Below are 72,089 nucleotides of genomic sequence, written 5' to 3' on the forward strand. Positions count from 1 at the left end.
CTTTTTAAGGAAGGAAGGAAGGAGACTTTGCTTTAGAGTCTACCTGAGTGTTCAGACACAAGAGTGCATGCCAAGCCCCAGAGCTCAGCTGTGAGAATTTATTAAGAAGGGAGCATGTAAGGAGGAAGGCATGGAACCTGTTCATGAGAGAGAGCATGGTGGGAATGTGGCTGATTTGTGTGGGTGATATTAGTAAAGATTCTGGCATTCGATTCTAAGCACTGATTGTATAAGCAGTAGACTCAACTCCAACTTGCTAACATAAGGATACAATTCACACTGATCTGTTTGGGTGACTAAAAGATTAAATGAGATATTTCATTTATCATACTTAAGTGTTCGTAGCACAAAAGTAGTTCTCAGTACGAGTTAGAATTCATGAGACAGAAGAATGAGACAGAGAAAGAGGAGAAGGAGGAGGATGAGAAGAGGAAGGAGTAGGAACAGAGTAGATAAGGGTGATGATGATATTCTTTCTCTAATATGCTTTAATGATCCCCCAGACATTTCATGATAGAGGTCAAACTCCAAAGCCCATGCCACAGTGGCCGACATGAATTTCACCTCTTCTCTTGACAAACCCTTTCTTTTTCCACACTAGAGACAGATAGATTCATACATAAGTTACGTTCACCTACTTCCAGTTTGTGAATATATGACATTTTCAGAAGTCTCAGTGCCTTTACTCAAGGTATGCCTCATTTATCTAGAATTGCCCTTTTCATGGCAATTTAAGTCACTTGTTCTTGAAATGGAAACATCTCTGAGAAGATTTTGATGATGTAATTTGAATTGGTGCTTCTCTCTCTTCTCTCAGGGTGATATGAATTTCTCAATCTCCGTATTTAAAATCATTTGGACTTAAGGATTTGTCACTAACCCTTTTGAGAGTATGAAATGTGTCTTATTGAAATGGCACCCCTCTGCCTTTAATCTCAGAAAGCCTCCATGAATCAAAAGAATTTTGTTGGAAACATTTGGTAGGATAAATAGGAGACTCTGAATCAAAAAAATATCTACTGGTGAGAACATGTGTCCTCCCCAAGTCCTACAAGAACAATCTATTATTCATTTTTAAATGTGTGCAAATCTTTCCATATTAAACACCATAGCAGAACTCATTCATTAACCTGTTCCCATGTAGCCACTGCAATTCCCCCTCCCTTACCGAATTTTCTTTATCCATGATGTCTGCTTTTTCCCTCATGACTCTGCAATCCATTCCAACCTGGATTCACTACCACCTCCACTATACCTCCAGACACTTTTTAACCAAGGCCACCAAGAATCTCTAAGTCAGGAAATACAATGAGCCTATTATTGTTTAGATGTTGTGTCCCCAAAAGCTCACAAGTTACACAATGCAAGACGGTTTGGAGGAGAAATGATTGGATAATAGCTTTAGCCTGATCAGTGAATTAAGCCCTGATGGGGATTGACTGAGTGGTAAGTGGAGGCAGGTGGGGTGTGCCTGGAAGAATTGGTTCATTGGTGGCTTGGCTATGGGGCATAGATTTTGTATCTGGAGAGTGGACTCTCTCTCTCTCTCTCTGCTTCCTGATCATGTCTTGAGCTGGTTCCTTCTGCCACACACTTCCTCTGAGATGTTCTGACTCACCTCAAGCCCTGAGGAATGGAGCCGGCCCTCCATGGATGAAGACCTCTGAAACTGTGAGCCCCTAAATAAACCTCTACAGTTGTTCTGGTTGGATTCTTTCATCACAGCAGTGAAAAAGCTGACTAAAACAGAACATCTTTCTGTTTCTTTACTTGCTAGATAGTCTACGTACTTCAAAAAAGTTTGAAAACAACTCTTTTTTTTTTCAGGGCTTTAGAGACCATTTGCCACATTGTGTGGCCCCCATGCTCTCCTGCTGTTCCCATCTCCTAATTTTAACCTCCTTCTTAGTCTCCTTTCCAGGCTCAATTTCTTCTATTGTCTTTAAATCTTAAATTTCTTCATGGCACCATTTAAGATCTGTATCTCTTCTTTCTGGATAGCCAGAGTGATGTTTTCAACTCTAAGTGCATCGATTTCTCTAATAAGAAGCCATATATTAGTGGTTGTCGCTGGTAAAATATCAAAAGATTGTACTCCAAAAGCACACCATGTGTAAATACTATATAAATATCATATAAACTCTGTATAATACTATAAAAATGCCAGAGGCCAGACACATGCAAGAGGCCAAATGTCCTGATTTCCTAGAGGGAATTAGAATCTACCATTTGTTTAGGAAACAAAAGTGTAGAAATACCTAAATATGTGAGCCTAAGACATAGAACATATATCTGAGACCTAAAACACAGCCTGTAACCTGTAAGTACTCAAGAAATGCTTTTTGGGTGACCAAATTAATACATTTAACCTTTAATTATATATATATATATATATATATATATATATATATATATATATATATATATATATATTGTTTTTCTTTATTTGGTGAAAAAAAATGTATATTAAGAATGGGCGGGCTGGGTTTGTGGCTCAGTGGTAGAGTGCTTGCCTAGCACATGTGAGGCACAGGGTTCAATTCTAAGCACCACCTAAAAATGAACACATAAAATAAAGGCATATTGTCCATTTATATAAACAACTTGCCTGAAAACCTTGTTCCTGATTCATTCATTGAGCTGATCCATAGGTATCATACACTGGTTATCCAACTTTTGCATATATCAAAATTATCCAGAATATGTAGTAAAATTTCACATTACTGGGATAAGCCCTGCTTTGTCTCATCCTCATGATCTGACAGATATTGGCCAGGCACAGAAGCTCACAACTCAGGAGGTTGAAGGAGGAGGATCACAAGTTTGAGGACAGCCTCAGCAACAACTTGGAAAGACCCTCAGCAACCTAGAGGGGCCTGTCTCAAAAAACAGTGAGACCCAGGAGCATAGGGATGTAGCTCAGTATGGATCAGGCACCAGGATTTGTGAAAGACTCTCATACACTGATTTCATGACATAAGCCAATGTCCATCAGTCGCATTACCCTTTGATGTTGGCTGGGCTGGTGTCTGTTCTCATCCAAATGTCAAAATGAGTTATCCTACAACTCCTAATCTGGTCTAGATGTCAAATGATATAATCAGTGGAGTGTGTGTATCCAGCACATGTTCAAATGGAAAGACATCTATTCTCATCAGTGGTTGCTGAAGTACTGTTTAGCATTCAAAAATTACCCCTGCTATAGCAGTTCTTGATCCATCTATTTCCTAAAGAAGAATTCTTTCTTCAATTATTTTTTGTCTTTCTCTGGAGAAATACATCTGCTCAAATTTCTCAAGAAGCAAGGCACACTTTTTTGCAAGTCAATAAAGCCTTGAAAGACTTGAAGTCTTTATTGGAAGACTTGGAAATAGAGAAAGATTCAGCCTTTCCCTGTTTTCTTTGTATGTAGGATTGACCTAGTCACACATCTGTGGTCAAAATTTCATATTTTAAATCACCCAGTTCCTTCTAAAAGTGTCATAAATATTCTTAGGCCCAATATGTAAATCTTGAAACTTTCTCTACAATTAAGAAGGTTTGCATACAGAAAAGAAAAAAAAAATCACTGAATTTAGAATTTTAAAAGAAATTTTCTATCAATGGATTGTTAAAAAAAAGATATAGGATCAGAAGAGGCAGAATTATTTTTTTCTTTTTTTCCATTACAGATTTTAAATAAGTAGTTTAACATTCTACATTCAGTCATTTTAAATAAAAACTTTAACATTCTACATTCAGTACATGCTAAGTATACTTTCTAGCATGGTAAGATGGTAAGAATGATGGTTGGTGATGGTGATGAGCAGTGAAGAATACAGGGACCATGGAGATCCCATCCATCTCAATGAGTGAGTTCTTTCCCCCTGTTCACATGTGCCAATGATGGATGCTCTTTGCACACGATGCAATGCCTCCAGCAGGAACTTGTACTATGATTTTAATAAGGGAGGTACATGTCTTGGCTACTCGTCTGTTTAATATAAACTTTGAACAAAAGCACATTTACTTAACATGTGCTTAATCGTTTTCATAGATATGGTTTTTCGCTGTGCTTGGAAAAGTACATTTGAACCACAAATTATATGTATTTAACCTGACTTTAACAATCTAGAGTGCTTTATTTTATAATATCTACTATTTAACACATACTCCTTCTCTCTTCTTTCCTTACCCTTTACACTTTCGCCTTTAATTCAAATTATTACTATAACCTCTTCCATCTGCTAACTTGAAGTAATTAATTTTATGATATACTTGGAAGTAGTTGCATATCCAAACACTAATGAAGCTTATGTTTATCTCTTTATATTTTGTTGTTAAAAATTCTATCTAATTAACAAGGGGCGCACTGTTGCAATATGTACCAAACCTTCATTTATTTGTGCATTTGTTTCCCCTGGGGGCATATAACATTTTGAAGAGAGAGAACTAGGGTGGGGGGGTGGCAAAAGGAAAAAGAACCTACATTTTTTTTATGCTTTAAAAATCAAATAATTAATAGTGAAAAAGAGATAAACATAAAACAACTTTTTTTTTCTCCCCTAGAAAAGCTGTTTTTGGAATTTGCTTTCTTCTCTCATCTTCTATTATATAGCAATTCCTTGGGGGCACTGTAGTTTGTCTCTGCTCATTGGTTTGAAGCTGACAGCAAATCTTGAGCTCTTCCATCAGTGTGCTGTACTCTGTTTTCCTATATTCATCATCATAATTTTGATGTCTGGGTATCGAAATTGTTTCAGGGCATAACTGGATAGGTCGTACAATTTCCCTGAAGGTGGTGTTATTCTGATGTGGCTGATGGTAAATCTGAACTCACCGACAATGGTATCCGTGCAGAGCAGTAAGCAATGACTTTAATCAAGATTCTAAATGTTCTGATTAAATTGCTTTCCAAAGTCCTTTGATTTTATGAAGTCAGGTTGGGTGCTTCTGTTTCTCTTTTGTTGTTTCATTCCCCCAGACTGATTTCTCTTAAAAGCTAAAGCTAAAACTAAGACAAAAAATACTGCTATTTGCCTATAAATCACTTTTTGTCTTGCATGTGAAGCACATACTGTAACTGTTGCTTATAGTAGAAAAAAAGAAAATAAATGAGTCCTTGATTTTCCTTGCTACTAACATTTTCTTTGAACCTATAGACAGGGTGCTGAATAAAAGTCTAATTATATTGATAAAATTTGAAATTTATCAATTCAAATTGATAAAATTGAATGAATGAATGTTGGGTCATAGCTGAATGAATGAGTGTTGGTTGATTGAAGGCTGTCACCTTAAATAATGGTCTCTCATTTCACAAATGCTGCAGTCACCTTGTACACTTTTAATTCAAAATTTTGGAATTATTTTTAAAAAATAGATTATTTTTATGCTTTCATTTTATTTTTTCACTTCCTTGTTTTATCTTCCTACTATCTCTTTCTTTACCTTCCCTCTCTCTCATACTTTTCTTCCGATTACTTCCTGGTTGGACTCCTGGAGGTAAAAGCCACAAAAGTATAGCTGTTTCTTTTATTCTGGTTCCCACTGGAGTTTTTAATTCTCACACTTGTCCAAATTGAACCTTCAGCAACTCATCAATTACAGTTTAATCTGCCTACCCCAACAGTGGTTCCAACAAAGATTTTTGCTTCTTGGTTTTTATTCCATTAATGTGTGTATTCTTGTATTTGCCTGTATTTATTCTGATGGTTGGGGCAGTGCATACCCTCTGACCTTAGTTCTCATTTGGATCTAGGAACACTTGTCAATTTTTAGTTTGCTCAGCCCTTTTCTTATTACAAAGCCAGAAGTGATGGCTGCTAAGCTTTTTGCATGCTAGACCAGATATCAGAAGTCTCTTCAAGAATGTAAAGGAAATTTAGAGCTTTGCAGAGAGTCTGGTAGATTATAAGCGTTCTCTCGTTTGTTGCCAATGTTACTATATTTAATGCATCATATCCTATTAATTCGAAAACTATATTTTTAGATTCAAACAATTCTGAAATTATGATACGATGTCTTACAATTGCTTCTTACCCTACCTCCACCAAAAGAGAAGCCAAAAGACTATTGATAGAGTGAGATCTAGGCATTTGCCCCCTCCTTATGTTATACTTCCAAGATTCAGTCTATGCAGTGCCGTTCTACTGAGGCCTCTCTGTAAAGTGCAGCCTGTAACGATACTAAACCAAGTTTTACACAAGGCAGGTTCACTGGAAGCCCACCAAAATTTGTCTGAGCCCTGTGTTAATCAGCTTTTCCTTATTGTAGCAAACACTTGAGATAATCAAAGATAATCAATGGTTTGAGAAGTTTCTATATAGGATCAGTTGGCCCCATGGCTTTGGGCCTATGGTAAAGCAGCATATCATGTGGGGAGAGTGTGTGGAATTCATGTTGATCTCATGGTGAAGAAATAAAGAGAGAGCAGAAGAGGAAAACACCAGGGTCCCCAACCCCCTGCAAGCGATGCCCTCAATGATCTAAAAATTCCCACAAGGCCCCACTCTAAAAGTTTCCCTCACTTCCTAGTTGCACCAGGCTGGGGATCAAGCCTTTAAGACATGAGCCTTTGGGAAACATTTAATATTATAGTAGACCACAACTTATTTCTGATATTTCTAAACTGTGATGGCACAATCATCTGGAACTTTCTCTTCTATTTCTCTTTGCATCTCTTTCTTTTTCTCTGAAGTTTAACAGAAGATAGGGAAATCTTGTAGGCCAGAGAATGTTTTTAAGGAGCCTTTCTAATAAATGCAAACATTAAAAATAAATGATTAAAAATTTTCATAGTTTAATGGGCAGCATTATTTCATATATATATATATATATATATATATATATATATATATATATATATAAAACAATATTAGACAATTGGCAGCAAATTATATTTGATCAAATTATCCAGTGGTGCACTGAAGACAGCTCTTACTGATCTGTGAAGAAGATCATGTGTGTCTCTTCCCTCCTGTGTGTCCGGTGATGTGAATTCATAACTTGAAGTTCGTCATGGAGGGAGTATTAAGTCTACATTAAGATGCAAACTTTAGAAATTAGCACGCCAGCCCTAATAGCCAGTTGTAAAACAGTTATCAGAACACTACTGATTTTATCTCTGAGTTACCAACTTCACTCTGGAAAAACTTTATATGCATATGATTGATCTCATAAGATACCAACATGTGAAGTTAAAACATTTTAAAAATGTGCACATATCACCATTTATTTAGATGAGCCAGCTATATTCTGAGAATCTATGCTAATTCTCAGCATAAAGGTTTATACAAAATAAAAAATTATATTCAAGTTCATAATAAAGACATCGATATAACTCCAACAATTTTTTCTCTTCCTTTGAAAAGCACTGAGTTTAAAAGTTGTTAAGCAATGTTTCTTAATAGCAAATCAGAGTTAGATTTGTCCATTGTTGTAAAGAAGATTTATAAAGACTTTCTAGAACTTCCAAATTTATAGCAACTGAAGATTCTTAGACTTTCTAAAAAGGTGTTCCAGATTTAGCTGGTAGTTAAAAGATTTTCTTTTTTTCAGAAAGAAACTTTGTAAAGTTGAAAATTTTTTACAAAGAGCAGAAACTCCTTTAGCTAATATTATTCTCTTTGACTATTATTAAACTGTGACCTTAGAAAGACCATTTTCTTTTCCTTTTGAGATATAGCAATGAAGAAGCAATGCTTTGTTTATGGTATAAAAGAAACAATGTCCTTTAGAGAACAGTAGGTGAGGGGCCATAATTGTCTGTAGAATCCCAGTACAAATGAGTTATTAATATGAAGCTTTTATTATGGTTCTTATACCTTTAACTGAAAAGGCAGTAGAAATTAAACAATAAAATAAAGTTAGATACCTAAATCACTTCTAAGTCTACACACCACTTTAAAACTTTTGTGTAGGTCAAATGGATATCCTTGGAAAAGTTATCAACCATTTTTTTTACATCTCTAAGTCTTATTGTTTATTTATTTTCATATGATATATTCCCTTTGCTTAGGACAATATCTTGATCATAATAGGAACTCAGTATATTTACAAATTGTGAAAGTATGCGTGTATGTCATATATATAAATATATGTGTGTGTGTATGTATGTATATATATATATATATATATATATATATAAATGAATTGCTGACAACATTCAAATGAATCTATTATAAGAAAAGAAATGAGTTTTTATAAATTATTAAGGACCTTTACTCTGGGCTAAATTAATTCTGTCCTTAATCACCTTCAACTTTGACTTTGCTTTCTTTCACTAAAAGTCTTTTCCAATTTATTTCTTGAATCTTTTTCCTCTTCCTTTTGCTGTTTTATTCACTACTTCTTCAATTACTTTTTTATTCATGTCACATCTTTGTAAGATTTGCTGAATCATACAGGCACATGAAATATTGACCCTGATTCCTTACCTTCTTTCATATTAAAATGTATTTCCTCAGTACAGGTCACAAAAATGATTGGTGACTAGATGCTGTTGTGCAGTTATATTTCTATGCATCAAATGATAAATACAGAGCAGACTGCTTGAAAGCAAGAAAACATTGAAACCATTGAAATGGAAAATCATTCTAAACTGTCTGAAATGCTACTCTGACTTTATCATTGATAAATAATAAATTAAACTCTCTTTTCTCAAAATGGCTTATGTCAATATTTTATAATGTAAATAGCACTCCATATTGTATACATGGATATTTAGTAATATACACATGGATATTTATTGAATAGCTAACAATTAACTTTTTTTTCCCCTGTGCTAGGGATTAAACACAGGGCCTAATACATACTAGACAATCATTCTTCAACTTATCTGCCCCCTTAGCAATTTTTTTTTTTTTACTTTCACTGAGACAGGGTCTCATTAAGTTGCCCAGCAGGTCTCAAACTTCTGATCCTCCTGCCTCAGCCTCCCAAGTAGCTGGGATGACATGACAGGTGGATGACTATTTGCCAAGCTACTTTCTTATTGTTTTAAGAGTGTATTTTCTTAACCTGAAGACCTAATCTATACTTGTAGGAAGGCTTGATTCAGTTTTACTTATCTGTTGTTGTAAGGTTATTATTTTTTTCACATTTTATTTATTTATTAATTCATTTTTTTGGTATTGGGGATTGACTCTAGGGCCTTCAGCATATTAAGCATGAACTCTCCCACTAATCATAACCTGAGCCCCCATTATTTTATATTTTTAGATAAAGAGTAATTATTATACATGTGGCATAGATAGTCACAAACCACATAATGATGTCATACATAGCCATTTTTTAGTCAACAAAGGATGGCATGTATGAGGATGGACCCATAAGATTATAATACAGCTGTAAAATTCTCATCACAGATACTTTTAGTGTACTGTTTCTATAGTTAGATATCAGATATAAGAATATTTACCACTATGTTACAACTGTCTACAGTATTCATTACAGTAACATGCTATAAAGATTTATGGCCTAGGAGCAGTAGATTGTACCATACAGTCTAGGGGCACAGAAGGCTATATTTTGTGATGGTCACACAATGAAAAATATGCCTAAGAATGCATTTCTGAGAAAGTATCCCTGTCACTATGTGACACAAAATTGTATTAGGAAAAAAAATCCTCGAATTTAAATTAGAATATAGTAGGATAATTATCTTTTAGTAAGATGAAATATTTATGTAAAAAATAGAAAGTTCAATATAATTAATAATATCAACCCTAATAAATTATATTAATTTGTTTATAAAATATTGAATGTTTAAACACAAACACATATCAAGTGATAACATTTTGTCTGTAGGTTGCAGTATGGAAATGTTTATTAATTCAGAAGACAAATAGAACTAAGATTTAAGTGAAATTAATTGCATACTATTAATGGACATATCAGATTTAAACTTCAAAGTTCATCTTGCCTTCCGCTTTGAGAATATGGAAGCATCAAACATAGAGAAATGGAAGAAAATATCGGCTGTCCCTCTGGCTGCATGTCCTAGAGGAATACTCAAGCTTGGAGATCCTTGTCTAATTAGGAAATTCTGCACTTGAGTGGGCGCTGTAAGGTGATTTTTAATGTAAGAATTGAACTTATGTAATCCTTATTCTATTTTATTAAACTATCTTAACCTAAGAAACTTTTGATCAGTTTATGATTATTTTAAAAAGTATTCATTCTAAATGTGTGGCAATTACCTATGGAAAATATTAAGCTTGAAGTTAATCTCCAGAGAGGAGTCATCAAGAGGCTTTGAAGGACACACACACACACATGCATGCATGTGCACACTCATACACACACACATACACATATACACACACACACATTTAAATTTCTAACTCTTCATTTAGAAAGTCTTGGAAGACTGGGATTTGAAAAAATGATAAGATTCTGGCTAGCAGAAACAAACAATAATGATCATAATGCAATAATTGCTTATGATCTGGTCAATCAGGTCATTCATGGTGCCAATTTTGAACCTTTATTTCTTTAGGGTGGAGAATACCGTTACTCATCTCTCAATAAAATGAATACAAAAAAAAAAAGAAAAGAAAAGATAGTACAACTTAATGTTTACTGCTTAGTAATGTTTACTGGTTAGTATCTTCATTTGCAAAATATTTCTCATATAATTAAATATCACATATTTGATATTCATATACTCTTTAAATGTTTTTAGATTTTAAAATTCTATTAACTTTAATATATATCTTGCCCTTTTCATTAGCCAGTCTTTTACAAGAAATGTTCAGGAGAAGATCACATGTGCCCCAGAAGGCTGATTTTAGTTTGGTGAAAGTAACAAACAAACAACAAAATGTGTCTTGAAGCTCTTGAGTTATAATTTAGCAGTGAGGATGAAGGGTCCTTTGTTTTCGTTTAACCACCTTTAATCAGCAATCATATTATTAAAAGAGGCAGGCAGGTGATTTTTGTTCAGATTAACAGAAAAAATATCTTTTAATTCTAAAGATAAAAGCAATCAGAGGGATAATATTCTGAACTGAATATATAATTAATATGACTAAAAAATTAACACAAATAAATTTTGCTCAAGATTTGTGTTTTGCCTTCACACAAATGAGAAGAGGAATTTGTTTTTATTAATCTGGACATATCTAACACTAGAGAAAGTGATCTTTCTGTTTCTCAACAGCCGCTGTATATCCTGCCACTAAACATGGGTTTCAAGTTTTCAAAATGAATTATTTTTGTGTAACTATGTCAGAAATACGTGGACTCTATAAAGCTTAAATAATTATTAAATGTGGCAAGATATTGAGTTAAATCAAGTCTGATTAATAAGACCTTGAACATAATATATATAACAACCCCAGAACATTCCTTTTGTCTGAGTTAATGATTATTAATATCATTCAACCTGTGATTAAAAAAAGAAATATAAATGCATCATAAATGTCAGTTACTATAATGAATACCAAACAAAAAATATTAGAACATAGTCAGAGTAGATAAAGTATATGAGTCAAAAAAAAAATCACTTTGTAAGTCCAAGTCATTTTCCCTACAAGTTGAACTTAGGACTTCTTCTTTATTCAAAAGAGTACTTTCTTCATCTGTGAAATAGGATAATATTGCCAAGTGTTCAGTTTGTTGAACCTTACAGAAATGATTTGGCTTGTGAATTACTCAGAAAAACTAGGTTTTATAGTTTTCAAGATATAACATTTCAAAGAATTAAAGTACCATAGCATAGTTACAACTTTTCAAAGGTGTTATTTTCTATTTAATTCCATAAGCTAGTGAAGAACTTATCTTGTTATTGGAGGGATATAAATAATAGTTAATTTAGACTTTTAAAATGTTTCTCTTAGGGGCTGGAGTTTTAGCTCAGCGGTAGAGTGCTTACCTAGCACATGTGAGGTACTGGGCTCCACATAAAAAGAAATGAATAAATAACACCACATAAAAATAAATGAATAAATAACAACTAACAATATTTTTTAAAAATGTATCTCTTAGAATTACAGAATATGTGCATTTGTGCTTACACACATAGAAATTCCTATTTGTCTCATATGTTATTATTATTAAAGTAACTCAAGAAATAATATCAATTTTGTAATAATTTCATTATGTACTTTTTTTAATGTGGTATTGGGGATTAGAACCAAGGGCCTCTTGTATGCAAGGCATGCACTTTACCAACTGAATTATATCCCAGCCCTCATGATGTACTTTTAATAGATTTACAAATTATTCCTAATGAGAAAATATGTTTAGTTTCTCTAAAGTAGATTTTCAAACCTATGCCATATTCACTTCTGAATCAAATCACAAAATAACCCTTCTGAACATTTTTGGTATTCATTATTTTTTCATACTTTCTTTGACTTTACTTGGGAAAAAATAACTGTATTTTTCATCATTAATTTAATATCACAATATGATAGACCTTACTGCTCCATCTTCATTTTAAAATACCAAATTTAGAAAAGGATCTGTGTCTGTACTCTGTTGTGTTTTCCTACGTTATTTTTCTGTTTAATTTTGTTACAAATCTATTGAATCTGGTTCACAGATGCATTTTATTTGGTTAGAACAACTGGTATTTGTCTCCATGTTCATGTTTTTGCATATAAATGTACAAATAAACAATCAAAGGAATGAATATCTTTTTGTTGGAGTGTTCACCACAGGCTCTGCCCCTCTCCAGTGCCTCGTTCTGAGCAGCTTCACATTCCATGTGCCAGGAAGACAGATGAGTCGTGACTCCATCTCTAGAGGTCTCCAGATTGACGGAGCCCTATAATAAATCATGACCATTGCCTGGTTGAGACACAGTCATTTTAGTGTCCTCCAACACTTTTTCTCTGCTTACTTTTGTTGCTGAACTTATTGCTTAAATATATGACAATTATTTATTTTTAAAACCGTGCAGACTAAATTGATAGACCAATAGAGATCATAGTGTTCTATGTAACAGATGGCTAAATCTATGTAAAATATTCAGAAGGTTTTTATTCTGATGACATTACATTTATCAGATATATAGCAAAACAGCTAACTTTTGCTATGAAAGCACTTTCAGAGGAGACACTGTGACATTTTCACTTTTTTATGTGTATCTAATGTAAAAAACGAAGAAATGAGTTTTGCTAATTTCGAACTACAATTTTACATACATCTTCCCTTTGTGGAAATGCACTATCATTATTGTTTCCTTAAAAGGGCAGGTTCAATCAATTCTAATTTTTGCAAAATGACAAGCAGACAGCATTTGTTATTGCCAAGACTAATGTGGGCTTGTACTTGGTCCTTTTCCAAGAACAGCTCTTCTAAGGGTCAGCAGACATTTATAATATTTATTTTTGAATTTTGGGCTTCTCTTAGTAATTGCAATACATGATATTTTATCTTTAGAGTTCTAAGTTTCTAAGGAAAGAATACAACATGTATATCCATATATTCACAAACACACATACGTAAATATAAAAGCATATGCATCTATATGCAATAGTTATGTAATTATATTCATGTTTATGTGCATGGACATGTATATTCACATGTATATGTATATATACATATCCCTACATCCCTTTTGCATTAGATGGATTTAGGCATTACATCTGATAAAATTGTAAAAGCATAATGATTTGTTTGAAAAGACTGGGCTGATGGATTGGAGGAATTGGCACAGAATCTGAAAAGAGATCAAAGGAATTGGAAAAGATGCTGACGGTGGAATTTGGAACAAATGAACACAAGACAGTCTAACTTTTGTGAAGTTTGGTCAATACAGAAGGAAACATTAATTATGTCTTTCTGAGATGAAAAAACAGGGATTGTACCTGGCATCAGAATCTAGGTGGTTGTCATTTATGTTACACAAAAAGATCCAAAAATTTAGTACAAGGGAAATAAGTGTAAAACTTAGGTTTCAGGTAAAACTTTTTTCTTCCAAGAGAATCTCTGGCAAACAGGCTGTGTTTTGGTTCTCATAAGAAGTTGTGGAAAAAGTACAGAAAGCTTGGGGATCTATGGAGTGCTTGATACTGGATGCTCTGATGGAGCAGGAGGTTAAGCATGCATTTAAAACACCAGGGAATGGAAGAGGCAAGCTCTCCGAGATTGGGGAGCAAACAGCCAGGTCCCAAAGACACTGTGCCCAAAACTTGACAAAGAAATCCTCCCTGGACAGCTTAAGGACAGAAAAGGAAAGCCTAGACATCTAAACAAAAAACACATGTATTAGGGTTGTTCCTTCTTTAAAAAAAAAATTATTGATTTTTTAAAAAAATAGATGACAGTGGAATGCATTACAATTCTTATTACACTTATACAGCACAATTTTTCATATCTCTGGTTGTATATAAAGTATGTTGACACCAATTTTTGTCTTCATACATGTACTTTGGATAATGATGTCTATCACATTTCACTATCCTTGCTAATCCCCTGCCCCCTCCTTTTCCCTGTCATCCCTCTGCCCTGTCTAGAATTCATCTATTCCTCCCATGCTCCCCCTCCCTATCCCACTATGAGTCAACCTCCTTATATCAGAGAAAACATTGGGCATTTGTGGTTTTTTTTTTTTTTTTTTTTTGGAATTGGCTAACTTCACTTAGCATTATCTACTCCAATGCCATCCATTTCCCTGCAAATGCCATGATTTTATTCTCTTTTACTGCTGAGTAAAATTCCATTGTGTATATATGCCACATTTTTTTTATCCATTCGTCTATTGAAGGGCATTTGGGTTGTTTCCACAGTTTAGCTATTGTGAATTGGGCTGCTATAAACATTGATGTGGCTGTATCCCTATAGTATGCTGCTTTTAAGTCCTTTGGGTATAGACCGAGGAGAGGAATAGCTGGGTCAAATGGTGGTTCCATTACCAGATTTCTAAGGAATCTCCATATTTCTTTCCATATTGGCTGCACCAATTTGCAGTCCCAGCAGCAATGTATGAGTGTACCTTTTTGCCCACATTCTCGCCAACACTTATTGTTGTTTGTTTTCATAATAGCTGCCATTCTGACTGGAGTGAGATGATATCTTAGAGTAGTTTTGATTTTCATTCCTTCTTATAATCAAGAATAGTTCAGAATCTTGAGTTCCAACTGGCCTCATGTAGGGTTTTGACTGAAATACACACGTATTGGAGAGATAGAAATAAAAAACTAATATTTATGGCTAAGAATTAGTATTTATTTATTTATTTTTATTTTATTTTTTTTAAATTTTTTTATTGTTGGTTGTTCAAAACATTACATAGTTCTTGATATATCATATTTCACACTTTGATTCAAGTGGGTTATGAACTCCCATTTTTACCCTGTATACAAATTGCAATTAGTATTTAAATAATCAAGTTTAAATGAGCCATAGTTCAGATTAGTAAGTGTGTAATTTTAAACTTATAAGTATCATTCTTTTATACAATTGCAGTAATAACTCCTACTTATAAAATAGGTATGCTTAAAATGTACATGCATATAATTATTGTTTTAATAAATTGTGTTGGTTTTAGCTGCATAAGGAAATTCGCCTAATATATATATGTGTATATATGTATCAAAAGATATTATCAGAAACGTGAAGTTTGTTCTTCAGTGTATATCTTATGTTTTTATAGTGATTTACATTTATAACATGTGTATTTATTTTTTTATCTCATTTTAATCTCATAACTCTGCAAGTTACACAGAAGGAGGATAGTTAGTTATATTTTATGGAAGTGGTAGAGATTAAGAAAAAGAGATATGACCAACATCACACAGCTTTTAAAAATCAATTCTCAGGTCTGGGGCTGTAGCTCAGGGGTAGAGTGCTTACCTAGCACATGTGGGACACTGCATTCAATCTGCATCACCACATAAAACTAAATAAACAAAATAAAAGTATGTCCATCTACAACTAAAATATGTTTAAAAAATCAATTCTGGACCTTGGGACATCCTTGTCTTTTTTTTTTTCCTCCTTATTCTTCTTTTTCTGTTTCTGCACAGGATGTTGCCTCTTTGTTTGGAAAAATGCATTCCTTCTTCCTAAGAGTTTCAGCGCATAGGTGGAGTCTAATCAGTGACAGAAGGTTGCCTTCTCCTTGGTCACATCAGCAATAGTTTAGCCCATTCCCTCAGCATGCAGCACAGCAGTTCAGAGTTGGAGAATATGGCTTCCCTTCCTTACACCTGGCTCCTCTCTCAGCATACCTTGTTACTTGTGCTCAGTTTCCACTCTGAGGCTCTAATTCTGTGCCCTGGAGACCCCTCCCATTGCTTGTGTTCCTTCTTTACAGAGCTTAAACTGTAAGTTATAGAGCAGCCTATGTAGTAGCCCATGAGTCCAAGGCATGCTGGGAATTTCCTCTTCCTGTTCCAAGTCTGTTGTTACCACGGAGATTCTGTTTTGCTGCCACTCTGGAAGAACATAACTGACAGGGCACTTGCTGTATTGAGGACAGCCTGTTACTACACCTTGGTTTTAGATGGTGCATAGTTCCTCATTGCTGCAGTGACCTGCTTGTCTTATAAATGATTTCAATGTTCAAGGCATGTACCTCAGTATAACTCTGTGGCCTAAAAGATTTCAGTCACCAGAAAAATGAGACACCTATCAATCTTACATCAATTCCTTTCAGGTAAATAATTTTGTGACTGGACAATTAAATTATTATTTTTTTTTCTTATTGGAATTACACAGTATTTCACATGTAGAACAGGTTAAATTGTAAATTGTGAACTAATTTGAAGAAACAAGCTGCGATGGTTCATTTGGGAGAAATTCATTTCAGATTCCCAAAGACTCATTCAAACCTAAATTTAAAAATAAAATCAACCTGTTTGCAGTTTCAAGGTTGTTTTGAGATAAAGCACATCTGCTTGACTAAAATTTCTAGTACCTTACTTATAATTTCTTCTCTTACAGCTGAATTCCACATACTATCTGCTCAGTACATTAACTTAAAACCCTGTGGTTGGTAAAGTGAAGTAGTATCACCTTAGAAGCTTGGTTTGTTTAATCATGCTTTAGTTGAATTCATGAGTTGTTTTTCAGAAAATGATGTTTGACCTTTAAAGTATCAGAATTCAGAAAATAACCAAGAATTACAACATATCTTAAAGAAGAATGTATTTGGAAAACTTTGCCTATTGAATGAGTGTTAGGTTGAATGGGAAAAGAGAAGGGGGGATCGATCAATAGATCTGAATGAATTATATTGAAATGGAAAAGAAAGATTATAATAAAATAGGATTCTAGTACCAGTCAGAGGGAAATAATGGATAGAAGAATGTTATGGAGACTGAATACTATTTGAAAATTCAGATGGTATAAGCAAGTAGAGAGAATTTGAGTGACAGTTAAAGGAACACAAATGTGGGGAGTGAGCTACAAACAACTAAGCTATAGAAGAGAATTCACATGGTTTTCCCTAATAGAGAAGCAAACTGCACAGATGAAATATCCCACATTGATCAAGGAAATTCACTCTTAAGATTTCTGTAGGATCCTAATTTTTTGAAAGCAGACAATCTGGTGAATTTATATCTTGTCAACTTTATTGTTTCAACAAGCAATGTTGAAACTATGTACGTACTGTTGGTATTTAGATTGATGGGGATTCAGGAATATGATCATGGCTGTTTTCAAAGGAAGAAAGCCATGTCGTGAGCAGAATAGATTCCTTAAATTTTAACAGGCAATACCAGAGCCTATACTTAGGACAAAGTACAGATATTGAAGAAGTCAAGTTAACTCAAAAAACACAAAAGTTATTTTTTACTTATTCATTTTTAATGAGTATGGACACAGCTCAATAAAATGAGCTTTCCAATGAGGAAACAAGGGGATAATCATGGGTGTATCTGTGGTTTAAAAGTTCAAATAGGTGAAGTCTCTGAACTTTCTAAACCTTATTAGAAGAGAAGAAAACGGCGCTACTATTACTATTAATAGCCACATTTTACTGAATGCTTACTGTATTTCAGGCATTATTTAATCCCATTATAAGTTTTTTTTTTTTTTTTATGAGAAGGGTGGGAGTCATCAAAGAACTGACAACAGTCTAAAGAAAGTCTGTATAGGATCATGCTTTAAAAGATTAAGTAGACTCATGGTGGTGTGAGTGGATTGTAAATATTGGCTGCTTGAGCTAGATAAAACACAGTGGCATGGATATCTGAACCATTTGTTAAAAAGATACTGATAACTTCCTGGGAGTGATGGCACATGCCTATAATCCCAGTGGCTCAGGAAGCTGAGGCATGAGGATCACAAGTTTAAAGCCAGCCTTAGCAATTTAAAGAAATCTCAAGCAACTCAGTGAGACTCTGCCTCTAGATAGTATATATATATATACTATCTAGAGGCAGAGTATATATGTGTGTATATATATATATATATATACATCCCCATCTTTAAAATATATATATATATATACACACACACACACATATATATACACATCCCCATCTTTAAATATATATATATATATATATATATATATATATTTTGAATCCAGGGGCACTTATTGGTTAAGTGCCCCTGGATTCAATCTCCAGTACCACAAAAAGAAATAAAAAAACCTAATAATGTAAAGAAGGTACTTTCATTGTAATTTGAAAAAGGTCTAAACAAAGTTAAATGTTGGAGAAGACCCTGGCTATAGAAATTACAATTTAGAACATCAGATGAGTTATATGAAGAGGGCAGAGAGGTTGTAGGAGAATAATCAAAACATTAGAAATATTAAAAGTAGGGTTTTTAGTATCCGAGCAGAATAAATAAATTTAATTGGCTTCTATCATATTCCCTGAATGTTTCCTTCTAATAAAACACTGTTATTTATTAGTCCATAATCAATTTATAAGATACCAAATCTGACCAGGCACTACTATTTACTTATTTTTTAAAAAATTATTTTTAGTGTCAGTAGATTTTTCTTTTATTTCGTGGTGCTGACAATCAAACCCAGTGCCTCACACATGCTAGGCAATCACTATACCACTGAGCTATAACCCCAGCCCACGACCATTTACTTATTTTACCATTAAAAGTATATTCTACATATATTTTAGTCTACTCATTCTATTTTTAAGGCACAATAAAAACAATTTCAACATGGCATATAGTTTAAATAAGTATCGTAGAGTGTATTCTGCCAAAAGCTTTTCCCTTCCTTTTCCTTTATTTATTTATTTATTTTATTTTTTTTTAAGAAACAGAAATTCACTCTGTCTCAAATTGAAACCTGAGATGGGATTGTTCTAAAGAATTGACAAGCAGCATCAAATAACATTTTGGGGAAGGAAATTCAGTAGAGTGCAGTATCATATGAAATAAATTTAAGAAGTGAAGTAGCTGGAAGCAGATTCTTTTTTTCTGCTACTGTGTTCCAAAAAAGTAGTTTTCCTTTTTGCTCCCATAACTAACTTATTTAACCTCTATTTCATAAAGACTCCAAACACACAGAAAATTATGCTAGGAGTAATAATCATGGGTGTATCTGTGGTTTAAACAGAAGTGTAAACAGAAGTGCTCCTGCTAGAAGTATTCAAAAATAATCTTAATAGGAGTAGATTGCTTATGTATTTTTAAAGATCTATTTGACAGAGTCATCAGTGACACAATTAGTAGTAGCACACTCTGATTTATTTTCATTAGGCAAACAGAAATTTCCACTTTCAATAATGTGTTTCCTTTAGAGATCACCTATACTTAAATTATTCTTCTTGGAGACAAGAAGTTTAGTTTGTAAGTTATTTAAAGATTTTAAACATATTCTTAGATTCTGGACTTCACCCAAAACCTTGTACAGACTTAAACAAAAAGTGATGTTCTAAGTATTTTTAATTAGTAAATATATGGAATGTTAGTTTCCAAAGGAGGATATCGGAGTTTCTGTGATGTTTCCTGCTTACTGCCAGCATTTATTCAAGTGGGAAGACCCCCTAATCTAGGGACAAGGACCTGAAATTCTATAGATTAAATTGTTTAACATAAACAAATCTCGATGAGGCTTTGAGAAGTCATTTTTGAAAAACCTGTTTAAGTCACTAGAAACCATACTTACAGGTATACTTTCTAGAGATTTGTCCATGTCATTTCTAAAAACCAATTAACAAGAGAACAATTTTCCACAATCTATCATTTAAAGTAGTAACTATAGCAACTATATAGTTTTTATCATTTCTATTCTGGAAGAAACACAATTACTCATTTTTATATTTTGGCTTCCACATTTCTTTGAAGAAATGTTTTAATATTTTATACATTAATCTGATAAAGTCTACCTACAAAAAACTGTAATAAGCAATATTTCATAGTGAAAGGTTGACAATATTCCCTTTAATGTTAAGAACTAGAAATATGTGACTGTTACCATAACTATTCAAAATTAGATATTCAGTACAGAGGCAAAGAAGTAAATCATATGCACATGAAAGCAAAAAAATCAACAACCAAAATTCAGCTATTTTGTATAGATCATGGTCATTATGAATGAAGACACATTGATAGAATACATAAATAAATTATTAGAATTAATCACAGAGCTTAGGCAGACTGTTGGATATGGGCTTAACAAAAATCAAAACCACTAGTGCAAAAATATATGGAATTAAAAATAATGAAAAAAAATTAAACCCCAGTCTGAATTACATCAAAAATACAAATCGTCTAGAAAATTTACTATAAAAAGCTGTAAAAATGTATTTTTTAATATACTTAAAAAGATTTAAAAAGTTAAATAAATGGTGGACATACAGGTTCATAGCTCAAATAGTCAATAATCAAAACAAAAATTCTTCCAAACTTGTTTAATAGTAATATCCAATAGTATGTGAATTTATGTGTATACATGTATATTTACTTAAATTAATTATTTTAACCTAAAGTTAGAGGGAAGTAAAAGGAACTAACAGTATCTAAGGTGATTTTATGTAAGAATACACAGGGAGGAAACTCAGTACAAAATATCAAGATTTATGATGAAGTTATAATCATTAAGAGTACAGGGTTGGTCAAAAATATATAGACAAATGTAGCTGAACAGAGGTATCACAGACAGACTCAAATACACAAAGAACTCACTCCTACACAATCACATATAAGGGGGTCAATGGGGAAGAGATTTCTAAATATGTTGTCTTGGAGTTAGTGATTATCATCCATTCTTTTTTTGTAAAGTGAGAATTAAATTTTTTCTAGATATTATAAACAAACATTAATTCTATATAGATTTAAAATCTAAATATGAAAGGAAACCATATAATTTTAAGAAGGCAAAATAGTTTCACAACAGCAAACAAGCAATGGATTTCTTTATTGAAAAAACAAACAAAAAAAAACAGATAAAAATCACAAAAAGGAATTGCTGGATGCGGCTTCCTTTGAAAGGAATTTCTATATATCAAAATATACAAGAAAAATACAAAACATGCCCCATATATACTAAATGCAAAACACTTTCAGATCATGTGAAAACCTCTCATGAGTCTGTATACAAAAATGATAAAAATCTAAATGTAATATGCCAAGAGTTTTCTACATGCACTGCATAGAGGGGATGGTCTAAAATGAATTATAATTGTGTAAAGTATTAATCAGGGAAATGCAGATATAATTATTTTCTGATACATACATTATTTTACACAAAGAGAATGTGAATGGCACACTTTTTGCCTTAATGTAAGCTTGAAATTGTCCCAAATTTTTCTAAGCTTTAATTTTGTAGATAATTAGTCTACAATTTTTTTCTCCTTATATATAACCTATTTTTATGACAATTTTTATCACTCTTACAATTTACACATTTTATAAGACTGTGACTTATTTGCCAGACATTTAACACTTAATACTTTTTATGTTAAAAAGTAATTATAGTTAGAAACTTAAATATGTGTGTATGTATATGTGTGTGTGTGTGTATATGTGTATATATATATATATATATATATATATATATATATATAGTATTCATACATATGTAATAAAGTTTGCAAAGGAAATAGACTATAAGTAATAAACTTTCAGGAAAAAATATATTTCTCAATTTTTACCTCTATAATAACCATAAGGATTCTTATAGAAAAGATTTCCCAAATTAATCCTCCTTTCTTTTTTTTTCCACTTTCCTATCTTCCATATTTTTTATTTTTGGAGTATGGAGAATTTCCTGGTATTCTCTTTTATTTAGTTCAATGATTTTGATTTGCTTTTCTGACTTAATCTATTTTTCACAGTTTTGGGGAGAAAACATTCCCAGCAATCATGATTTATATTTCCAACAACTACCTTAATTAGCTATATTTGATGTGACAATTGCCAGCTCCAGATTTACCCATGCAACATGCTTTCTAATTTTCCAAAAATTAAAATAATTCCTATTTTTCTTGCAACTACAATTATTTACAGAGTATGATTTGCTGAATTCTCATTTTTGCATGACATAAAAATGTGATCATTGTATAATCAATGTTTTTGTATTTATAGATATTTTTTTCTTTTCTCTTTACCCCATGTAAATGGAAAGGCCTATATATATTTGCACTGTCAGAGTTGATCTCTTATCCAATATTATTATTCCTAATCAATTCCTTCAGTTTCAAATACAAATAAACATATTTAAATACAGTATATAAATTTTCTCTTGTGTGGTAAGGGTTACATTTTGGGTGGTTCTTTGACTTTTGGAAAAGAAATAATGTTGGAACAGAAAACTTCCCTCTTAGGAGCACTCCCTGTTAAATGTGGGCACTAGCAGTGCAAAGATGAAAAATGTACCTCTTGTTCTCTACTCATATATGTGAATTTCTGTGTTTTTACAGCTTTACCCATGGAGGGCTCTATGATTCTGGCCACATCTATAAAAATGTTCACATTAAACTGATTCCATGCAGCTATTGATGTCTTCTATCCTGTTGAGCGTTTCCATTTTGTTATAAAACATTCTTCATTCTTTTGCACAGTGGTATATTGGTCAATATTTTCATTGACTTCACAGAAGAAAGACATCTTGCTTGACGATAGAATTCTGGGATTTCAAAATACTTAGTGTTGCAGACAAGAAGACTTATTTAATTTTTTTTTCAATTTTATAAGCTTTAAAAGTCTATTTCCTGCTTGGGATATTTTGTAAGATTTTTACTTCACTATAGAATCCAAAATTCTCATTTGATATTTCTGAGTGTGAACTATCTTCTGTCTAACTTGCACTTCATGAAGCTAGGTGTTTGAAAGATGCTCTCAATATCCATTTTAAGTTAGAAAACACAGTTTTTCCTGAAATCTTATCCCTTTTTCTGGCCTATTTATTTCATGCATTTCATTAGGATTCTCAATTATTCATATATTTAATCTTTTTTTTTCTTTATGGTTTATTTAAAACATCTTTGTCATTGTTCTTTGTGTACTGTGTGCTTTTCCATTTGCATTCTTGACAAAGTTCTCTTCATCCTCTGACTTTAGGAGTTTAAAACTGAAATGTTCTGCTTTTCATTTTCTATTCACTCATTCCTTTAGGACATCATCTGACATTTGTCAATTAAAGGAACTATGAAGTATTCACTGATTGGCTTTATTTGATAAACTTTGTCTACTTTACAATATTTGCATGAACAGAAACAGTGTGTCACTCCAATAAGCTCCATTGATAATGTCTTTACTAGTGTGGCCATTTGTCACAATTAACTAGTCAGTGTTTTTACATTGTTATAAACTAAAGCCCATACTTTGTACTGGCTTCTGTTTTTACTTTATGTCCTTTTCTGTTCCATTATTATAAGATAGTATACATTTTAGTTCATGGATTTCTTATGAGCTTTGGCATGAATATGAGTATACATTAGTATGCAACTATACAACCCTAATAAGGGACATATTGAACAAGCGCTGGCTTCTTACTGTCCTGAACAGGGGTCAAAAAACATGGGGATCATGGACTCCATGAACTATTCAAGAAAATCAAACACAAGGAAGTTGGTCATATTGGAAATTTAAATTTTCTATATTTACCATATTTGTTTAAAATTTATTTTCATACATTTTACAATAGCATAACACATGAATGTTAGTATATTTACTTAACCTACAGCTAAATACATGAAGAGTACAGAATAGGAAGTGGGTTCGTATAAAATCTTTTTACTGATAAGATGTATGTGAAATATATATTTTATATATTAATATTTAAAATATTAATATACATAAAACATATTAATATTTTTTAAAAAGCACCTAACTCTTCAAATAATTACTAGACATGTGAACTTGAGGAACATTTTTTACATTGTTTAATTCACATTTTTCACATATGTAACTGAAATGGGATGCTAAAACTGAAAGATAAATAAAAGATAAAATATAAGTAAAGAGGATAATTTTAAAAGATAATATCTCACAATTTCATAATTTCTATAATTTTTGGTAATTTTATGAACTAGTAGAAAAATGAAGTCAACTTTTAATTGTATAATTTTCCTGAATTGAATTTGACATAATTATCTATCCTGAGACAGCATATTTGTAATTTAGATAAATGAAGATATCCAAAGTTATGCAAAATAATTCAATTATATAACATGTAATTGTTACTAATAATAGTAAATCATAATTTGTCTAGGAAATTTACCAAATTGTTTCTTATCTATAACATTGTATATCATTATTATAAAATTTCTAAAATGTTCTGCTTTTTTAAGATTTTCAGTTATTTGATAATTATAAGAATTTCATGTTTGCCTATTATCTTTCTAAATATTCTCTTGATTCTAGCACAACTAAAAACACCTAAAATTTGGGCTCAAATTATTGAAAAAACATTAGACTAAAATTAAATTTTATAGATATTGGTATCAATTATTTTCCATTTTTTTAATATAATCACAAATAAGGAACATATTTAGCAAAAACACTAAATTACAGGTTTTACTTATTCATTAAGATTAATATAATTTGTGTTACGCCTAGGTTTTTGTTAAGTAAATGTATTAATAATCTTTATAAACATCCAAAAAGCATCATAAACACTCATAATAATTAATGAACTCATAAATAGTGTTTTGATTTCTGAGCTCCTATGCTTTCTGTGAGAATGGACATTAAAAGTGTGTCTTTTGGGCAGCTACTGCTTTATTCCATGGGATGTGAAATTTAGTGTTATATATATTAAGGTGATTAGATAGAGACTTCTCATTGAGGTGAAATAACAGAGACAAATTTACTCTCCTGTCTGAAACAACTTAAAAATCAATAAACACATAAAATGATTCTGAAGATATTGAAAATCAGGTACTTAAGGACAGTAATCCCTAAGAAATAGGAAACAAAATAGGTTAGAAGCACAGTTCTTCCAGTTTATTGACTAAATTAACTTCAAGATTGTAGCACCTGATGAAGAATGCACGCTGGGTTCTGTCTGTGGCCTAGACCACATGTTGCTCTAATTCCAAATAATACAGAATAGAAACAGAGCTAGAGAAAGTCAAACTGCCCTCCAAAATAAAGCTTGCATGTGTGTGTTTGTATGTATGAGAGAAAAAATATTCCACATTCAACAAAGTAAAATCACACTGCCCGATGGAACTGAAAAATTTCACACATGCTCAGAAGCAAGAAAACATTGTGTGTAGTCAAGGGAAAATTTTAACAATAGACTGATGTGGAATTAACATGAATGACTGAATCAATATATAAAATTATTAAAATAATTATTGACTATATTCTGTATATTGAAGAAGCCAAAGAAGTTTTGAATATGTTAAGTAGCATCATAAAAAATATCAAAATGCCCTAAATTCAAGTGTTAGAGATGAAAAGTGCAATGACAGAGATGAAAAATATGTTGGATCTTAATAATGACTGATACTGCAGAAGTAAAAATTAGTGAACTTGAAAATATAGCAATAGAAGCTATTCTAAATAAAACAACAAAAGAAAAAGAACTGAACAGAACTCCAGACCATTGAGTTGTGGGACAGTGTTATTGACCTCACATGTGAATTTAAAGTCTGGGGAAGAGTGAAAAAGTTCAGAAAAGTACTTGAAAAGTTAATGAATGTTAGATTTTACAAAATATTTAAATTGGCACCTGACAAATTTTTAAATTTTAAAAACTTTTTAAAAAGTCCATACTGCAAATCCAAAAGCATGATAAGCCCTATTACAAGAAACTATATCAAATATGTCATAACAGCATTGGTTAAAATCAGTGATGAGGAGAAAAATCTTAAAAGTAGCCAGAGGAAAGTTTCATTATGTTCACAAAAAATTCAGAAGAGGATTGAAATAGATTTCTGATATCTTACAAACATCTTACATAAATAAAGATGTGACAGTATTTCTGAAGTACACAGCCTGAATGAGTTCATCAAGAGCTACCTAATTTTGCAAGGATTGTGAAAGAAAGTTCTTTAACCATAGAAACATAACACCAAGAAAGCTATGTACACAAAGACCACTGTGCTTTGATTTGGATATGATTTTTTTTTCTACCAGAGGTTCATATATAGGGGAACTTGCTCCCCAGTAGCAATGTTGAGAAATGGTGGGACTCTTAAGGTTTGGAACCTAGTGTGAGATTGTAAGACTGCCCCTCCCCTATTCTGGTTTCCTGTTTTACTGTGCAACTTCTTGCTCCCACAGTCTCCCAATGAGGCCATATTCTATTTAGCCCTAATCAGAGCCTGAACCAATGGGTTGGGGCCACCCCATCTTGGATTTTCACAACTTCCAGAACTCTGAGCTAAATAAACATCTTTTATTTGTAAGTATTCAGCCTCAGGTAGTTTATTATAGGAATAAAAATAGATGAATTCACACTGGAAACAATAAGTTCATGTCTAAATAGAAAGGACTTTTTACTTAAAATTTTATAGATTGTGTATAACCAAAAATATTAGTAGTGTAATGTGTGGTATATAAAACTTGTGGAATAGATGAATTCTAGATAGGGAAGAGGGGAGGGAGGGAAAGGGAGAAGGTAGGGGATTAGCAAGGATGGTGGAATGTGATGGACATCGTTATTCAAAGTACATGACTTTAATTGGACATCAACCTACTTTACATATAACCAGATATATGAAAAATTGTGGGATATATGTGTAATAAGAATTGTAATGCAAAAAAGTACATGTATAAAGACATGAATTGGTGTGAACATACTTTATACAAAGATATGAAAAACTGTGCTCTATATGTGTAATAAGAATTGTAGTACATTCTGCTGTCAGTTGTTAAAAAAAAACTTATGGAATTAAAATATGTGACAGAAGCAGCCACAAATCCCATCAGAGTGTAAAGGAACTACACTGTGGGTCATTAAACTACATGTGAACTTGCTTCTCCTTTGATGGCAGAATGTGATAATTTCAAGATATTTATCACAGATTATGGAACAACTAAAATAACAAAATAAAAAGTAGTTACTTAAAAGTCAACATAGATGATAAAATGGCATTATCTTTTAAAAGCCCAAATCAACACAGAAAAAATTTTAAAAAAGGAAAAAGGAACAAAGAACAAATAAGATAAATAACATTCAAATAGCAAGATGATAGATGTGAAGTCAGTCATACCAGAAATAACATTAAACTTTAGTGTTGTATATGCCAAATTAAAAACTGATATTGTCAGATTGGATAAAATTAAAATGGTGAACCATTTTCTGTTTAAAAGAAGCCTCTTAAAATAAATGCAAACATAGATGCAAAAAAAAGGATGGTAAAAACATATGCATATAGATATTTATCAAAATAAATCTGGATTACTACATTTGTGTAAATTAGATTTCTAAACAGTGTATTATCTGGATAAGTAGAGTCACTTCATAATGTAACAACAAATTTATCAAGAGAAAATAATAATACTAAATTTTTATGAATCTATTGGGGAAGATGGCGGCGAGGGGAGTGCATTGCCCCCGTGTGCTGCTTCACTGTGTGGGAGTATGACAAGTCAGGACGGCTAAAGGATATCTTGTTAGGAATTTCCAGCAATAGTGGGGTGCTCCGGAACCTGGAGGAAGGATTTCCATCGCACGAGGATCGGCTACAGGGACTCAAACGCGAGAGGTTTGTCGCACGGAGGGTAACAGTGCTTATTCAGCAAATCGCCCTGCGGCTAGAGTCTGCAGCGCGCACTGGGAAACGAGGAGATAGCGACGCAGGGATACAGCGCTGCAGTTTCTGCCAGCCGTGCAAGCACCGTACTCAGGGCTGAATTCTGGGTTCAAGACGGGGGAAGGAAGCGGTCCATCTCGGTTCTCCACACCGGTCAGACCACAGAGGAGGCCAACAGCCACCATGTTGGAAAGCTGACGTCACCATCCCTGTTTTCGACTGACCGCAGCTCATTCAGCCATAGAACAGGTAATTTCAGGCTGCAATTCGCCTGCGGCTTGCAGACAGATTGCTAGGGTTCAGTGCCTGGGTGCTTCTTAGAACCTGATCTTATCGGAGCGAACACCGAGCACGGGGCGGCCGAGTTCTGGCTCCCGGAACCGTCCCGGAACCGCCCTGGCCCAGGGCTGCGGAGCCTGCGGAGGCTGCTTCTTGGACCCTGCTCCTATCAGAGCATACACCAAGCACTAAGCGGCCGAATTCCGGCTCCAGGAACTGAGCTCGTGGGGACTGCTTCTTGGAGCCTACACTTATAGGAGCTTACACCGAGCACGGAGCAGCCGAGTTCTGGCTCCCGGAACTTCCCTGGCCCGGGGCTAGGAGCCCGTAGAAACTGCTTCTCGGTCCGGGTCCTGCTGAGGGCCAGTCAGGACTCACCCGTTGCTTTGGTTGCCCGGCAAGGGGAACGAAATGCTGCCATTCGCATAGGATACCAACATGGCAGAGATCTGATGTCATCAGAAAGCGGCGGAGGAGAGAACTTCATCAATACCAGCGGCAACATAAACAGTTGGTCTCCTGGTAGTGGGGGTGAGGCACAGACACCCGAGTCTCCTCAATTTGTCGTCGAGCCAGAGGGGAGGAGACGGGCCGCCGCCAGCGCCCGGAGCAGGCCCAGCGGCTCGCCAGCGTGGTGACCGCGTGACCCCAATTGGAGAGGGGGCGGAGCGGAGCCACCACCCGCACCCGCAAGGTGGGCAGACCCGCGACCCAGTGGTACATGGGCGTGGTAGGAGGGGCAGGGCAGAGCCACCATTCGCGCTTGCAAGGTAAACAGACCTGTGACAGCCTGGCGGGTCAGGCCCAGTGGCCTGCCAGTGTGGTACACACGTCACCCCAACTGGAGTAGGGGCAGAGCAGATCCTTCTCCCACGCCTGGATCAGGCCCTGCCGGTGTGGTGGCCACGTGACCCCAATTGGAGTGGGGGCGGAGCGGAACCGCCACCCGTGCCCGCAGGGTGAGCAGACCTGTGACCAACCTGCAGATCAGGCCCAGGGGTCCGCAGGCGTGGTAGGAGGGGCAGGGCAGATCCGCCGCCCGCGCCTCCAAGGTAGGCAGACCTGCGACAGACCAGCGGATCAGGCCCAGGAGCCTGCCAGCGTGGTACACACACCACCCTAATTGGAGTAGGGTCAGAGCAGAGTCGCCGCCCGTGCCAGGAACAGGCCCAGCGTCCTGCAGGCGGGGTAGTCATGACACCCCACAGGAAAGATACGCAAGCAGTATGAAAAGACAAGGAAAGAAAGGACCACAAGCAATGCAAGTCAACGCAACTTTAGAAGAGGTAACAGCTGCAGCAGATGGAATGTCAGATAAAGAATTCAGGATATACATGCTTCAGATGATCTGGAGTATCAAGGAAGACATTAAACAGCAAAATCAGACAATGAAAGGTCACTTCGACAATGAATTACGCAAACAAATCCAGGAAGCAAAGGATCAACTATACAGGGAGATAGAGGTTATAAAAAACAAACAAACAGAAATCCTAGAAATGCAGGAAGCAATAAACCAACTTAAAAACTCAATGGAGAATACTACCAGCAGAGTAGAACACTTAGAAGATAGAACGTCAGACAATGAAGACAAAGTATTTCAACTGGAAAAGAACATAGACAGCTCAGCAAGACTGTTAAGAAACCATGAGCAGAACATCCAAGAAATATGGGATAACATTAAGAGACCAAACTTAAGAGTCATTGGGATACAGGAAGGTACAGAGCTCCAAACCAAAGGAATGAGCAGTCTATTCAATGAAATAATAGGAGAAAACTTCCCAGACTTGAAGAATGAGACAGAATCCCAAATCCTAGAAGCCTACAGAATGCCGAATGTGCAAAATCATAAGAGATCCACACCTAGACACATTATAATGAAGATGCCCAACATACAGAATAAGGAGAGAATTTTAAAAGCTACAAGAGAAAGGAAGCAGATTACATTTAGGGGTAAGCCAATCAGGATAACAGCTGATCTTTCAACACAGACTCTGAAAGCTAGAAGATCCTGGAATAACATATTTCAAACACTGAAAAAAAATGGGTTCCAACCAAGAATTGTGTATCCAGCGAAATTAAGCTTCAGGATGGAAGATGAAATTAAAACCTTCCACGATAAACAAAAGTTTAAAGAATTCGCAGCTAGAAAACCATCTCTTCAAAACATCCTCGGCAAAACATTACAGGAAGAGGAAATGGAAAATAACAATGAAAACCAACAGTGGGAGGTAGGACAGAAAAGTGGGGGAAAATAATCAAAGAGGAAAACAAACCATGTTTAGTAACAGAAATAAACAAATATGGCTGGAAGAACAACCCATATCTCAATAATAACCCTAAATGTTAATGGCTTAAACTCACCAATTAAGAGACACAGGCTAGTAGAATGGATCACAAAACAAGACCCAACAATATGCTGCCTACAGGAGACGCATTTGATAGGAAAAGATATACATAGGTTGAAGGTGAAAGGTTGGGAGAAATCATATCACTCATATGGACTTCGGAAACAATCAGGAGTGTCCATACTCATATCAAATAAAATAGATTTCAAGCCAAAGTTAATCAAAAGGGATAAAGAGGGACACTACATACTGCTTAAGGGAACCATACACCAACAAGACATAACAATCATAAATATTTATGCCCCAAACAATGGTGCAGCTATGTTCGTCAAACAAACTCTTCTCAAGTTCAAGAGTCTAATAGACCACCATACCATTATCATGGGAGACTTTAACACACCTCTCTCGCCACTGGACAGATCTTCCAAACAAAAGTTGAATAAGGAAACTATAGAACTCAATAATACAATTAATAACCTAGACCTAATTGACATATATAGAGTATACCACCCAACATCAAGCAGATACACTTTTTTCTCAGCAGCACATGGATCCTTCTCAAAAATAGATCATATATTATGTCACGGGGCAACTCTTAGACAATATAAAGGAGTACAGATAATACCATGCATCTTATCTGATCATAATGGAATGAAACTGAAAATCAACGATAAAAGAAGGAAGGAAAAAGCATACATCACTTGGAGAATGAACAATAGGTTACTGAATGATCAATGGGTTATAGAAGACATCAAGGAGGAAATTAAAAAATTCTTAGAGATAAATGAAAACACAGACACAACATATCGGAATCTATGGGACACATTGAAAGCAGTTCTAAGAGGAAAATTCATTGCTTGGAGTTCATTCCTTAAAAAAAGAAAAAACCAACAAATAAATGATCTCATACTTCATCTCAAAATCCTTGAAAAAGAAGAGCAAAACAACAGCAAAAGAAGTAGAAGGCAAGAAATAATTAAAATCAGAGCTGAAATTAATGAAATCGAAACAAAAGAAACAATTGAAAAAATTGACAAAACTAAAAGTTGGTTCTTTGAAAAAATAAACAAAATCGACAGACCCTTAGCCATGCTAGCGAAGAGAAGAAGAGAGAGAACTCAAATTACTAGCATACGGGATGAAAAAGGCAATATCACAACAGACACTTCAGAAATACAGAAGATAATCAAAAACTATTTTGAATCCTTATACTCCAATAAATTAGAAGATAGTGAAGGCATAGATAAATTTCTTAAGTCATATGATCTGTCCAGATTGAGTCAGGAGGATATAGAAAACCTAAACAGACCAATATCAATTGAGGAAATAGAAGAAACCATAAAAAGACTACCAACTAAGAAAAGCCCAGGTCCAGATGGGTATACAGCAGAATTTTACAAAACCTTTAAAGAAGAACTAATACCAATACTTTTCAAGCTACTTCAGGAAATAGAAAAGGAGGGAGAACTTCCAAATTCATTCTATGAGGCCAACATCACCCTGATACCTAAACCAGACAAAGACACTTCAAAGAAAGAAAACTGCAGACCAATATCTCTAATGAACCTAGATGCAAAAATCCTCAATAAAATTCTGGCGAATCGGATACAAAAACATATCAAAAAAATTGTACACCATGATCAAGTAGGATTCATCCCTGGGATGCAAGGCTGGTTCAATATACGGAAATCAATAAATGTTATTCACCACATCAATAGACTTAAAAATAAGAACCATATGATCATCTCGATAGATGCGGAAAAAGCATTCGATAAAGTACAGCATCCCTTTATGTTCAAAACTCTAGAAAAACTAGGGATAACAGGAACATACCTCAACATTTTAAAAGCAATCTATGCTAAGCCTCAGGCTACCATCATTCTGAATGGAGAAAAACTGAAGGCATTCCCTCTAAAATCTGGAACAAGACAGGGATGCCCTCTCTCTCCACTTCTGTTCAACATAGTTCTCGAAACACTGGCCAGAGCAATTAGACAGACGAAAGAAATTAAAGGCATAAAAATAGGAAAAGAAGAACTTAAATTATCACTATTTGCAGATGATATGATTCTATATCTAGCAGACCCAAAAGGGTCTACAAAGAAACCATTAGAGCTAATAAATGAATTCAGCAAAGTGGCAGGATATAAAATCAACATGCATAAATCAAAGGCATTCCTGTATATCAGCGACAAATCCTCTGAAATGGAAATGAGGACAACCACTCCATTCACAATATCTTCAAAAAAAATAAAATACTTGGGAATCAACCTAACAAAAGAGGTGAAAGACTTATACAATGAAAACTACAGAATCCTAAAGAGAGAAATAGAAGAAGATCTTAGAAGATGGAAAAATATACCCTGTTCTTGGATAGGCAGAACTAACATCATCAAAATGGCGATATTACCAAAAGTTCTCTATAGGTTTAATGCAATGCCAATCAAAATCCCAATGGCATTTCTTGTAGAAATAGAGAAAGCAATCATGAAATTCATATGGAAAAATAAAAGACCCAGAATAGCAAAAATAATGCTAAGCAGGAAGTGTGAATCAGGCGGTATAGCGATACCAGACTTCAAACTATACTACAGAGCAATAGTAACAAAAACAGCATGGTACTGGTACCAAAACAGGCGGGTGGACCAATGGTACAGAATAGAGGACACAGAAACCAATCCACAAAACTACAACTATCTTATATTTGATAAAGGGGCTAAAAGCATGCAATGGAGGAAGGATAGCATCTTCAACAAATGGTGCTGGGAAAACTGGAAATCCATATGCAACTAAATGAAACTGAATCCCTTTCTCTCACCATGCACAAAAGTGAATTCAAAATGGATCAAGGAGCTTGATATCAAATCAGAGATGCGCCGTCTGATAGAAGAAAAAGTTGGCTACGATCTACAGTCGGTGGGGTCGGGCTCCAAATTCCTCAATAGGACACCCATAGCACAAAAGTTAATAACTAGAATCAACAAATGGGACTTACTCGAGCTAAAAAGTTTTTTCTCAGCAAAAGAAACAATAAGAGAGGTAAATAGGGAGCCGACACCCTGGGAACAAATCTTTACTCCTCACACTTCAGATAGAGCCCTAATATCCAGAGTATACAAAGAACTCAAAAAATTAGACAATAAGAGAACAAACAACCCAATCAACAAATGGGCCAAGGACCTGAACAGACACTTCTTAGAGGAGGACATACAGTCAATCAACAAGTACATGAAAAAATGCTCACCATCTCTAGCAGTCAGAGAAATGCAAATCAAAACCACCCTAAGATACCATCTCACTCCAGTAAGATTGGCAGCCATTATGAAGTCAAACAACAACAAGTGCTGGCGAGGATGTGGGGAAAAGGGTACACTTGTTCATTGCTCGTGGGCCTGCAAATTGGTGCAGCCAATTTGGAAAGCAGTATGGAGATTTCTTGGAAAGCTGGGAATGGAGCCACCATTTGACCCAGCTATTCCCCTTCTTGGTCTATTCCCTAAAGACCTAAAAAGAGCATGCTACAGGGACACTGCTACATCGATGTTCATAGCAGCACAGTTCACAATAGCAAGACTGTGGAACCAACCCAGATGCCCTTCAATAGACGAATGGATAAAAAAAATGTGGCATTTATACACAATGGAGTATTACTCTGCATTAAAAAATGACAAAATCATAGAATTTACAGGGAAATGGATGGCATTAGAGCAGATTATGCTAAGTGAAGCTAGCCAATCCCTAAAAAACAAATGCCAAATGTCTTCTTTGATATAAGGAGAGTAACTAAGATCAGAGTAGGGACGAAGAGCAGGAGAAGAAGATTATCATTTAACAGGGATGAGAGGTGGGAGGGAAAGGGAGAGAGAAGGGAAATTGCATGGTAATGGAAGGAGACCCTCAGGGTTATACAGTGGAGGGGGTAGAGAGAGAGGATGGGAGGGGAGGGGAGTGGTGGGGAGGGGGGAGGGGGGAGGATGGGTAAGGCAGCGGAGCACAACAGACACTAGTATGGCAATATGTAAATCAATGGATGTGTAACTGATTTGATTCTGCAATCTTTGTATGGGGTGAAGGTGGGAGTTCATAACCCACTTGAATCAAAGTGTGGAATATGATATGTCAAGAAATTTGTAATGTTTTGAACAACCCACAATAAAAAATTAAAAAAAAAATAAAATAAATTTTTATGAATCTAACAACAGAGCTTTAAACACAAAAAAAGACTGTTGGAATTATAAAGGGAAATAGAAAAATCCAAAATTCCTGTAAGAGATTTCAGTTTCTCTATGTCCAAGAAAGGAGACTTTTATTTGTAAATGTGAAAGCTGCTTTGAATTGCTCATGTAATTCAGAAATTTTCAAATGAAAATTTAATGTAATATATTAAGTTTTAGAAACATGTAGCAAGAATGAGAATTCCATGTTTCAATATTTCTGTTTTCATGTTTAAACACCTATTTTTGGTTGGCATGTTCCAGTGTGATCCTTGCTTGTGTTTACTGCGGGGTTTCAGGCATATCTGGGATATGGAGACTAAAAGAGTTGGCCTCCAAATAGTTTAAATTGACATTTCTCAAATATATTTTATATTGAGATCCTTTACCCAAAATTTTGTTTTCACATAATACCTATAATTATCTTCAACTACCAGCTTTCCACAGATCTCACTTCAGGAAGCACTGGTCTTGAGCTGTAAGCCATAGAGGAATTATCTGATTGGAGATTACAGTTCTGGAGAATGGAGCCAGAATTATCAGGTGCAGAGACAAGGAGATTAGACCTCTAATCCCATACTAGTGGGTAGATGGCATGGGAGTCTTTATTTGGATATGTATTTGGGTCATGGTGACAAGTGAATCCAGGAAAGCATCAGCAGTCATATCAATCACAGGATGGCAGTACAATTCCAGAAAGTCAACATCCAAGAAAGGCATAGGAATTAGAAAGAAATGGTAAAGTAAATAGACAAACATTGGTAGGCAATAGATTTCAGCACACTTAGGAGGCATTTGTAAGGAAAGGGATCAATTCCAACCTTCGCTCAAATAAGATCCTTGGAAGATCCAGAAAAGTGATTGTAGTTGGGAAAAGACTTGAATGAAAATCAAGACATATAATGAAAAATTGCTTAGTTTTTAAAAGACTTGCATTGATCATATATATTTAGATATTTATAATTATTTGATCAATTGCCTAAGAAATGCATTTATACCATGGATAGAGCTTAATTTAAGTAGATTTTGATCACTAATATCAAATGAGGTTTTTAATTGATTTTTAAAATAATAAATGACAGTGAAATGCATTAAAACTCATATTATACATATACAGCACAATTTTTCATATCTCTGGTTGTATATTGAGTATGTTCACACCAATTCATGTCTTCATACATGTACTTTGGATAATGATTCCTATCACATTCCAGCATCATTGCTAACCCCTTGTCCCCTCCCTTCTGCTCCTACCCCTCGCCCTTATCTAGAGTCCATCTGGTCCTCTCATGCTCCCTACCCTACTATGAGTCAGTCACCTTATATCAGAGAAAACATTTGGCATTTGTTTTTTTGGGATTGGCTAACTTCACTAAGCATTATCTTCTCCAACTCCATCCATTTACCTGCAAATGCCCTGATATTATTCTCTTTTATTGCTGAGTAATATTCCATGTGTATATATGCCACACTTTTTTAATCCATTAGAGAAATGCAAATCAAAACTACTCTAAGATTTCATCTTACTAATCAAAAAACTATAAATTAAAAATTATGCAAACACATATAAATATATAACTTTGAATAAATTGATTAATGGCCTGCTTGTAAAAAAAAAAAGATTTCATCTCACTCCTGTTAAAATGGTAGTTATTATGAAAACAAATAACAGTAAGTGTTGGTGAGAATGTGGGGAAAAAGGTACACTCATACACTGCTATTGAGACTGCAAATTGGTGCAGCCAAGATGGAAAGCAATATGAAGATTCCTTTGAAAACTGGGAATGGAACCACCATTTGACCCAGCTATCCCTCTCCTCGGTCTATACCCAAAGGACTTAAAAACAGCATACTACAGGGACACAGCCACATCAATGTTTATAGCAGCACAATTCACAATAGCTAAACTGTGGAACCAATCTAGATGCCCTTCAGTAGATGAATGGATAAAACCAAATGGTTTCTTTAGGATTTATATCTAACAGATCTTCTCCTAAGTGTTGAAGAGGCATATCTAAAGCCATTGAGTTTGATCGATTTTGAAAAAAGGAAATTTGCAGACAAACTTGTCAGCATTGCCAGACTTTCCTGGACACCTCTCAAATATGAGCCTGTTCTCAGTTGTGACTCTTCTGAGATAATTATATGATGAAACTGACAAATAAAAAAAATATCAAAGTATTTTCATCTTTAACTGGCAACATGTTGCATTTCCATCAAATCTATCTTTAGTATTAAATCATAGGAGTAAATAATGTGAGGATTTGGGGTCTGGTGAAAGCAATCTAGAGTTAGGCGGATGGAATAATAGGACTTCCCAATTTAAACTTCATTAATAAATCCTTACCCACAGATGTAAAGTCAGGGACCTTTCTACATGTCATTCACCAAGGATGTGTTCTCAGGAGAAACATATAATGGAGAAAACAGGGTATGAAATGGAAGGAAGCCAACCAGGTGAGATTATAGGCAACATCTCGTCTTAGTCTGATCCCACATGGAAGTCCTAAAGTGCAGATCAGCACTCAAAGTTTTTCCCAATTTTAGTGAGGGGTCTGGGTTTTCTTAACTTCGTATGAGTCAGTCATTGGCTAAGAACTATCCTAGAAGAATGTAAATGCCCTGGCACCTGTGGTTCCTCATGTTTGTAGGCAAGAGGTCTCTGATCATCCAAGGACTTTCCTCCCAAACAAGTTGAAGATGTGAGCTGAAGGAAGCTAAGTACCCAGAAACCAAGGGGTTCTGGCCCGAACACTGAGAATTTCCATCACATGTGTGTTTTGTGATTAAGTGTAGGAAGCCAAGATTCAATAGCGTAAGGGGTGGCATTTCTTGTTAGCTTTATTTTAAATTTACAGAAAGCATTCAGTGGATTCATTGGCAAGTGAACATGGTCTATTTCCAAGTCTTACATGAAATCTGAATAATTTTGTGTTCCTGAGAAGAATGATGAAAGGAGACAAATATGACATGAAAATCTAGATCTCCATGCAGAACAAGCAAATTCTTCTTTAAGGAAAATGAGTTACATGTCGTACTAAGCCTTTTCAATTTATGAATATTTTCTTATTTATGACATGAGATGGTTGATTTAATAATTTGTTCATTTACAATCAATACTTTTAAATAGTTCTATAATTTGGATCTTAAGTGCTACCCAAAGGTTTATTTGGTCTCTAGTATTGCTCTATTGAGAGTAAGTCCTTTAAGACATGGGGTCTAGGAAGAGGTCTTTAAGTCTTTAGGGTAAGTGCCCTTTGAATGGAATAATGAGGCTCCAGTCCTTTCCTCTGTCTCCCTCTCTTTTACTTACTAGCCATAAGATGAACAGTTTTGCTCTGCTACATGCTTCTGCCATGATATGCTCTCTTGCATAGGCCCAAAACTATGGAGCCAACTGTTCGTGGATTGGAAACTCCAAGAGTGCGGAGCGAAATAGAACATTTTATAAGTTTATTATCTCAAGTATAAAACTTGAAAGAGCTCAGGTTAAAGAAATGCAAAGCTGACTATCATAAATAGAAAAGGTCCAAAGTTCAATGAGACAACATTTGCAATTAGTTATTTTTGGACCATATCTTACAGAGAAAATATAGTAGAGAAAAATTGTTTTATAACTCTTAAATCATTTTTTTTCAGGTTATGATTTTCATGGGTCAGCTACAACAAGTTGCTTGGGGAATTAGTGACACCTCCATGAGTCCTATCCTAGAACTCCCTATGTGAATTTCTGAAGGTGACATCCTGTATATACCTATTTGAAAGGATCTTCAGATCCTTGTACACACTCAAGGATGAGAGCCTCTACATTAAATGGTAGAGTTATTATGTATCCCTTTTAAGAAAAGGCAGCTCCTAGGAAGATGTGATGATAGCTCGGTGATTAAGCAAAAAGAAGTTCAGAATAGAGTCTAGAGGGAAAGCTCTGATGTATTACTTCTTACCTTAAGTTCTGTAGTGCGATGCTGTGAGGTGTTTGCCCCACTTTCTGCACTCCCTCTGTTTCAACCCAATTTCTATTTCTGCTTGCAGACCATTCTTCTTAATGCATAACTCTTATCATGCTTTACTTTTTCCTCAAATAACCATGCTTTCTACCTCAAGGCTAAATGCTTTAATGTGGTCCTTAATGACCTTCGAATGTGACTTCAACATGTATTTTCAATACAGTCCTTAGAATCCTCTCAAATTCATCCATTCATCATTATTGAATAGCTTATGTACTTTTAAATTCTACCCTTTGCTCTTTTTGGGGAGGTGGCAGGGTAGTGGATACAGGGATTGAATGCAGAGGTACTTGACCACTGACCACATCCCCAGCCTTATTTTGTGTTTTATTTAGAGACAGGGTCTCACTGAGTAGCTTAGCACCTCACTGTTATTGAGGCTGCCTTTGAACTCACAATCCTCCTGCCTCAGCCTCCAAAGCTACTGGGATTACAGGTGTGTGCCATCATACCCTGCTAGGCTTTGCTTTTTGCCTTGCTACTTTAACACTCCATATCTGTCTCCAAAGCCTAGAACTAGTATAATCTTCTGATAGCTAGAAGAAGCCATTCTAACCAATACCCTGTTCTTCCAAAAAAATTAAAGAAAGTTGGATTATATCATTCATGTGTACTTTTATGCTTCTCATCTTATGATAGTTTGGGCTCACATTTATCTACTCTTCACTACATATAAGGTGATTCTCATTAAGTGGTGAGCCCATAGCTTATATGCAATTGTGTCTCTGACAGTTTGAAGTTATTGTTTCACTGTGTCATGTTCAGCAGATATCTATTACAAAAATAAGATAATGATTAGATTTTAGAATCTTCAAAGGGATCCAGAATTAGTCGAACTGGCTAATAATCTATTTATGCCTAACAAATAGTAAGTTAGCTATCCCATCTACACCTCTTCCCACTTCATATATAATCTCAGTAAACCACATGCCAAACCATTTATAAATGCATTCTATTGGCCAAGAACCATTTATTTCAAAAGAAAAATTCAGTCACCCCACTCTCATCTGGATTTCTTTCAACCCTAAGCCACCTTGCATACTATAATAGTTTAGGTTTTAAAATGTCTAGATATATGTTATGTTATAATTGTCTGGATATATGGTATGCCCCTATCAGGACCTGTGTGATGTTTACTCACTTTCCCTGAACTAGGGGGCTGAGTCAGATTACAAATATTAAAGATATGAGAAATTTAAGAATATCAAGACACAAAAATAAGTGAAAAGTGGGGGAATGGCAGGATGATCCAGCTCTGAGGGAGACTGGATCTAACAATAAAATGGAGCCTAAGTGCTTTATTTAAATGGGGTGGAAACAACAATGGGATTCCTATTGAAGGACTTCCTGAGGAAGGCAGGAAGAAGATTGCAAAGACAACTTGGTTGGGGCTTAGCAGGTTACACTCACCTCCACCACTTCCAGGATTCTCTGTTTGAAGCTAGGGCTGACGGAGTCAATGGGCAGGGTGTCAGCATAATCTGAGCAGTCTTGAAGCAGTGGAATTTTACCTAGAGTTCTCAGAAAAGCAGCCTCTCTCCCTCGATATGGCTCAAACAAACTGATAATAGATTCACAGCCCCCATATTCCCCGAAAGCTCCTACATAAGATAATGCAAGAATGTTCAGAGGTGAGGTGATCCAATTATTAGAGGTGTGACCTAATCTGTGGATTAATCTACTGATATGGATTAACTGAATAGTAACTGTAAACAGATGTGGTGTTGCTGGAGGAAGCAGGTCTTTGGGTTTGTATTTTGGCCCTGGGGAGCAAAGCTCTCTTTGCTTCCCAGCTGTTAAGTCCTGAGCTACTTCCCTCTGCCACATCCTCTGCTGTGAGGTTCTGCCTCACCTTGGGCCCAGAACTGTGGAGTTGGCAAACCATAGACTAAACCACTGGAAGCATGAGCTGAAATAAACTTTTTCTTGTTTAAGTTGTTCTTATCAGGTCTTTTGATCAGAGTGACAAAAAGGTGACTAAAACACCCTGTCACCCAAAGTTCATGAGTTGAAGGTTTGGTTCCCAATTGGTAGAGCTGTTGGGAGGAGGTGGAAAATCTTGGAGATATAGTCATTGAGGGCATGTCCATCTTGTCCCTCACTACTGGCCTTGTCCCTCACCCTGCCCCTGCTTCTTGGCCACCAGGAGACTTTATTTCTATCACAACCACTTCCACCATGATGTTCTGCGTCACCACACTTCCAGAAACAAGGGAACCAAGTGACCATGCATGGAAACCTCTGAAACTGTGAGCCATAATTAATATTTCCTCTTCTAAGTTGTTTTTCTTAGGTATTTTGTCAGAGCAATAGAAACCTGACTAAAACTCTAATATTAAAATTAAAATTTACTACAATTTTGCCCCAAATCTTCTTATTCATGATACTTGAAGACCTCAGCATTATTGTCTTGAATATTTAGCAGTGTTTTCTGTTTGTTTCGTTTTGTTTTAAAATTTCTACCCTCTTTTTCAACCTGAACATTATCCTATGGGTTCTATTGTACATAGAATTCTTCAGAATAAATGGGTGACAAGCTCAGAAAGGCTTGGGCTTACTAGACACTGAAAAATGAACATTTCTATATTTGTATAGAGTTAAGTTTTTTAAATCTTTCTTCATAAACAGTTTGGAAAAGTTTTTAAACTAAGTATTTTAGCAGGATTGTAAGGCTCTTGTAAGTTTATTTATGTACAATTAAAAACAGTTTCTATATCAGTTGCATGATTTATTGACTTTGTGAACTTTTACAGTTTTTTTTAATTTTTTTTTAAAGAGAGAATGAGAGATGGGGAGAGAGAGAGAGAGAGAGAGAGAGAGAGAGAGAGAGAGAGAGAATTTTAATATTCATTTTTTAGTTTTCGGTGGACACAACATCTTTGTTTCTATGTGGTACTGAGGATTGAAACCAGGCCGCCCGCATGCCAGGCGAGCTCGCTACAGCTTGAGCCACATCCGCAGCCCCTGTTTACAGTCTAATGAACTTTTGTCAGCCTGTTTTCTCACTAGTATTGAGAATAATAATACATCATGTTTGTCTTATCAAACATGAGAATTTATGCACATAGATTTTTAGTGTTTAACAATAGAATAATTTGGAAATGTAGGAATGTAAGATAAGTATTCATAGATTAACTCTTCTCTAATATAACATACCTGTAGTTTTTTGTTTTGTTTTGGTTTGGTTTTTGTTTTTTATCATCACTACCATTTTTGAGACTCTGTTAAAAACCTTCTTTGGAATAAACTGTGAACTTCATATATTTTTGTCAAGAAAAGTTGGCAGAAATTAGTGTAAATTAACTTTGTATTATCTACTTCAATTTTTAGTTGCCATAATTTAAATAGCTGTAATAGAATATGTAATTCAAGTATTAGCATTCTTTTTTTTTAAATTTTTTATTGTTGGCTGTTCAAAACATTACATAGTTCTTGATATATCATATTTCACAATTTGATTCAAGTGGGTTATGAGCTCCCATTTTTACCCCATATACAGATTGCAGAATCACATCAGTTACACATCCATTGATTTACATATTGCCATACTAGTGTCTGTTGTATTCTGCTGCCTTTCCTATCCTCTACTATCCCCCCTCCCCTCCCCTCCCCTCCCCTCCCCTCCCCTCCCCTCTTCTCTCTCTGCTCCCTCTACTGACATTCGTTTGTCCCCCTTATATTATTTTTCCCCTTCCCCTCACTTCCTCTTGTATGTACTTTTGTATAACTCTGAGGGTCTCCTTCCATTTCCATGCATTTTCCCTTCTCTCTCCCTTTCCCTCCCACCTCTCATCCCTGTTTAATGTTAATCTTCTTCTCATGCTCTTCGACCCTACTCTGTTCTTAGTTACTCTCCTTATATCAAAGAAGACATTTGGCATTTGTTTTTTAGGGATTGGCTAGCTTCACTTAGCATAATCTGCTCTAATGCCATCCATTTCCCTGTAAATTCTATGATTTTGTCATTTTTTAATGCAGAGTAATACTCCATTGTGTATAAATGCCACATTTTTTTTATCCATTCATCCACTGAAGGGCATCTAGGTTGGTTCCACAGTCTAGCTATTGTGAATTGTGCTGCTATGAACATGGATGTAGCAGTGTCCCTGTAGCATGCTCTTTTTAGGTCTTTAGGGAATAGACCGAGAAGGGGAATAGCTGGGTCAAATGGTGGCTCCATTCCCAGCTTTCCAAGAAATCTCCATACTGCTTTCCAAATTGGCTGCACCACGGCTAGCATTCTTGTCTTTTGAAAATTTGCAATGTTAATCAAAGCTGGACTGTACTATAGCTGTGTGTGTGTGTGTGTGTGTGTGTGTGGCAGAACTCTTCCTGTTAGTTTAAAGAACAGAAAGTGAAATTCCTCAGGGATTACAAATGTAAAGTTAAGATTATTGTTTGGGCTGAAGTAAATAAATTACACAATTACCAGAGATGCAGTAAAGAAACTAATATTACAATTTCAACTGTGTAATAATATATATGAATCTCTTCAATTACTTCTGAGCATATGCTATGGTGTTGATGTAGCTTGGTTTGGAGAGTCACCTAAATTCTGAATCTGGTTTATATATTCATCTACCCCTCCCATTTAGGCCCTAAAACTCTATGAACTCCAAAATGCATTGCAAGCTTGCTGCTGAATGTCTTGTTTCAGTAGGTGGCTCTCAGTTCCTTCCAGTCAACATCTCCAACATTGAATCAATTATCTACATTTAACACAAAACTTTCCTTTCCACTTCCTCTCTTCCATTAGCCATTTTTATTCTTTCTTACCTATTTACATGAATATTGAATACCAGGGGGACAGGAAATAAATAAACTAAATATAATTTATTCTTCATGGGGCACATAGTCAAATAGAAAAAAAATGATAATACTACATACATCTATATGATGGAAGGATGAAAAGGGGCATTGGTGTAATATATACATATAAAGATGAGCTTTTTCAGTTCATTTTTGAGATTCTGGAAAAAGAACCCAGGGCCTCACACATGCTTGGCAAGTGAATCACCCCTGAGATCCACTCCATCCCAATAAACTTCTATAATATCAACAGGGATGATACTCTCTTTGACTTTACAGTAAACTGTGTTACTTCTGACACTTCATTAAAATGCCTTCATAATCAGATATTTCCAGCAGAATAATAGCAATGCTGCCCCCTCCTCATCCCCAGCTCTTCATTTCCAGGTGTTAGATGAAGATGTTATTCTTTCATGTTGAAGTATGAAAGACTTTCAGTTGGCTCAAAGGTTCTTCAGACTGAAAAAAAATAAAAATAAAAATAAAACAATCAACTAAAAGTACAATGTTAAAATGAGCAGGAAGATCTATCCATTATCATTTGTATCTGGAATGTCCCCCCAAAGTTCATGCGTTAATAGCATGTTTCCCAGAGCAGCAAGGTTCAAGGTGGGGCTTTTAGGCAATGGTTGGATTATGAGGGCTCTGAATAGACTTCTGAGAGGTAGGAACTAGCTGGAGGAAGTAGGTCACTGGGGATGACCTGGGAGGATTTATCTTCTTCCCCTTCCTTCTTCTTCTCTTCTGGCTGCCGTGAACTGGGTGACTTTATTCTATTGCACACTTCCTCCATGATGTTCTGCCTCACCTCAGGTGACAGCAAGGGAGGCAGTCAACCATGGACTTGAAGTCTAACACTGAAAGCTAAAATAAGCATTTCCTTCTCTAAGTTGTTCTTATCAGGTATCTTGGTCTTAAAGAGGACAAACTAACACACTAGTCACTGTGAACACCCCCCCACACACACACACACACTCATGCTCCACATAAGTGAGCAATTCCCAGTTATTTATGTGCCTAATTTGGACCCTTCCCACTTGAAGCTTTTGCATAGTAAAGGTAGGCAGAACTAACTATATTAGCATATTAAAATACTTTTGCTGGTTATTGGAATAAATTTTGGAACCCTAAAGCATTGAAAGTTCTGTTAGTTCTATCAAACCATTAGTCCCTGTGTTTTATTTAAAGATGCAGTGCAAATAGCCTTATACTTCTAAGAGGAGGTCAGGTCACTTTCCTCCTTATTGTTCAAGGGATTCTTAATTTTGATTAAAATTGTGGACTCTGCTGAGCTAAGAATAGTATAATAGCAAAGATCTTTTCGAGTAACTGGTTGCCTGATAACTACAGACCAAATCTCTCCCTTCCTTCTTTCTTTTCTCATTTTCTGCCAGGGCACTGAAGCCAAACGCTAAGTGGAATCTCATTCACTATTCTTTAAATGTCCTCTAAGTTAACTATTTTAGATTAGATTTGCAATCAACACATTTCTAAGAACTTCAATGTTACTGTGCTTTCAAAGCAAGTGGGATTGTCACAGAGTAAATATGTTAACAGTTTGATACCCTGAGAGAGATGATGTAATAATGTAAATCCTGAAGCATTTCATTGATGATTATTAGAGTCACCATCATTGGCTGTTTGGGGATTAGTTCTAGGAAAGCAAGGATTAAAGAAACTTAGATGTGTGTGTGTGTGTGTATGTGTGTGTGTGTGTTTGTCTGTGTGAGATGTTTGTTTTAACTTTATCTCCCTCATAAGGGAAGAATTTCTGAGCACAGACTTGTAAGACATCTTGCTATTACCTATCCAAATGTGAGACTTAATGAACAGCTTTAGTGAGAATCTTGTGTCTTGCCAGTCCTCCCCAATGTAGTTTATGTTCTCTAAACAGCCCTATTCTGAAGCTGCTGTGTGTTCTTCTCCTCCCATACAACATCTATGTTTGCTATCCATGAAAAAAAAATATTTAATCAACATACTTCCTAAACACTCTTATTAAGATTTCCTCATATTGACATTTAGATACAGCCTGTTAATTTATTTATCCTTTTTATAAAAAATGTAGTTTTTGGTGTGGGAGCCCAGGCCCAGAGTAGGCCCGAGACTGCCCCACTGACTGGCAGACCCAGCCTCAGCTCAGGCCCCAGCCCAGGGCTTCCCCCACTGACCTATATGGGAGCCCAGGCCCAGAGTAGGCCCAGGTCCGTGTTGTCCCCCTACCCCATGGGAGCCCAGGCCTAACCCAGTTCCATCTTGGGACACTGCAGCCATCATCATAGTGCTTTTTATGCAGTAGCCTCCACCTTGTGACAATAGACAGAGCCTAGAAGCAGCAACATCTTGGAACTGGCATCCCCAAGCCAGTGTAAGGCCCACCTTTTAGCCTCATCTCTGAAAGAGGTTGAATCCACCTTAGACACCTCCACTGCTATCTTGAGTTACTACACTATTGCTGCCACCACCTATACTTGTAGTAGCATTGTGGGACACCAGCAGTGTTTGGAAGTCCAACATCAAGGTGAGGTATAGATAATCTTCATGGACCCTACAAGATTATAGGGTGGAAAATGTAATACCTCAGATCCACACTGAAAGAAAGGAAGACACATAGAAAACATGAAATAGCAAGGGAGGAAAGTGCCCCAAACAAACCAGGATACTATAATAACAGAACCCATGGACAGCGCAGTTGATGAAATTTCAGAGGAGGAGTTCAGAAGGTTCATAATTAAAATTATCTGTGAATTAAAGAATGACCTAAATGAGCAAGTACAGGCAAAAATTGATCACACCAATTAAAAGATAAGGGAACAAATACAGGTAGCAAAAGATTATTTCAAGAAAAAGATAGAGATTCTGGGGAAAAAGGTTAGAAATTCTTGAAATGAAGAAAACAATAAACCAAATAAAAAAACTCAATAGAAAGCATCATCAACAGACTAGATCACTTACAAGACAGAATGTCAGATAACAAAGACAAATTATAGAAGTTGGAAAATAAAGTTGAACACACAATGAAGATGGTAAGAAACCATGAACAGAACATTCAAGAATTGTGGGATAGCATCAAAAGACCAAATATAAGAGCTATTGGGATACAGGAAGGCACAGAGTTTTAAACCAAAGGAATGCACAATCTCTTCAATGAGCTAATATCAGAAAATTTCCCAAACATTAAGAATGAATTAGAAAATCAAATGCAGAGGCTTACAGGACACCAAATGTACAAAAATTATAACAGACGTACAACAAGTCACATTATAAGGAAAATGCCTAGGATACAGAATAAAGGTAGAATCTTAAAGGCTGTAAGAAAGAGGAATCAGATCACATATTGGGGGAGACCAATTCATATCAGCAGATTTTTCAACCCAGACCCTGGAAGCCAGGAGATCGTGGAACAAACATATACCAAGTTCTGAAAGAAAATGGACATCAACGTAGAACCCAGCAAATTAAAACTTCAGATTTGATGACAAAGTAAAAACCTTTCATGATAAACATAATTTAAAAGAATTTACAGTGAGAAAGCCTGCACTACAGAGCATCCTCAGCAAAATATTTCAGGAGGAGGAAATGACAAACAACAAGAAAATCAGCAAAGGGAGGAACTATACTAAAGGGAAGGCTAATCAAAGTAAAAACCAAGATAAGTTAAAAACCAAAAATCAACCAAAATGTCCAGGATTACAAATCATATTTCAATAATAACCCTGAATGTGAATGGCCTAAACTCATCACTTAAAAAACATAGACTGACAGATTGGATTAAAAAAAAGACCCAATAAAATGTTGCCTTCAAGAGACTCATCTCACAGGAAAAGATATCCATAGATTAAAGGTGAAAGGGTGTGAAAAAACATACCACTCACATAAACCACATGAAAAATCAGGGGTTTCCATCCACATATCAGATAAAGTGAACTTCAAACCAAAGCTAGTGAAAAGAGAGAAAGGACATTTTAAGGGATACATAAATCAACAAGACATAAAAATCATAAATATCTATGCCCCAAACAATGGGGCATCTATATATGTCAAACAAAACCTCTCAAATACAAGAACCAAATAGACCACAACACAATAATACTGGGTGATTTTCATACACCTCTATCACCACTGGAATGATCTTCCAAAATAAAACTGAACAAAGAAACTATAGAACTCAATAATATAATCAATAATTTGGACTTAACAGACATATATAGAATATTCCATTTATCAATGAGCAAATACACTTGTTTCTTAGCAGCACATGAATTCTTCTCCAAAATAAACCATATGTGATGCCACAAAGAAAGTCTTAGTAAATACAAAAAAATAAAGATACTACCCTGCATTCTATCTGATCATAATGGAATAAAATTAGAAATCAATGATAAAATTAAAAAGAGAAACTATTCCAACACCTGAAGGCTAAACAATACATTATTGAATGTTGCATGGATAACAGGAGAAATCAGGGAGGAGATAAAAAATATTCTTAGAGGTGAGTGAGAACTTTGATATAACTTATCAAAATCTCTGGGACACTATGAAGGCAGTGCTAAGAGGAAAGTTCATTGTATGGAGTTCATTTATTAAAAGAAGGAAAAGTCAACAAATAAACAACCTGACATTACAGCTCAAAGCCCTAGAAAAAGAACAAACCAACACCAAAAGTAGTAGAAGATAGGAAATAAATAAAGCCAGGGTGGAAATTAATGAAATTGAAACTAAAGAAACAATTCAAAAAAAAATAACAAAACAAAAAGCTGGTTCATTGAAAAAAATAAAGAAAATTGACAAACCCTTAGATACTGTAATGAAAAGAAGGAGGGAGAAAATTGAAATTAGTAAAATTTGCAATGAAGAAGGAAATATCATGAGACACTACTGAAATACAGAAGACAATGAGAAATTATTTTGAAAATTTATACACCAACAAATTAGAAAAACCTCAAAGATATCGACAAATTTCTAGAGGCATATGATCAACCCAAACTGAGTCAAGGAGACATACACAATTTAAACAGATCAATTTCAAACAAAGAAATACAAGACACCATCAAAAGCTTACCAACCAAGAAAAGCCTGGGACCAGACTGATTCACAGCTGAATTCTACAAGACCTACAAGGAAGAATTAATACCAATACTCTTCAAATTATTCCATGAAATAGAAAAAGAAGGAACCCTTCCAAACTCATTCTATGAAGCTAGTATATTCCTGATACCAAAACCAGGCAGAGACACATCAAGGAAAGAAAATTTCAGACCAATATCCTGATGAACATTGATGCAAAATTTCTCAATAAAATTCTGGCAAACTGCATACAAATATACATTTAAAAAATAGTGAAAATGAGGTTCATTCAAAAGATGCAAAGTTGTTTCAACATATGGAAATCAATAAATATAATTCATCACATCAATAGACTTAAAGATAAGAATCATAAGATTATATCAGTTGATGCAGAGAAACAATTTGACAAAATAGAGCACCCCTTCATGATCAAAACTCTAGAGAAAAATAGTAGAAATGTACCTCAACATTGTAAAAGCTATTGATTCTAAACCCAAGGCCAACATCATTCTAAATTATGAAAAATTGGAAGCATTCCCTCTAAAATCTGGAACAAGATAGGGATGACCTCTTTCACCACTTCTATTTAACATAGTCCTTGAAACTCTAGCCAGAGTAATTAGACAAAAGAATTGGGATACAGATAAGAAAGGAGGAACTCAAACTATCATTATTTGCTAACAACATGATTTTATAATTAGAGGATCCAAAAAAACTTCACCAGAATACTTCTAGAATTAATTAATGAATTCAGAAAAGTAGCAGGATATAAAATCAATACCCATAAATCAAATTCATTTCTCTACACCAGTGATGAATTCTCTGAAAGAGAAATTAGGAAAATTACCTCATTCACAATAGCCTCAAAAAAAGTAAAATGCTTGGAAATCAACTTAACAAAAGAGGTGAAAGTCATGCACAAAACTCAACTCAAAATGGATAAAGGAATTAGGAATTAATTCAGAAACCCTGCACCTAACAGAAGAAAAAGTAGGTCCAAATCTTTATCACATCAGATTAGGCCCTGACTTTCTTAACAAGCTCCTAAAGTGCAAGAAATAAAATCAAGAATTAATAAATGGGATGGACTCAAACTAAAAAGCATCTTCTCAGCAAAAGAAACAATCAATGAGGTGAACAGAGAACCTACATTTGGGAGCAAATTTTTGCCATGCACATGTCAGATAGAGCACTAATCTCTAGGATATATAAAGAACTCAAAAATCTTAAGACCAAAAAAGCAAACAACCCAATCAATAAATGGTCTAAGAAGCTGAACAGACACTTCTCAGAAGAACATATACATTCAACCAACAAATATTATGAAAAATGAACATCTCTAGTAATTAGAGAAATGCAAATCAAAACTACTCTGAGATTTCATCTCACACCAGTCAGCATGGCAGTTGTTAAAAATACAAGCAACAATAAATGCTGGCGAGGATACATTTCTGGTGGGGTTGCAAATTGTTGCAACCAATCTGGAAAGCAGTATGGAGATTATTTTAAAAAAATGGAAGGAAACCACCATTTGACCTAGCTATCCCACTCCTGAGTCTATACCAAAGGACTAAAATCAGCAGAGTATAGTAATGCAGCCACATCAATGTTCATAGCAGCTCATTTCCCAATAGGTAAACTGTGGAAGCAATTTAGTTACCCTTCAATAGATGAATGGATAAAGAAACTGTGACACACACACACACAAATGAAATATTACTCAGCATTAAAAGAGAATAAAATCATGGTATTTGCAGGTCATGGATGTGGTTGGAGACGCAATGCCAAGTGAATTTAGCCAATCCCCCAAAATCAAAGGCTGAATGTTCTCTCTGATAAGTGGATGCTGGTACAAAATGGGGAGGGGGTAGGCATGGAAAAAATGGACTAACTTTGGGCAAAGGTGAGGGAGGGTGGGGAGAGTGCAGGGGGGCAGGAAAGATGGTGTAATGAGATGGACTTCATTACCCTAGGTACATGTGAAACTACACATTGAGTGTGATGCTACATTGTGTACAACCAGAGAAATGAAAAGTTGTGCTGCAATTGTGTACAATGAATCAAAATGCATTTTGCTATCATATATACCTAATTAAGTTATTAAAAATTAGTTTTCATTTAACAAATATAATATCACTTTTCCATTTCTATATTTGTGGACAATTAAGTTGTTTTGAGTCTTCTTCAAACATTGTTACCATGAACAGCTTTGTACATGTCTCTCTGTAATCCTGTGTAGTAATTTCTATAAGGTCTGTATTCACCAGTGCTTTTGTTTTATTTTGCTATTTGTATAGGTAGGATACATTATTCAGCTTTCCTGATTTAGAAATGTTTTCTTTGTAGTGCTTGGAGTTTTTTCTACACTAAATGTCTTTGTTTTTTCATTTGTTTTTAATTGTTCTGCATTGTTTTCTGTTCCAGTTTTTCTTAAGAGGATCTAGTGTGTCTATTATATTTTTTCATTCTTTTGTTTTAAAACATTTCATTTCATTATATTTGTATATGACACTTATAATCTGGTAGATTTTTTAAAATCCAATTTGAGAAATCTTACATTTTTTTTAAAGTAGCAAATTTGATTTACTTAACATTTTCATAATCACTTTTGTGTTTAGAATTATTTTTTTTAATTTAAACTTAACAGCAACAGAAAATACATGTTCTTTTTTTAAGGTGTTAAAACAAGTTTAAATTTAATGAACATTGGCATATAACAGAAGGTATTTGTTAGCAAGAGATGAAAAATTATTCTTCAAGTTTTAAGATGATGTGGTCTGAATGTTTGGCTTCAACACCATCACCATCTTTTTGTTATTTTCCTAATTAGTTATACATGACAGTAGAATGCATTTTGACACATGGTACATAAATAGAATATAACTTCTCATTCTTCTGGTTGTACGTGATGTAGAATCACACTGGTCATATATGAGAGTTTAAGGTAATAGTGTCCAGTTCATTCTACTGTCATTCCCACCTCCATACTTTTCCTCTCCCTTCACTCCCCTGTACCCATTGCAAAGTACCTATATTTTCCCTAGCTACTCCCTCCCCTTATTGTGAATTAGCATCTGCATATCAGAGAAAATATTTGGCCTTTAGTCATTTGGGATTGGCTTATTCACTCAGCATAGCATGATATTCTATAGCTCCACCCTTACCTGCAAATGCCATAATTTCATTTTTATTTAAGGCTGATTAATATTCCATTGTGTATATATATCACATTTTCTTTATCCATTCATCTGTTGAAGGGCATCTAGGTTGGTTCCATAGTTTGGCTATTCTATCATGCTATTTTCTATGTTCTCTTGGTGATGAGTTTTCTTTGTGGGTTCTTAGCCTTTCCTTTTCTTCTACTGAATTTATTAATTTTTATTTCCCTTTCTACTTTTTTGCTAATTAGAAGCTATTCAGTCTATTTATATGCTTTATAGTTAGTGTAATTTTCAAACCTATATAATTTAATTAAATCTAAATTTTACCAACATTCTATCCTTCTTGTGAAGTGCAGATGGACCTTAGAACACTTTAACTCCTATTGTACCTCAGTCATCTTCTTTGATATCCTTATCTAGTATTTTAGTTGTACTTTTAATGCTCATTATTATTTTATAAATTTCATTCATCCATAATTGCTTCTTATGTAACACTTTGTCATTCTGAGTTTAATTTCCTTTTTGTAGAATTCTGTGTTCAGTTGTTATGTAACTGAATTTACATGAGTGATAAATGGGTATGCTTTTTTTTTCTCCTTCAATTATTATGATCATTTGAAGGATACTGGATTTTATATTGGCAATTAAAACATATTGAAGACAACATTACATTGCCTTCATTTATTGCTTTTTCAAATATTGCCCTAAATTCATTCATTCCTTCTTTGGAGATAATCTGTGCTTTTATTATATTGCTCTTTAGATATTCTTCAGGTTGTATATTTCAGATTAATATGTTGTTTAACTGTATATATATTTGCCCTGTTGGAACTCATGGTTCTCCAATATTTATGACTTTCAACATTTAAAAATATTATTTACGCTGCCTCCTGCGCCTGCAAGGTGGGGAGATCTGCGACCGACCAGCGGAGCAGGCCCAGCGGCCCGCCGATGTGGTAGACACATCGCCCCAATTGGAGGAGGGGCAGAGCAGAGCCACCTCCCATGCCTGCAAGGTGGGCAAACCTGCGACCGACTGGCAGAACAGACCCAGCTGCCCGCCAGCATGGGAGACACATCACCCCAATTGGAGGAAGGTCCCAGCTGCTGTCCAAAAGGTAGGCAGACCGCGCGTCCCAGAGAAGGGGCCCGGCGGCACGCCGGCCTAGTTGAAAGATCACCCCAATTGGAGGAAGGGCACAGCCGCCGCCTGCGCCTGCAAGGTAGGAAGACCTGCAACCTGGAGAACAGGCCCAGCGGCCTGCCAGCATGGTAGACAGATCATCCCTATTGGAGGAGGGGCCCAGCCGTTGCCCGCAAGGTAGGCAGACCACGTGACCTGGAGAAGGTGCCCAGCGGCCCGCCGGCGAGATAGAGAGATCACCCCAATTGGAGGAGGAGCACAGCCGCCGCCTGCCCCTGCAAGGGAGACTTTGCAACTATACAAGAGCAATATAAATATATCGGGGGAAAATTCAATAACACAACAGTTTCACCAAGCAGAAAGAAACGCGAGCAGTATGAAAAGACAAGGAAAGAAAGGACCATAAGCAATGTAGGTCAACTCAACTTTAGAAGAGGTAATAGCTGCAGCAGATAGAATGTCAGATAAAGAATTCAGGATTTACATGGTTCAGATGATCTGGAGTCTCAAGGAAGACATTAGACAGCAAAATCAGACAATGAAAGATCATTTCGACAATGAATTACATAAACAAATCCAAGAAGCAAAAGATCAACTATATAGGGAGATAGAGGTTATAAAAAACAAACAGAAATCCTAGAAATGCAGGAAGCAATAAACCAACTTAAAAACTCAAATGAGAATACTACCAGCAGAGTAGAACACTTAGAAGATAGAACATCAGACAACGAATACAAAGTATTTCAACTTGAAAAGTACATAGACAGCTCAGCGAGACTGTTAAGAAACCATGAGCAGAACATCCAAGAAATATGGGATAACATTAAGAGACCAAACTTAAGAGTCATTGGGATACAGGAAGGGATAGAGGTCCAAACCAAAGGAATGAACAATCTATTCAATGAAATAATACGAGAAAATTTACCTGACTTGAAGAATGAGACAGAATCCAAAATCCTAGAAGCCTACAGGATGCCGAATGTGCAAAATCATAAGAGATCCACACCTAGACACATTATAATGAAGATGCCCAACATACAGAATAAGGAGAGAATTTTAAAAGCTACAAGAGAAAGGAAGCAGATTACATTTAGGGGTAAACCAATCAGGATAACAGCTGATCTTTCAACACAGACTCTGAAAGCTAGAAGATCCTGGAACAACATATTTCAAACGCTGAAAGAAAATGGGTTCCAACCAAGAATTGTGTATCCAGCGAAATTAAGCTTCAGGATGGAAGATGAAATTAAAACCTTTCACGATAAACGAAAGTTTAAAGAATTTGCAGCTAGAAAACCATCACTTCAAAACATCCTCGGCAAAACATTACAGGAAGAGGAAATGGAAAATAACAATGAAAACCAACAGTGGAAGGTAGTACAATAAAGGGAAAAATAATCAAAGAGGAAAAACAAACCATGTTAAGTAACATAAATAAACAAATATGGCTGGAAGAACAATCCATATCTCAATAATAACAGTAAATGTTAATGGCTGAAACTCACCAATTAAGAGACACAGGCTAGTAGAATGGATCAAAAATAAAAGATCCAACAATATGCTGCCTACAGGAGACGCATTTGTTAGGAAAAGACATACATAGACTGAAGGTGAAAGGTTGGGAAAAATCATATCACTCGTATGGACTTCGGAAACAAGCAGGAGTGTCCATACTCATATCAAATAAAATAGATTTCAAGGCAAAGTTAATCAAAAGGGATAAAGAGGGACACTACATACTGCTCAAGGGAACCATACACCAACAAGACATAACAATCATAAATATATATGCTCCAAACAATGGTGCAGCTATGTTCATCAAACAATCTCTTCTCAAGTTCAAGAGTCTAATAGACCACCATACAATAATTATGGGAGACTTTAACACACCTCTCTCACCACTGGACAGATCTTCCAAACAAAAGTAGAATAAAGAAACTATAGAACACAATAATACAATTAATAACCTAGACTTAATTGACATATATAGAATATACCACCCAACATCAAGCAATTACACTTTTTTCTCAGCAGCACATGGATCCTTCTCAAAAATAGATCATATATTATGTCACAGGGCAACTCTTAGACATTATAAAGGAGTAGAGATAATACCATGCATCTTATCTGATCATAATGGAATGAAACTGGAAATCAACGATAAAAGAAGGAAGGAAAAATCATGCATTGCTTGGAGAATGAATAATAGGTTACTGAATTATCAATGGGTTATATAAGACATCAGGATGAAATTAAAAAATTCTTAGAGATAAATGAAAACACTGACACAACATATCGGAATCTATGGGATACAATGAAAGCAGTTCTAAAAGGAAAATTCATTGCCTGGAGTTCATTCCTTAAAAAAAGAAAAAAACAACAAATAAATGATCTCACACTTCATCTCAAAATCCTAGAAAAAGAAGAGCAAATCAACAGCAAAAGAAGTAGAAGGCAAGAAATAATTAAAATCAGAGCTGAAATTAATGAAATCGAAACAAAATAAACAATTGAAAAAACTGACAAAACTAAAAGTTGGTTCTTTGAAAAAATAAATAAGATCGACAGACCCTTAGCCATGCTAATGAAGAGAAGAAGAGACAGAACTCAAATTACTAGCATACGGGATGAAAAAGGCAATATCACAACAGACACTTCAGAAATACAGAAGATAATTAGAAATTATTTTGAATCCTTATACTCCAATAAAATAGAAGATAGTGAAGGCATCAATAAATTTCTTAAGTCATATGATCTACCCAGATTGAGTCACGAGGATATAGACAACATAAACAGACCAATATCAATTGAGGAAATAGAAGAAGCCATCAAAAGAAAACTAAGAAAAGCCCAGGACCGGATGGGTATACAGCAGAGTTTTACAAAACCTTTAAAGAAGAACTAATACCAAAACTTTTCAAGCTCTTCCAGGAAATAGAGAAAGAGTGAGAACTTCCAAATTCATTCTACGAGGCCAACATCACCCTGATTCCTAAACCAGACAAAGACACTTCAAAGAAAGAAACCTACAGACCAATATCTCTAATGAACCTAGATGCAAAAATCCTCAATAAAATTCTGGCGAATCGGATACAAAAACATATCAAAAAAATTGTGCACCATGATCAAGTAGGATTCATCCCTGGGATGCAAGGCTGGTTCAACATACGGAAATCAATAAATGTTATTCACCACATCAATAGACTTAAAGATAAGAACCACATGATCATATCAATAGATGCAGAAAAAGCATTCGACAAAGTACAGCATCCCTTCATGTTCAAAACTCTAGAAAAACTAGGGATAACAGGAACATACCTCAATATTGTAAAAGCTATCTATGCTAAGCCTCAGGCTAGCATCATTCTGAATGGGGAAAAATTGAAGGAATTCCCTCTAAAATCTGGAACAAGACAGGGATGCCCTCTCTCACCACTTCTGTTCAACATAGTTCTCGAAACACTGGCCAGAGCAATTAGACAGACGAAAGAAATTAAAGGCATAAAAATAGGAAAAGAAGAACTTAAATTATCACTATTTGCAGGTGACATGATTCTATACCTAGCAGACCCAAAACGGTCTACAAAGAAACTATTAGAGCTAATAAATGAATTCAGCAAAGTGGCAGGATATAAAATCAAACGCATAAATCAAAGGCATTCCTGTATATCAGCGACAAATCCTCTGAAATGGAAATGAGGACAACCACTCCATTCACTATATCCTCAAAAAAAATAAATAAATAAAGTACTTGGGAATCAACCTAACAAAAGAGGTGAAAGACTTATACAATGAAAACTACAGAACCCTAAAGAGAGAAATAGAAGAATATCTTAGAAGATGGAAAAATATACCCTGTCCATGGATATGCAGAACCAACATCATCAAAATGGTGATATTACCAAAAGTTCTCTATAGGTTTAATGCAATGCCAATCAAAATCCCAATGGCATTTCTTGTAGAAATAGATAAAGCAATCATGATATTCATATGGAAAAATAAAAGACCCAGAATAGCAAAAAGAACTCTAATCAGGTAGTGTGAATCAGGCGGTATAGCGATACCAGACTTCAAACTATACTACAGAGCAATAGTAACAAAAACAGCATGGTACTGGTACCAAAACAGGCGGGTGGACCAATGGTACAGAATAGAGGACACAGAAACCAATCCCCAAAATTACAACTATCTTATATTTGACAAAGCGGCTAAAAGCATGCAATGGAGGAAGGATTGCATCTTCAACAATTGGTGCTGGGAAAACTTTAAATCCATATGCAACAAAATGAAACTGAATCCCTTTCTCTCGCCATGCACAAAAGTTAACTCAAAATGGATCAAGGAGCTTGATATCAAATCAGAGACACGGCGTCTGATATAAAAAAAGTTAGCTACGATTTACATACTGTGGGGTCAGGCTCCAAATTCCTCAATAGGACACCCATAGCACAAGAGTTAATAACTAGAATCAACAAATGGGACTTACTCAAACTAAAAAGTTTTTTCTCAGCAAAAGAAGCAATAAGAGTGGTAAATAGGGAGCCTACATCCTGGGAACAAATGTTTACTCCTCACACTTCAGATAGAGCCCTAATATCCAGAGTATACAAAGAACTCAAAAAATTAGACAATAAGATAACAAATAACCCAATCAACAAATGGGCCAAGGACCTGAACAGACACTTCACAGAGGAGGACATACAATCAATCAACAAGTACATGAAAAAATGCTCACCATCTCTAGCAGTCAGAGAAATGCAAATCAAAACCACCCTAAGATACCATCTCACTCCAGTAAGATTGGCAGCCATTATGAAGTCAAACAACAACAAGTGCTGGCGAGGATGTGGGGAAAAGGGTACACTTGTACATTGCTGGTGGGACTGCAAATTGGTGCAGCCAATTTGGAAAGCAGTATGGAGATTTCTTAGAAAGCTGGGAATGGAACCACCATTTGACCCAGCTATTCCCCTTCTCAGTCTATTCCCTAAAGACCTAAAAAGAGCATACTACAAGGACACTGCTACATCGATGTTCATAGCAGCACAGTTCACAATAGCAAGACTGTGGAACCAACCCAGATGCCCTTCAATAGACGAATGGATAAAAAAAATGTGGCATTTATACACAATGATACACAATGGAGTATTACTCTGCATTAAAAATGACAAAATCATAGAATTTGCAGGGAAAAAGATGGCATTAGAGCAGATTATGCTAAGTGAAGCTAGCCAATCCCTAAAAAACAAATGCCAAATGACTTCTTTGATATAAGGAGAGTAACTAAGAACAGAGTAGGGATGAAGAGCATGAGAAGAAGATTAACATTAAACAGGGATGAGAGGTGGGAGGGAAAGGGAGAGAGAAGGGAAATTGCATGGAAATGGAAGGAGACCCTCATGGTTATACAAAATTACATACAAGAGGAAGTGAGGGGAAAGGGAAAAAAAACAAGGGGGAGAAATGAATTACAGTAGATGGGGTAGAGAGCGAAGAGGGGAGGGGAGGGGAGGGAAGTGGGGATAGTAGAGGATAGGAAAGGCAGCAGAACACAACAGACACTAGTATGGCAATATGTAAATCAGTGAATGTGTAACCGATGTGATTCTGCAATCTGTATACAGGGTAAAAATGGGAGTTCATAACCCACTTGAATCAAAGTGTGAAATATGGTATGTCAAGAACTATGTAATGTTTTGAACAACCAACAATGAAAATTAAAAAAAAAAACAGAAATGAAAGCCAGAAAAAAATAAATAAATAAAAATATTCTCTACAATTTTCTTATTAGATAAATTGTCTTCCTTTTTTTTCTTCTCCTTGAACCATACTTATATCCATGTTGTAACTTCTTATTTTAATTTATATTACTTAACTAGTCTGTCTTATTTTTCATCTGTTCCTCTGTGATGCATTATGATTAGTTTTCTCGTGTTTTTCTTTCATCCCTTAAGCTTTTAATTGCACTGGTATATTTTTCATTTTAACAAGTTCACACTGATTCTTTTGTAACCTTGCATTTTTATCCCTTTGTAAAAGACATCTTTGTGAAAATGCAGTATATATACACAGAAGAGAATTGTTCACCATAAGGAAGAACAACATCATGTTATGTGGATGAAACTGGAGATGTAATTGGAGATCATCAGACTCAGAGAGACAAGTACCGCATGCTTTCTGTCACATGTGCAATCTAGAAAATTGAAAAAAGGCATCATGAAAGTACAAAGGGGAATATTAGACAAGAGGAAGGGGATAGGTGAGGTTTCAAGAGAGGAAGGGAAATGGAGGGTGGGGAGATTAAGGTATGCTATTTTCATGTACAGATACACCATAATAAAGCTCATTAGCCTGTATAATTAATATATAATCAAAAAAGGAAAAATAGAAAAGAAAAAAGTAAAATATTGATATTTAAATAAAAAAATTTGTTTCTGATTATTTTTTCACCTCTTCAGTCACTTTAAATATGCATATTTTTGCTGTCATTATAGAATTGTTCTTATATGAAACTGTTAGGGATCTAGTTCATGTTGCCTCTCACTTATTTTAATATTTTCCTGTATCCTTTTAACTTTTCAAAGATCTTTACCTAATATTTTGTTCTTAGACTTTTTTTAAGTTACATAATATATTTTTTTCTTTTCCTTATGGATAGCCCAGGGCATTCACTGTCTTGGGATCCCTTTAAAAAATAAATAATCATTTTAGGACTTTCGTATCCATGCTCATGAAAAAATTTTATTCCTGGTCCTGTGTCTTATGTAAACTTAGGATTTTGTTTTAAATTTCCTTATCTCACCTTAATTTAGGAATGGGATCTTCGCTTTATGTTTCTTTACCATCCTCAGACCAAAGTGTAAAGACCTTTTCCCAATTTGGCATGACAACTTTAATCCCAGATTCTTAAAGCCTATATCCAGATCTGAAAAACATGATGATCATGTTACTACAATTTTAAACCTGTACTGGAACAACTTAACAAGCTTCCTGGTGTTGCTCAGATAAAGCTAAAGCTCTTTGGCCTAGCGTATGAGTTCCTCCATCTCCTTCTAAAACAGACCTTCTTTCTATGGACAACTTTCTATTTTCACTTTCACACTCTATAGTTCATCTCTGATTGATTTTAGTTACTTGAATGTCAAGCTTTCTTGCTTCTGGGTCTTTACAATGCTGTTTTTACTTCATAGGTCATTTTCCCTTTCCTTTTCTAAGACAACTCTTACTTATTCTAATTCCCAGCATTATGTAAGTTCTTCTAGCATAGAGTTTTCATAACTCATGCATATTTACCTGAAAAGTTACCACTAATCATTGCAATATCCTAATTATTGTTTGTCTTCCTATTTATTGTATTCCTATTTATTGTTTGTACTTTTTTCAATTTTTCCTTTTTTGATTATATATTAATTATACAGGCTAATGAGTTTTATTATGGTGTATCTTCTAAACTATAAACTTCATGAGGGCAGGAAGAATAGCTTATCGTGTTTACCACTATGTTCCCTATGCCAAGAAAACATTCTTTATATAAGAAATATGCAATTCCTCTCTATGAAACAAGTGGACATGTTAAGAATAAATGAATGAATAATAGCTTTAATTATGCTTCTTTGGTTTTTGCTTATTGTATCATATATTCTGTAGCATCCAATTAGGCTTGCAATTAACTTAAACTTCAATCCAAATTTATGCACACAGTTACTTTCCTTTTACTACATAGGAAATATCTTAAAGAAATTCATGTGAATTTTTATGGCTAGTTCTTGCATAGGTAGGAATATATTACCTACAGCTCATAAGAGTTAATTCTTTTCTAGGAAATTTGACTAAAATGACTGATTCTGGCAATTGGAATTTGATGATCTAAAGATTCTCAAGGATCCTTTAAACCATATAATCTCACTTGTTCCTTTGTCTAATTTGTGCTGATCCTATGCCCAGATCCTGCCAATAAATTTTATTTTCATCTTAGTAATGAAGAAGCTAAAAACCATGTTAATATTTCATTGTTCCTAGTTTAATGTATGAATATGGGCAAAGGAAGTGCGTCCTCTTACTGGGAAAAAACTAAAATGAATTCTCCCTGAAGAGAATTAAAGCCATCCCTAGGTAAAGATGTAAAGGAGGCAGATATTACATACAAGATGTCCAGCTGGTACTGGCATGTCATTGCAGGGAGAAATTCTAAAATGAAATAACAGAAACTGTTGTCATGCTGCCTTACCAGTGGGCATCTGTGGATGAGCTGTCAAGAGCTCTTGACCTGAGTTTCTAGGGAGAAAGAAAGCAAGTAAACATCAATATGCATCTGTGTACAGTTAATAGTGGGTGAGGTAGCAGTATTTTCCCTTTGACTCAATTATAATTCCACAATATATATTAAGATATAAAAACATATTCTGTCCAAAGAACATTAAATATATTTTCTCTCCTCTTTTTATATATTTGATTCAGACTTTCAATAGCAGACTGAGATTCTTCCATTTAAAAAAGATGCTTTTCTTTATGTTTTTCAGAACTGTGTTATCCAGATTGGAAGAAAACATACCTACTGAATTTATTGTATCTATATACATTGCTCGTTTCCATTAAAAGAGTAAAATAAAACAAAACAAACCTGTGGCTGAAAGCTGCCTTAAAATAATTGGGAATACAAACGGGAGCAAATGTATATACTTTCTATTCTTCAAACTTGTTCAGAGTAAATGTATGCTAGACTAGAATTTAAATTCCACTCAACTCTAACCTTGTGCTAATAAACAAGAGATGGAAATCTGAGTTTAGTGGTGTTCTTTCATCCCCATATGGTACTAACAAGCTGTATTTAAAACAGTACATTTTTTTTTTGTTTCGTTTTTTTTATAATGGACAGACTCATGTCCAATGCTTGAATTTATATGGAACTCAGAGCATTAACATTAAGCAAAAACTAGACTTCTGACAATAGGGACATACGCAGTTAGAAAATGGATGCACTGTTATTTTAATAAGAGTAATATTCTAATACACTTGTCAGAATGGCAAAGATGATTTGCTCTGTGGGACATTCTCTGACCACAAAGTCCTGGCTAATGAGATATCAAATGTGTGCTGAATTGTTGTCATATAGAATTGCACACATTTTATGTTAGGTTCTTCATTCATTCTGTAAGGATTGCCAGAATAAATTTGAAGAGCATTTTATATGATACGAGTCCATCTGTTTTCTGAACATTGTCTCTGTGAAAAACTGTTTTTAATTTAGTAAACAAGTACAATTACATCATAAACTTCTAAATGAAAGGGGTGGTAACATAATAATAAATTTAAACTAGATTAATTTGAGTAATGGAACTCATGTAGCATTCCCAAATCAACTACAGAATTTAGATTTATAGTGTGTGTTTGTGTATGCATGTATGGGTGTGATTCTTAAAGTAATTTTTAAAAAATTAATATTTTCTTTGTTTATTTTAGATAACTTAAACTGAGATTAATTTTTAGGATATATAAGATACCAAGGCTTAGATAAAGAGTATTTGAAATACTTCTGAGATGAGCTAAATTGATAATAATGTTTCTCAGGGTTACAAATATTTTGTTTTATAATATGCTTATTCATTTCATTATCATTTTCAGTAATTTCAAAGAGCTTACAAAGCTAACATATAATATAATATGGCTCCAGCAGCTTTTTTTGAAAGTGATGTCAGATGCCATTAGAAGGGGATCTGGCCATTTTATAGGCAATGTACCCAAATCTCTGAGCTCTGACACAGAGTCTTCTGGTTAACATTTTTCTTCTGGAAGGAAAATGGCTTCTTTCCAAATTTCATAAGTATCCCAGTGTGCTCATGAGCACAGTCTTCAGAGATAGGTTGTCTGGGTTCCTGTTTATTTCAACTGCTTGCTGGTTTTGTAAACTTGTGCTATTTTTTTACTCTGCGTACTTCTCTTGCTGCTTTTGTGAAAGGAGGATAAAGAAAATATTACCTCATTAGTTATGGTAAAGATTATTTTATGCACATGCACAAATCCCTTAATACAGTGTCTAAATCTGTCTAGTTCACAATATTGACTTTTCGGTTGTTTTTGTGAGTTTTTCTTATTATTTAGACAAATTATTATAATGACATGTGACTCTCAGAAATCAGTATCCCCATACTATGTGTTTCTTTGACTTAATGATCAATTATTTAAAAATGGTCAAAATATTTGAAATATATGAGTATAAGATAATAGCACAGTCATTTTATTTATATAAAAAATGCTACTCTTCTGTCTTTTTTACATTTGGAACCAAATGATTTTAATCTCTCAGGATTGGTTTAATCATTAAAATATATGTATATTTCTCTGTCAACATTTCATCAGATTGAATTGTGCTCCGAGGCACTGAAAACATTCCGGTTTAATTCTTAACTATCATTTGGACATCATTTTGTTGTACAACTCTATGGAAAAGTCTGACATATACCTTTCCTCATTGGACTTAAAGGTAACATTTGCAAAGTAAAAGAGTAAATAAAATTCTCTTTGATTCTTTATCAGGGAAACTGAAATTCTGTATTGATTTTACCACATGTGAGTTTCATGGCCTGTGATAATAAATTGATTTGCGGGCCATCCAACCTGCACGTCTTTGCACTTATTCAGTTTAACTGACAACAGCGCTGCTCTGGAGACCCCAAGAACTAAAATCTCTGACTTGGGGATTTTCATCCCTGACATCTCAAATGTCATTGCAGAAACATTCATCAGAAGTCTTCTTCACTAGACAAATAATGGGCCTCTGTGATAGTTGTGCGAATACACAGTTTCACTGCTGAGGTGACAGGTCTTGCTGTTGGCTACTTGAGATTATGTAGTTCAGACACCTCAGCCCGTGGATGGGGAAGACAAGAGCTCACAGCTGAGATGGCACAGTGCATGCCCACTGAGGCTTCTGGGTAAGTGAAGGATGACATCAAAATCCCATCTCCTAGGACTGTGGTGACATTTTCAGAAAAAAAGTAAAAATTAAAATGAACCAAACATGCTCCTTTTCTCTAGCAGTTGGTTACTGTTGATGAAATGCCTCCACAGAGAAAATATTAGTGATTCAGGTCTTTATAATCACATATGCCCTGAGACCAGTTCTAGAAAACAGGGAAGTGCTTTTCCAACCTGTTATATTTCTGGTCTTAAATGAAAGAGAGTCAGGATTTCATATCATTGTACATAATTACCTTCTATTGATCGATACTAGGGTGCTTTTCCATTGTTTAGCATGTTCATGTTCTAAGTGTCAAGCCCCTGACATCATTTGAGCTCTTTAGCTTGGGCTGTTTGTATCAGGCTCTTCTTGGTTGGAAAGTATAAACACCTTGGGTATTAGAAATATATTTTAAGACTTATAGAAAAAAATATATTGCCACATCTTCTGGCAAGTGCGAAAGAAGGTGAGGTGAAGTAGAGACTCCCCCAACTCATGATGTCTTTCAGAGTCCCATATGCCTATTGTCCCCCCCCACACACACACTTGACAGCTTCTTCTAATCCATTTCTATCATCTTACCTCCATGTCTATCTCATGACATTTCCATTCACGTGATATAAATCTTCTAACTAATATCTGGGCTAAATGTATTGCCCAGGGGAATGAGGTTATGAGAACAGAAATTAGTATACTTTCTGTTTAGTTTATATAATACTTTGTGTCAGTCTTTTCTACCTGAACCATCGAAGTTGACATGAGGACAGTTACCTGTCATTACCTTGACTCTTCTTTGGCTCACTTTCTCTTTGGTTAGGATAACTTTGATTTTAGAAGGAGGATCCATTTCATCAATACTATCTATACCTCAATCTTCCTCTTTATTCCTTAAAAATATTAATTAATCCATTGTCAATATACAATCTGACATTTAAGAACTGAATATTAGTGCCAGAATATTTCCTATAAATTAGATGTTTTTGTTAGTTTGTTTTAATACTGTCCTTCTTTTAGCAAACAAAACAAAATAGTAAAGCACATTTTTATAGGTCATAAATTAAGTCTATATCGAGGTCCTAAAAAAAAAAAAACAACTCTATGTTCAAAATTTAATCAATCTTCAAATGCTACCAGTGAGTGTTTAAAAAAAATTACTAAAAAGTTAGGGTTTTTTCCCTTACTAAATTGTCCAGAAACTAAAGTACCCTCTTTTCAATGACCCATTCCAGACTAAATGTCTATTGATTTGTCAGGATGGAAGATAAACTTGGCCCTGTGTTATCCTGCAATAAGAAAGACAGATTTTCCTTATTTTGGTGGGAAATTAATAAATGATGTTCTCATAGAAAGAATCGAGGCTTCTAAAATCACACTATGGTAAATTATCTTCCCTTTATAAAGTATATCAGATTTTATGAAGAAAGATTTCTGTATTCATGTTTAATAAGAAGTTTGGGGCTTGTGAAAAATAGAGTCTACTAGATTCTACATCTTCAGCATTTCTTTGAGAACTCAGGAGATTAGCCAAGGCATGATGTTTAAATCCATTGATCCTTGCAGACAATTCATTTAATAGTCCTTGTCTTTTTAAAGTTTTATTACTTTTAAACAGTCTTCAATTTCATATATCACCAAGAAGTACAATTATTTGTACATTACTATACTGAGAACACTTCCTCAATGGCAGGGTTCTTTTTTCAAGAAAAAAAATAGCATTATTATTCATACTTAGATTTTGTTATATTTTAATTTTTAATTTATATTTGTTGAGTTGAAATAAAGGAAGCTATAATCTATGGTAAAAGAATAAGATTTCATAATGAATTTCTCAAGTGGGAAAAAGAGAACCTATTTTCTTGACTGTTTCCTAATTTACTGCTTGCATTAAATGAAAGCAAATCTTTACTAATCTGGGTTATTTTTCATTTTGTTACCCATACAAATTACTAAGGTAAATTGACTTACAGTTAAGGTAGATAGATACCATTAGTAGAACTCAAAGCTCTGGGGAAGTTCGAGGTTGTTCTATTCCCAAGGAAAAAGGAACTTGATTATAGTCCAGGGTATGATTTCTATTTTAGGCACACCACTCTGCTAGGGAAAGCTGTTAGACAGAAAAATAACAGTTGAAATGGAGCAGGGCTGTAAAAATGTCTCAGGGGTCACTCCCACATGACCTTTGATAAACCCATCTCTATGTGGACCATTGTAGTCAGGAGGGAAACATTTCACTGAGGAAAGAAAGCCACTGTCCATCAGAACCATAAATGAACCAGGATGAGGCTCAGATAAAGGAGAATTGAGGAAAGCCACTTAATTAAATAGGGAGAACCTTAAGTTTTCACTTGAGCTCCAACAATTCACATAATAAAAGCTGCACATATACCATCATGCCCATTTTCTTACACTCATAAGTATTAAAAATCAAGAAGATAAGGGTCCCAGGGACCCATGAGGTTCAAAATCAAAAGTTGCTGGGTTTTTCTTTTTGAACAAATCAAGAGTTCTGACAAGTATTCACTACTACTCCCTTGACTCTTTTCAGGAACTGAATAGCAACTCAGCAGGAATTATGATCTCAGGACAGATGTACAATGATAAAATATACAAGGAAGCTTTGATCTTGCTCTATATCTGTTTTTTTCCTTACATATTCCAAATTTTCCTCTTCCTTTCCTCTCTGTTAGTGCTCTCTCCATAAACTTTTTTTTTCCTTTTCTTAAAAAAATTGTTCTGTACTGAGTTAATCTGAGGTTAAGAATTTATGCTTGATAGGAATTATTAGCAGCTATACAGCACTCAGAAATTGTTTTTCAGCATTCTGTTGCCTTAAAATTTAGCACATACAATATTCATATTGATTTAGTATTTGACTTCATGTTATATTATATATGCCTATATGTATACACACACACGTATATACACACATATACATACACACAAAATACATACACACATTCATGTATTATGTCATGGTTCCATACAAAATGGTAAAACATTCCAACATTCCAATATCTTCACCTGATTGTATGTAAAACATGGAAATAATACAAATCACACATATAAATAGTCTTTATAATAGGATGCATGATGACTATCACAGTTGAAAATGGAAAAAATGTCTAAAAGGAAAAAGCACTAGAATTCCTTTGTTTCTGAATATACTCATTATTGGGCTAAGATTTCATATAAATTGTCTTATGTTATTTGGAACAAGAGATGTTCCCCTTTTGTTGTGCAGTTAGCATTATCAAAGATTTTAAAGATGAACTTGAAAGATTAATATGAGTAAAAGTGAATTTCAAAGTTAACTTGAGCTTCTTAAACATTTTTCTACTAGAAGCTGTGCTCAAAGTTTTACCTGACAGGATTTTTGAAGTACATTCTAGAGTAGAAAATTATGATTAGAGTTTAAGTGTGCAATGTCATAGTGGAGCATGTTACTTCTTGGTGATTTGCATACTTGAGAAAAGTAACATTGAGAAAAGTAACTTGAGAAAAGAAACATTGCTTGGATGTCGAGTATCTAAAAATTTTGTAATACCTGGTATAAATGAAGAAATATATATACACATATCTATGTTTTTATATAAAATATATACATATACATGTTTATATACCTACACATTTAAAAGCAGAAACTCATTTCTTAGCAAGATTAATGCAAAATAATTGTTTTACATTTTTTTACCAATAATTTAAAAGAACATACGATCTTATCATATTAAAATAGAAAAATACTAATCTAATTTTGTGAAAAGTGGTCTTTTAGGACAACATAAAATGTATCAAAGCATCTTTTTTCTTCCAAGATTTATTATTGATTCATTTGGTACAAATAGTTATTTGTTTTTTGGAGACAAATAAATATACTGTCTTAATGTGCAGTACTTCAGAAAAAGTCATATCAAATAGAATGGAAGTGTGCTATGTGGATATGGACTAATAATATGAAGAATCTGGCTCAAGCTCAGAGAGTTAAGAGGCTGTCATTTAAAAAAGAACATATTATTATATTTTATTTATTACCTTTATCACAGCTTTTCTTCATGAGAAAGAATGTAGAAAGTAATGTCCTCATATTTCAGATGATAAAATTAAGGCTTAAAACAGCCTACTATAGTTTTCAAAATTTACATAGTTATTAACTAATATAGTCAGGAATGAAATTTAATTTTGTATGATTTCAAAAACTTTTCTTTCTGTATTTTCATGTAAAAGACTTGAGAAGCCTGGAAATACTCATCCTGAAACCTCTTAACATATAAAATGTTTGGATTTTTTTAGAGGGACCTCTTGGTTTGCAGTTGGCTGTCTTCTGGCAATATTATGACATGGTAGATGAAAAACTCTGGTCACTTCATCTCTTTATAAGGGTACTAATTCCAATGACCTCATCTAAACTTAATTACATCAGAAAAAAAAGTCCCACCTCTGAAAACTATCACCCTGAGGATTGAAGCTTCCACATATGAATTTTGAAATAAAACGAAGTTTTAGCCCATAGCATGATCTAAAACCCACTTAAACACATTTCCCTCAAGTAATCTTACCCTGAACTTAAAATGTTAAGTGCTGAGAGGATGGGAAAAGATTCAGTGATCAGATAGGTGATGGACTGAACAAGGCTATTGGTGATGGTTGATACTCTCTTCATACATGGCAATTTCCACTGTTGCTAGACTTGAAATATATTCAGGGCCATCCTTGGCTCATTTTCGTAAAACTCACATCTTGTTTCTCTTTCAATTTTTGCACATTTCTTCTATAATACTCCTTCCCATGCCTAGACTAGTATTAGTTGTAAGAACAACATACTCTGGTGTCCTATTTTTAACTTTCTACCTCTACTTATGGATTATTTTGCTACTAATATAAGAGATTATTTTCTAAACTTAGTCTTTTCCAAAATGAATGACTCAAATATGGGAATTTCTTCCAGTGGCCAGGATTTGAGATTATATTTGGGGGCATATAATTCTTTCTAATCTTACATGTATACTTTGAAGATGGCTACCTATTTCATAATATCTAGCGATCCTCTTAGCTTTAAGATTCAGTTTCTGATTCTTTCCAAAATTTAAAGCAGTCTATATTTATGTTTTAATCCCTATTACAAAATATAACAAAACAAAGTTGAAGACAATTTCCAAAATTACTAGGGTAAATATACCAACACATTTAATGTCTAAGATTCAAACTAATGTATCTTCCTAATCATATAAATAGACAAATGAAGGCCCAAAGAGCCAAAGGAATTTGATAAATATCTCAAAATTGGTTAGCATCAGACTGCATTAATCAGATTTTTTTTTCCCCCCTTTCCAGTATAACCAAAGTACCTGCAAGAACAACTTAGAGGAGGGAAAGTTTATGTTGGCTTATAGTTTCAGAGGTTGACCAAGTTGATTACTCACTGCCCAAGGTAAGGCAAAACATCATGGCTGTAGGGCATGGTAGAGGAGTGATGCTCATCTCATGGCAACAGAAAGCAGAGAAGAGGTGCAGGAGAAGGGGCCACAGGGAAAATGAATTATTTTGGAGCACATCTCCACTGAACCCTCTCCTTGAGTCATGCTACACTTGCCAATAGTTACTACCAGTTCATTCAAACTAGAACGGACTGATTAGGTTACAGCTCTCACAATCCAATCATTTCATCCAGAACGTTCCTGCATTAATAAGGAGGACATCTCATATCCAAACCTTGACAAGAACTAAAATGTGAATCCAGGGCTGTTATTTATTTTCTTTATCATAAGTAATATTAACTTTTTAGAAGTCATATTAAAGAGATTTACTAGAGAATAAGTAGTAACACCTCAAATACTTGCCAACCTTGTGGTTATTTCGCTAAGGACATCGTCAGCATTTCTATTATAGTAACTATATAATCCCTTTTCATCTTACTGATGAGAAAGCCTATTGGGTTTTGACCAACATATTATTCTTTTGATTATTTTTTATGTATGCTCCTTTCTCAATTTAACATTTGTGGCAAGTAATCTCAAAAATTTCCTCCCTGAAACACAGTTTTTTCCACTGAAAAACACTGCTGTTTCTGTATACTTTGTAAATTTGAATCTGTATTCCTTTCCTACTGTCACTGCAAGCATGATTTTCCTAAAGAGTAACTCATCTATCTCTTGTCTTCATTCTCCCTAGAAAAGGAAAGCCTGGGGAACTGAGAATGTGGAAGTTGAGTGTGAGCCTCTAGGCTCCTCCCTCCCCACTTACTGGTTATTATAGTGTACCTGGGAAGAGCTTTATCATTTCTGTTCCTGAGTTTACAGCTGGAAAACATGAATGATGTTATATGAAAACTAAATATATCAAAGCAAAAATACAGAGGTAGTGGAAAGAATTAAGACTTAGAGGGCAGGGTACGTGGTTTGCATTCCTGTCTCTGCCTATTCTTAGGAATTAACTTTTGTCAATATTTACCATTTAGTATATCAAAAGTATGCAATAAGAACTGGATATCATTAAATGACTTGTAGAATAACGCATTATAAAACAACAATATGCTTTCAAAACTCGAGCTCAGATATAAGGCCCAGACTCTAATTACGGCATCAAATGATATTTTCATATATTGTAACATGTCTACTTTCCAGTGAAGATTTAATTTAACAGGAATTAATGATTTCATTAATTTTAACAATATAAATTGTGGTATTCATAAGAACAGTTTTCTAAAATACCAGAAAGAAGGAAACTTTTAATGAACTATATTATGCCGCAGTCTGGCTGGGCACAAAATCATGAGCCACCACACACCTTGTAGATTCAAACAGAAACTCTTTATTCCCCAACTCACACCGGCACTCTACACACGTACTGGGGAAATTCACGTTCTCCGCCAAATTCACGTTCTGGGCAAAATCCCAAAATACTCTCTGAATCCCACGAGAACTCAAGGAGAACTCAACGGGAACTCAACAAGCAGGCTCTCCTGAGGCAGCAGGATACGCCCTATTCCCAGCAGGGTACACCTTAAACCTGGAACCACCCTAAACCCGGATTGTCCTAAACCGGGAACGCCCTAAACCCTGATCAGCCCTAAACCAGGATCCGCCCTGGTCCTTGAGCAAGGTCACCTTACATGCAATGACACTGCAAATGACCTGGGTCATGCCATGCCATGCGTCATTCTTACTTAGCAATGGCCCTCAGCAATATTAGGCAAAATCTAGTAATGTTTACATTATGTTTATTTCATTTGCAGTGTCCATATTGCAGTATATTGCAGAACTTCCTATATGATCATTTTATTCTTGGATTTAAGCAAAAATATAGTACATATTTCAGATATAAGAAAATTGTTATTTAAAAAATTGACAAGAGTTATTCACATATCATTAAGGAAAATTAGCTCATGGAATTACATGTGTTTATAACTGTCATAAAAATCAAAAGTGTACAAAGTCAACTAATATAAGGGCCTATCATGTGGCTTTCAAAGTAGAAATAAAACAACAAATTGCCCACAGTTCTTGATATGATACTGTACCACACCTACACTGTTTTAATTTAGATTACTTGCCATTAGTCAACTACCCAGTTTGTTCCTTTAAGCAACAATACAAAATGTAAATAATTTCACTCTTGAATTTTTAAGTGTCTCTTTGAGAAAAGACACTGAAGAAAACTCAGGAAAGGCCAGAAAGGCCTGACTTTCCCCACTCTATTTTGAAAGCAAACTGGCTCTGCCATTTTATTTGTGTCAAATAGTTAGTGCTTCCCATGTCCATTTTCTTTAGCTACCATCTCACAGTGTTGCTGTTCAGTGGTCCCAGGGGAGCCAAGTGTCAATTTTTGCAGATGGCAAGCTGCCAGAGAGTACAGCATTCAGCTGAACATCACAGGTCTTTGTTCCACTGAAGAACCAAAAACATCCTTACATGCACACCTTCTGTATATAATCAGCTTCCAACAGCTGACGGAGTCATCCTGAAAAAGGGTCAGACTGGGAAAGAAAGACAGAAGGAAAGAATGAGATACAGAAAGAATTTAGTCTGTTTATTTTGGCTACTATACAG

The sequence above is a fragment of the Marmota monax genome, unplaced genomic scaffold, assembly GCF_021218885.2.
Source record: "Marmota monax isolate L192 unplaced genomic scaffold, Marmota_monax_Labrador192_F-V1.1 WCK01_AAM20220418_F8-fsc00031, whole genome shotgun sequence".
Taxonomy (NCBI): Eukaryota; Metazoa; Chordata; class Mammalia; order Rodentia; family Sciuridae; genus Marmota; species Marmota monax.